Source organism: Oncorhynchus gorbuscha, linkage group LG16, assembly GCF_021184085.1.
Source record: "Oncorhynchus gorbuscha isolate QuinsamMale2020 ecotype Even-year linkage group LG16, OgorEven_v1.0, whole genome shotgun sequence".
Taxonomy (NCBI): domain Eukaryota; kingdom Metazoa; phylum Chordata; class Actinopteri; order Salmoniformes; family Salmonidae; genus Oncorhynchus; species Oncorhynchus gorbuscha.
Window position 1 is genome coordinate 66208358 of NC_060188.1, and position 72089 is coordinate 66280446.

The following is a 72089-nucleotide window of genomic DNA, read 5'->3' on the forward strand; positions in this document are numbered from 1 at the left end:
TAATACAACAACAAAAGTCCAACTATGTATTCAAATCAAACATATTCAATCAAAAACAATACTTAAAAAATCTTCTCAAAAGTTTTACCAAATGGTTGTCTCAGTGTCCCTGGTGGCTGATGATAAATCATACTCTATACACCCTCTATTTTACTGTTTGAGCATGAACATTAGAGAAACATCAGCTATGGATTAAACAGCACTGCTGAAAATGTGGACTCGATGATACTCAGCCAAGCACAGACTGAATGTTAAATCATAGCCCTGGAGGCTTTGTAAGTAGTGCGTAAAATATGTCAAAAATATTGTTTCAGACATGGATTCATTTTTGTTCATATGCATGGTCATTAATATCATTTTGATCTGTAGACACATTGGGGGGAAATAGACATCAAAACACAGGACGTTGATGACATATGGTGTGTCTTATCTTGTTTTCCCATAGCCATCTTTTCTTTCATTTGACTTCCTTTCTTTCAGTGACTTATAACCTAAAATTATTCTTAGTTCGTGTTTAGCCTGTTACCATATTTCCTTGCACCAAGGTTTGTTTGCATTGCCATTGCTAGTAGTGTCTGCCTGGTGGTCACCCCTCTCGTCCTGTCAGGCCTGCTCCAGCAACAACACAGTCCACTGTCCACCAGCAAATAGCCAGCCCAAGGCTGCAGGACATGCAGCACATTAATGTGGAATAATAAACTGAACTGGCTGGCCAAATTCTCACTTCTGCAGTTATCTGCCCAAGGCCGCAACAGCCAATTGAAAGAAATCTAATTAAATCAAACTAATTAAATGACCGCCTTAATTAGCCAATGCTGAGCTCTTTACTCTCTTGCCATGTTGCTGTGTACACGCAGTCACAAACTTAAAACAAGAATAGAGAGATCTCGTCATCACTCAGTGTGTGTGTGTGTGTGTGTGTGTGTGTGTGTGTGTGTGTGTGTGTGTGTGTGTGTGTGTGTGTGTGTGTGTGTGTGTGTGTGTGTGTGTGTGTGTGTGTGTGTGTGTGTGTGTGTGTGTGTGTGTGTGTGTGTGTGTGTGTGTGTGTGTGTGTGTGTGTGTGTGCGCGTGCGTGTGTGTTTGTGGAGCGTCGAGGCTCCTGGGGGCATTGGTGTTCGATCTGGGTCCAGACAGCAGGGTGAGTTACTCTCTGCTGACGCATTGTGGGGTACAAGTGCAGTGTTAATCGTTTGGCTGGCAGTCCCTGGGCTGCCAAGAGCAGGTCATCTGGGTTCAGACCCTGTTATACAGCAGGGAAACCAAACACACACTGACTAGTCAGAATTTGCTCCAATAAATACTTGTGGAGGCTTTGCATCGCTTGTGGGCATCGGAATGCATTTCCATATTAAGAGATTAAAATTAATTGAATTGTAATCGCAAATAAAGCCTATGCTGTCCGTACCCTGCCACCACCACAAACCAGGCTGGCACCCTGCCTTAGTCTTTTTATGAAAGAGATTGACTGAGCTAAAACTCACATATTTATGTGTGGGCAAATATGACTTGTTTGGTTTCTGTCTACTTGATGTACACTGAGTGTACAAAACATTAATAACACCTTCCTAACATTGAGATGCACCTGCTTTTGCCCTCACAACGGCCTCAATTCATCAGAGCATGGACTCTACAAGGTGTCGAAAGCATTCCACAGGGATTCCCACAGTTGTGTCAAGTTGGCAGGATGTCCTTTGGGTGGTGGACCATTCTTGATACACATTGGAAACTGTTGAGTGTGAAAACCCCAGCTGCGTTGCAGTTCTTGACACACTCAAACTGGTGCGCCTGGCACCTACTACCATACCCCGTACAAGGCACCTAAATATTTTGTCTTGCCCATTCACTCTCTGAATGGCACACATACACAATCCAATTCTCAATTGTCGCAAAGCTTTAAAATCTTTATTTAACTTGTCTCTTCCCCTTCATCAACACTGATTGAAGTGGATCTTACAGGTGACACCAATAAGGGATCATAGCTTTCAACTGAATTCACCTTGTCAGTGTACAGTATAGTCAGAAGATAGCTGTGAGATGTGCTCTGACCTGAGGATAGGTAAAGGATAACTTATTTTATTTTGATTAGTTTGTAATGACATCTTAGCTGTGAAAATGTGAGGAAAATGTGAGGAAAATCATTCAAAGAGGAAAGAGAGACAGCAAAACATTATGCAAGATTGTCATTATTCAAGATTCTGGGAGAGAATCTGGGCTCAACTGGTGCTGCCTGGTCCTCAACCGCAAGGCCAGCCCCCCACAGCCCCTCCCCTCACACCAGGACCAACCACCTTGGGCTCAACATGTCTCCTCATTACCCATCTAGAGTCATCAGGAGCTGGAAAGGACTGAACTTTCCACTGAAATGAAAGACCTCAAGAGCCTAGAGGATTCATGCACTCCGTCAACTGTAAAGATGTTCAGATATGTGTCCCTCTAGCGATTCCTATGTATTGTCTATCATAATTTCTCCTGTAAAGCAACAATCTTCTGTTATGTTTACCACAAATGTGAGTTGGGTTGCAGTCATGAGATGTATTATATAGGAGCTTTCTATCCATGCCACTGAGTCCGCTGAGAAAGAGAACACATTCCTTAGATCCTTAGTTACTCATTCAAGGGTTTTTCTTTATTTTTACTATGTTCTACATTGTAAATTAATAGTGAAGAGATCAACACCATGAAATAACACATATGGAATCATGTAGCAACCAAAACAGTGTTAAACAATTCAAAATATATTTTAGATTTTAGATTGTTCAAAGTAGCCACCCTTTGCCTCAATGACAGCTTTGCACACTCTTGGCATTTTCTCAACCAGCTTCACCTGGAATGCTTTTCCAACAGTCTTGAAGGAGTTCCCACATATGCTCAGCACTTGTTGGCTGCTTTTACTTTACTCTGCGGTCCAACTCATCCTAAACCATCTCAATTGGGTTGAGGTCAGGTGATTGTGAAGGCCAGGTCATCTGATGCAGCACTCCATCACTCTCCTTCTTGGTCAAATAGCCCTTACACAGCCCAAATAAAATAAAATCTAATTGTATTGGTCACATACACATGGTTAGCAGATGTTGATGCAAGTGTAGCGAAATGCTTGCACTTCTAGTTCCGACTCTGCAGTAATATCTAACAAGTAATCTAACAAATTCACAACAACTACATTATACACACAAATACACACAATTGTTAAAGAATGAATAAGAATATGTACATATGAATATATGGATGAGCGATGGCGTGCAGCATAGGCAAGATGCAGTAGATGGTGTAGAATACAATATGTACATATGAGATGAGTAATGTAGGATATGTAAACATGATTAAAGTGGGGTTATTTAAAGTGACTAGTGATACCAAAATGTAAACATTATTAAAGTGGCGTTATTTAAAGTGACTAGTGATACCTTTATTAAGTACATTTATTTAAATGTCCAGAGATTTGAGTCTGTATGTTGGAAGCAGCCTCTCTATGTTAGTGGTGGCAGTCTGGTGGACTTGAGATTTAAGCTGTTTTTCAGTCTCTCGGCCCCAGCTTTGATGCACCTGTGCTGACCTCGCCCTCTCGATGATAGCAGGGTGAACAGAAATGTCTCTGTTGGTTGGTGTCCTTGATGATCTTTTTGGCCTCCCCGTGACATCGGGTGCTGTAGATGTCCTGGAGGCCATTAGTTTGCCCCGATTGGGCATCTGTAAGAGTTTGTGAGCATTTTAGATGACAAGCCACATTTCTTCAGCCTCCTGAGGTTGAAGAGGTGCTGTTGTGCCTTCTTCACCACGTTGTCTGTGGGTGGACCATTTCAGTTTGTCCGTGATGTGTACGGAGAGGAACTTAAAACTTTCCACCTTCTCCACTGCTGTCCTGTCGATGTGTATGGGGGGTGCTCCGTCTGCTGTTTCCTGAAGTCCACGATCATCTCCTTCGTTTTGTTGAAGTTGAGTGAGAGTTTTTTTCCTGACACCACACTCTGAGGGCCCTCACCTCCTCCCTGTTGGCCGTCTCGTCATTGTTGGTAATCAGGCCTACAACTGTAGTGTCGTCTGCAAACTTGATGATTGAGTTGGAAGAGGGAACAAGGAGTACAGAAGAGGGCTGAGAATGCACCCTTGTGGGGCCCCAGTGTTGAGGATCAGCGGGGTGGAGATGTTGTTTCCTACCTTCACCACCTGGGGGCGGCCCGTCAGAAAGTCCAGGACTCAGTTGCATAGGTCGGGGTTGAGACCCAGGGTCTCGGGCTTAGTGATAAGTTTGGAGGGTATTATGGTGTTAAATGCTGAGCTGTAGTCAATGAACAGGATTCTTGCATATGTATTCCTCTTGTCCAGATGGGAGTGTGCAGTGTGATGGCGATTACATCGGCAGTGGACCTATTGGGGCGATAAGCAAATTGAAGTGGGTTTAGGGTATCAGGTAGAGTGGAGGTGATGTGATCCTTGACTAGTCTCTCAAAGCACTTCATGATGACAGAAGTGAGTGCAATGGGGCGATATTCATTTAGTTCAGTTACCTTAGCTTTCTTGGGAACAGGAACAATGGTGGCCCTCTTGAAGCATGTGGGGACAACAGACTGGGATAGGGATTGGTTGAATATGTCCATAAACACACCAGTCACCTGATCTGCGCATGCTCTGAGGACATGGCTATGGATGCCATCTGGGTTAACACGTTTAGATGTTTTACTCACGTTGGTCACAGAGAAGGAGAGCCCACATGTTTTGGTAGCGGGCTGTGTCAGTGGCACTGTGTTGTCCTCAAAGCGAGCAAAGAAGTTACTTAATTTGTCTGGGAGCAAGACGTGGATGTCCGTGATGGGGCTGGTTTTCTTATTGTAATCCGTGATTGACTGTATACCCTGCCACATACGTCTCGTGTTTGAGCCTTTGAATTGCAACTATACTTTGTCTCTATACTGACCCTTTCAATTGTTTGATTGCCGTGCAGAGGGAAAAGCTGCACTGTTTGTATTCGATCATGTTTCCGGTCGCTTTGGTACGACATCTCCGATGCACTTGCTAATAAACTCGCTCACCGAGTCAGCGTATACATCAATGTTGTTGTCTGAGGCTATCTGGAACATATCCCAGTCACCGTGATCGAAGCATTCTTGAAGCGTGGAATCCAATTAGTCAGACCAGCTTTGTATTGACCTGAGCATGGGCGTTTCTTGTTTTAGTTTCTGTCTATAGGCTGGGAGCAACAAAATTGAGTCATGGTCAGACTTGCAGAAGGCAGGGCGGGGCTTTGTATGCATCGCGGAAGTTCGAGTAGCAATGATCAAGAATACTACCAGTTCGAGTCACGCATTCGATATGCTGATATAATTTAGGAAGAATTGTTCTTAGATTAGCTTTGTTAAAATCCCCAGCTACAATAAATGCAGCCTCAGGATGAATGATTTCCAGTTTACATAGAGTCCAGCGAAGTTCTTTCAGGGCTGGCGAGGGATCTGCTGGGGGGGGATATACACAGCTGTAACTATAATCGAAGAGAATTCTCTTGGAAGATAATGTGGTCTGCATTTGATTGTAAGGAATTCTAGGTCAGGTGAACAAAAGGACTTGAGTTCCTGTATGTTGTGATTACACCATGAGTCGTTAATCATAAGGCAAACCCCACTCCTTCTTCTTACCAGAGAGATGTTTGTTTCTGTCGGCATGATGCGTGAAGAAACCGGATGGCTGTACTGACTCTGATAACAAATCCCAAGTGAGCCTGTTTCCGTGAAACAGAGAATGTTAGAATCTATGATGTCTCTCTGGAAGGAAACTCATGCCCTAATTTTGTCCACCTTGTTATCTAGAGATTGGACATCGGTGAGTAACATGCTCGGAAGTGGTGGATGGTGTGCTCACCTTCTGAGTCTGACCAGTAGGCCGCTCCGTCTGCCTTTCCTGCGGAGTCCGTTTTGGTTTGGGTCGGCCTCTGGGATAAGATCACATGTCCAGGGTGGAGGTCCGAACAAAGGATCCGCTTGAGACGTATTCCTGGTCGTAATGATGGTAAGTTGACATCGCTTTTATATCCAATAGTTTTTCCTGGCTGTATGTAATAAAACTTCAGATTTTCTAGGATAACAATGTAAGAAATAAAACATAAAAGAACAAATAACTGCATAGTTTTCTAAGAACCTGATGCAAGGTGACCATCTTTGTCAGCGTCATTTCACTGGAGGTATGTTTTGGGTGTGTTGGGTCATTGTCCTGGGTCGTTGTCCTGTTTAAAACAAATGATAGTCCCACTAAGCCCAAACCAGATGGGATGGCATATCAATGCTGTGGTAGCCATGCTAGTAAGGTGTGCCTTGAATAAAAATTAAAAAAAATCACAGACAGTGTCACCAGCAAAGCACCCCCACACCATCACACCTCCTCCTCTATGCTTCATGGTGGGAACCACACATGCAGAGATCATCCGTTCACCTACTCTGCGCCTCACAAAGACATGGCAGTTGGATCCAAAAATCTGGACGCATCAGACCAAAAGGACAGATTTCCACGGTCTAATGTCCATTGCTCGTGATTCTTGACCCAAGCAAGTCTCTTCTTCTTATTGGTGTCCTTTAAAAGTGGTTTCTTTGCAGCAATACGACCATGAAGGCCTGATTCACGCCGTCTCCTCTGAACAGTTTATGTAGAGATGTGTCTGTTACTTGAACTCTGTGTAACATTTATTTGGGCTGCGATTTCTGAGGCTGGTAACTCTAATGAACTTCTCCTCTGCAGCAGAGGTAACTCTGGGTCTTCCTTTCCTGTGGCGGTCCTCATGAGAGCCAGTTTCATCATAGCGCTTGATCATTTTTGCGACTGCACTTGAAGAAACTTTCAAAGTTCTTGACTGACCTTCATATCTTAAAGTAATGATTGACTGTCATTTCTCTTTGGTTATTTGAGCTGTTCTTGCTATAATATGGACTTAGTCTTTTACCAAATAGGGGTATCTTCTGTATACAACCCCTACCTTGTCACAACACAACTGATTGGCTCAAACGCATTAAGAAGGAAAGAAATTCCACAAATAAATGTTTAACAAGGCACACCTGTTAATTGAAAAAACGTTCCAGAGGACTAACTCATGAAGCTGGTTGAGAGAATGCCAAGAGTGTGCAAAGCTGTCATCAAGGCAAAGGGTGGCTACTTTGAAGAATCTTAAATCTAAAATATATTTTGTTAACACTTTTTGGTTATTACATGATTCTATATGTGTTATTTCATAGATTTAAAAAAATCTCTTCACTGTTATTCTACAATATAGAAAATAGTAAAAATAAAGAAAAACCCTTGAATGAGTAGGTGTGTCCAAACTTTTGACTGGTATTGTAGGTTTGAGATAGAATGTCCTTGTGTGTGTGGTTGAGTGTATTTCTGTCAACCATCCTCTTTAATTGTTTCATAAGTCCAAGCAGCATTGTTATGCGACACCATGATGCAGATGATGTCATTTCAGATTAGAAAGCACTGAGATCCACTGATGCAGGCTGACTGATTGACTCTCCGTGGCTTTTACACCCCATGGCTTTTGGAAACTTTACCTCTGAAATGGTCATTATTATTTACCATGCTTATGTTGCACTCTGAAACTTCATATTATTCACGGTAATGTCCTTGGTAGGAAAATTAGAAAGTGTTTATTTGATTACATCATACATCACTACACTTGACCCGGTCAAAACAATTTGACATACTTCATCTGGTAAATCCCTACCTCACAATTACAAGATGTTGCATATTACAGTAAACAATTGATAAATGGAATGGAGGTCACTCATATGGAATTGTTGTCATTTTTATTATAAATATAGAATTGATTTATTATGATTAAGTTCTGTTCGAACAAAAAGGCCCATGATAATGTAGTTATTACACTATGATAACGATGGAAGACTCTTATAGGAAATTGCTACACCATCACGTTTTAAGAGTATGACAAAACTTTGTTATGGGTAGGATTGAAATACATTCCCTGGTTTTCCGGATGATTCCTGAAATTAAGAGGGAATAAGCAGCAAATGGAATCCGCCTTCCTGGATTTCTAGAAAACCTGGACATTTCTAGAAAGTTACAAGAATTTTGCAGCCCTAGTCTCGGGTAATTGCACTTCTCAATATGTCTACCGAATCACATTGCATTCATGCCATTAACAGAATAGACCTATGGGGTAACATTCAAGAAGAGAATACGTTTGAACATTGATATAAGCCTAAACCCAAATGGCTGGAGCAGTGAGAGTTCCAACAAACTCTGACACCTTCTTATGGGCTGAAAGGAATGTGGAGGACTCTCTCTGAGTACTTCAGCTCACTGTCATAAACCTCTAGTTCAATCATGCTGAATTTATGAGGCCCACCACAATGCTAGCTGGTACAGTAGATAGAAATGTGGCGGTGCTGGGGCTGTGTGGGGACAAGCTCTTAACCTAACAGAGTTATGGAGCCCTGTGCTCATGACGGAGTATTGAGAGGCAGGCCTTGGTGCATCAATCAGTTTGTCAGAGTTTCCATCACATTTACCTTACTGTCAAAGAGAATTTGGGTGCGTGCTTATGAACTAATTTACACTCAGTTTGCCATTATATAAAACCATATAGAAATTAATAGCTTGCCCAGTGTGAAAATGATTTATCTTCCATGTACTTTAATAAACATTGGCCCCCTCCAGGTCTCCCTTGTGAAAGAGCTCTTTCAACCTCAATTGGTCAACCTGGTTTTTCAAGTTTACACTGCTCCCCATACAGAAATGTAAAAAGCAGATGATGTCCTTTACCCCTCTGATGTTCTCCTAAAACTCAAGGAGAATTTGTTTGGTTGGCATCATATGCTCCTGCCCTTAGTTGATATAGATGTGTTTTGACATTATTTGGCCTGGTAGGTTGCCCTACAAGCAAACCCTTCGAGGCTTAGTTCCAAAATAGAGGCCCCACTATGTTTCAAAAGTTGAGGAAGTTTCCAAAATGATAACATGAAGAGCAGAGAAGGGAAACATTAAAACATTTAGAGAACTTTTGACATATTTTACAGCTTGATTCTGCTGTATGTGAGTAAGATTGTACAATTCCTTCACACAATAGTAACATGTCTGTGTTTCCTGACACCAGTTACACCCAGGACGTTGTATGCACTGGCATGGCCATTTGCTGCCTGGTTACCATTGACAAGATCAGGAATCTGGTAAACAAAAGCAAAACATAGTTTACAGTGTATACTCTTCCCTAAATGTGTCCCAAATGATACATGTGGTTTACAGTTTATGTTTAACTTCTCCCATTTAGGTAATGAAAGAGCACAGTAACACTTAACAGCTCTCTTGCACTCTCTCTTTTAGGGTTGTTGGTTCAATTCCCACGCGGGACCAGTACGAAAAAGTACATATGCACTCACTATTGTAAATCGCTTTGGATAAGAATGTCTGCTAAATTACTAAAATGTAAAATAACTAATAATCTTCAGCTGAAAATGCAATCACCCTGAAATTCTTAGGTTATGACTTATTACAGTTGACTTTAATCTTACATTTGTTAAGTTTCATGAGGTACTTCTTACCAGACTCATTACTGTAATGAAAACTTATCAATTACACTGTAAATAAATCATACAGAATTAATTGACATCTGAACAAATTAAGAAATCCACATCTAAATCTAGAGGCCACCTTATGTCTCAATGTATTATTACGTACCTCAAAATGTTTTGTATAGCTAGTCTGGATGTAACCACTGTCGTTGAATTCACTGTGGGTGACACCTGCTGTAAGAAAGATACATCTCAGTATTTTACCATTGGAGTGTTTTCAGGGATAGAAGAATGTGTGAACACGTGACAGCGTGGCTGTGAACACGTGACAGCGTGGCTGTGAACACGTGACAGCGTGGCTGTGAACACGTGACAGCGTGGCTGTGAACACGTGACAGCGTGGCTGTGAACACGTGACAGCATGGCTGTAAACACGTGACAGCATGGCTGTAAACACGTGACAGCAAGAGGCTGATATAAACATACCAAGGCATAACTTAAAGAATTGTGTTAACATTAAAAATGTGTTCTGTTAATCGAAAATGTCATTCTAATCTGTGTGTAGGCATAAGTGCCTATGCGGGCGCATGTGTGTGTGTAAAGACAGAAATGATAGCTCCTACTTGTTTGGCCATCTATCACGTATGCAGGGTTTTCCTTGCCCAGTCTCTGTCCCACTGCACCACCACTCATCTCGATCTGGGACCTCGTTCTCCTGGGATACATCAAACACTTCACTGCAACAATCACACTATAAACCTCACATAATGATCAAGGTAACTGATCTGGTAATTGGGGACAAAATGGTAGCAGAACTCTTACCCCATTTCCTTTTGGTAGCTGGATTCTGAAATGAACCCCGAGAGAAAATAATAGTGAATCAAATCAGGTATAGACGTGTTGCTTTTGGTGATGGTAATTATGTCATGATGAATGTAGTAGGCCAAACTTTATTTGGATAGTCCATCTGTAGATGCTATCTACAGACTATCAGTAACATTTCAACTAACTATCTACTAACCCTAACACTAGCTCTAAGCCTAACCTTAACCTTACCCTAACCCTTATTCTAAACCTAACCCTAACCTTAGCAAGCACTTGCTTATCAACAGATAGTTTGTTGATAGTATGACCATCCGTAGAGCATCTACAGATGGAAAATCCGGACTTTCTAAATCAAGTGTGACCGAATTAATTCTCCAACATTTGTCTCTAGACATATAGGCCTATAGGTGTTATAGACATTTAGTCAGAGATTTGATATTAGACCTCATGTGTGTACCCTTTCAGACAGTGAGTAATCTACATCCACAAATGATCATACATAAACCTTTATACTCATTAGAAGATTTACTGCAAGTCAACCTCTTTGTTAGCATCTCCTTGAAGTCTGTTGCTTGTTGAGCTTTCGTGTATGCATCGGACATATGAGAGGCAAGCAGCGGGAGCCAAACAGTCCTAAAGTTACTATGTTTTCTGACTGGTGTGTCCTGTATTTAGATGAAGGCCTCTGCGTAGATCTCACCCTGGCATTGTCCTAATAGAGGACCTCAGTGAGACCTGTCCTGACTCAGTCTACTTGTTTTCTACTTTCTTCAGTGAAACAGAGCAAGAGGCTCGATTTGGGCATGACTCCTGCTCCTTGGACTACAGGAGGTTTGACCTTGATACAAGCTAAAGAAAGGCTTCTTACTTGCTTCTTTTCTGCGTTTGCAGCAGAAGACGATTCCAAGGATGAGTAGCACCAGCAGAGCGAAGCCACCGATGGAACAAACGACAGCGATGAGCACAGTCCAGTCTTGGGGCTCTGGTGAAACAGTGGTCTCGAGATAAGTAAGAGTTAGTGAGTTAGTATGTATGGTTAGTAAATATCACAATGTAGACTGACATCTCAGCCTTAAACTCAGTTGGCTATTAAGACAGTAGGTTCTATTGTAAGTCCAACCTGCCACTAGTTGTTAATGTACTAAACGAATCAAACGTGTGACGGAGCTACAGAAAATGATACATGGCAATATATGGGAGTTTTTCATATACATATAATATGGAGCCTCTGTGCTCTTGGAAGAAATGCACAACTTGTATCATGTAAGTATCTACCTGCATAAACAATGAATTCATTAACTTATTTATTAATGAGTAATTATGGAAAAATAATCACAGTCCCACAGAACAGTACAAAGGCATGTGTTTAGGGAGGTAGCTCTTATGCTTTCAGAGGAGTTTCTCATATTTTTTATTGCTCTAAAAATTGTAAGGCCAGCCAGGATCATCAACTTTTAATTGTGATTTTTGGCAGCACCTCAACTTGGCCAGGAACCCATAACATCCCTTTCCTGACTCAGCAAAGATTCCCATTTCTAACAGTGTAAGCAGACCTCAATAAATCCTATCCATGTTCAAGGTACTGTCCAGGCTACTGGAAGTGACCAGACAGGGCCGGCACTATAGGCTGGCCGTAGGGGTAATGGCCTGCCCTACCTTACCTCGTTGCCTGTCCAAACATTTCAACATTGATCATTTATTTGATCGAGAAGCAAACAGAAAGACTGATTAATCTAAGATAGGTTACCTTCGCACGTATCACCAGAGAAAGAATCAGAGCGATCAAAATGTATCTGATGCTGCCTGGCCAAAAAGAGTATTTGCATATCATACTCTTTTTAGCCAGACAGCATCAGATACATGGGCTACACACAGTAAGACAGAAAAACACTCTTTCGCACGCTCGGATGCTTTCTCTGGTGAGATAGTTTCAGTCACTTGTGAATTGAAGGAAAGTTGGCGGGTGCACAGTGTACTGTTTGGATCCTGGAATTATTTTGGAGAAACGTGCGAAGGTAACCTACTTTTGAAGTGATTTGTTTGACAATCAGATTAAAACATCAGACTGGTTGTGTTCATGCACATTACAATGTAAGATCATCAAGGACAACAACCACCCGAGCCACTGCCTGTTCACCCCACTACCATCCAGAAGGCTAGGTCAATACAGGTGCATCAAAGCTGGGACCGAGAGGCTGAAAAACAACTTATATCTCAAGGCCATCAGACTGTTAAACAGCCATCACCAACACAGAGAGGCTGCTTCCTACATACAGACTCGAATCCTTGGCCACTTTAATAAATGGATTACTATTCACTTTAAATAATGCCACATTAATAATGTTTACATTACTCATCTCATATGTATATACAGTTGAAGTCAGAAGTTTTCATACATTTAGGTTGGAGTCATTAAAAATCGTTTTTCAGCCACTCCACAAATTTCTTGTTAACAAACTATAGTTTTGGCATGTCGGTTAGGACATCTACTTTGTGTATGACACAAGTCATTTTTCCAACAATTGTTTACAGACAGATTATTTCACTTCTAATTCAATGTATCACAATTACAGTGGGTCAGAAGTTTACATACACTAAGTTGACTGTGCCTTTAACAGGTTGGAAAATTCCTGAAAATTATGTCATGGGTTGAGAAGCTTCTGATAGGCTAATTGACATAATTTGAGTCAATTGGAGATGTACCTGTGGATGTATTTCAAAGCCTACCTTCAAACTACCTCTTTGCTTGACATCATGGGAAAATCAAAAGAAATCAGCCAAGACCTCAGAAAACAAATTGTAGACCACCACACATCTGGTTCCTCCTTGGGAGCAATTTCCAAACACCTGAAGGTACCACGTTCATCTGTGCAAACAACAGTACGCAAGCATAAACACCATGGGACCACGCAGCCTTCATACCGCTCAGGAAGGAGATGCGTTCTGTCTCCTAGAGATGAACGTACTTTGGTGAGAAATGTGCAAATCAATCCCAGAACAACAGCAAAGGACCCTGTGAAGATGCTGGAGGAAACAGGTACAAAAGTAGCTATATCCACAGTAAAACGAGTTCTATAACGACATGTAAGGCCGCTCAGCAAGGAAGAAGCCACTGCTCCAAAACCGCCATAAAAAAGCCAGACTACGGTTTTCAACTGCACATGGGGACAAAGATCGTACTTTTTGGAGAAATGTCCTTTGGTCTGATGAAACAAAACTATTTTTTTATGGCCAAATAGTTCTAACTATAGAACTATTTGGTAATAACGACCATTGTTATGTTTGGAGGAAAAAGGGGGAGGCTTGCAAGCCGAAGAACACCATCCCAACCGTAAAGCACGGGGGTGGCAGCATCATGTTGTGGGGGTGCTTTGCTGCAGGAGGGACTGGTGCACTTAGATGATGGAACCATTAGGAAGTAAAATTATGTGGACATATTGAAGCAACATCTCAAGACATCAGTCAGGAAGTTAAAGCTTGGTCGCAAATGGGTCTTCCAAATGGACAATGACCCAAAGCATACTTCCAAAGTTGTGGCAAAATGGCTTAAGGACAACAAAGTCAAGGTATTGGAGTGGCCATCACAAAGCCCAAAGACCTTAATCCTATAGAAAATGTGTTGGCATAACTGAAAAAGCGTGTGTGAGCAACGAGGCCTACAAACCTGACTCAGTTACACCAGCTTTGTCAGGAGGAATGGGACAAAATTAACCCAACTTATTGTGGGGAGCTTGTGGAAGGCTACCCCGAAACGTTTGACCCAAGTTAAACAATTTAAAGGCAATGCTACCAAATACTAATTGAGTGTATGCAAACTCCTGACCCAATGGGAATGTGATGAAAGAAATAAAAGCTGAAATAAATCACTCTCTCTGCTATTATTCTGACGTTTTACATTCTTAAAATAAAGTGGTGATCCTAACAGACCTAAGACAGGGAATTTTTACTAGGTTTAAAGGTCAGGAATTGTGAAAAACTGAGTTAAATGTATTTGGCTAAGGTGTATGAAAACTTCTGACTTCAACTGTACTATATTTTATACCACGTATTGCATCTTGCCTATGCTGCTCGGTCATCACTCATCCATATATTTATATGTACATATTTTTATTCCACCCCTTTAGATTTGTATGTATAAGGTAGTTGTTGTGGAATTGTTCGATTATTTGTTGGATATTACTGCACTGTCGGAACTAGAAGCACAAGCATTTCTCTATACTTGCATTAACGTCTGCTAACCATGTATGTGACCAATAACATTTGATTTGATACATTTCTACAGTTATATTACATGTATTTCCTATAAAAACTAATTTAAAAATGTGTGCATGCCCTTGTCCCGTGAACAAAACGTGCCCCCCTATGGAAATCAAATGCCTGTCTAACTGAAGAGTCAGAAGAGTTCTTACCAACCACCAGGTAGATGGAGCTGGACAGTGGGGTGGTCAGGGCAGATACGCTGGCCAGGCACTTCACTTGGACACTGTTGACCCCACGGACAGTGAGGAGGCTGATGGAGTTATACAGACTGTCCAGGGCCTCACTGCTACTGTTGTAGCTGTTCTGGTTCACCATGACCCCATCCACCACCCAGCTCACTGTGGGCTTAGGGAACCAACCAGAGGCCTCACACTGGACGATGGCCTGGTGGCCCTGGGCCACTGTTATGTTACCTCCCACAATCCTCACTGTGCCGCTCTCTGTGGAGGCAGTCAGAAGAGAACAGTCAGCAACCGTGAGGGATGACATCTTATATGAAACACAATGAATATACTGTAGTGTTAATGTTGGACCACCTACAGAGTGGGAGTGGATAATTCTATAGATGTTGGAACTTAATTTGAGCCAGTTTCCTTCAGCAGGAAAATAATCCTGCAACTATGTTCTAGTATGGTAAATGCTTCCTGAATGTCCTGACTTATTAACACTGGTCCCAGCTGAGGGTTGGCCACAATGTAAACAATCAATGTAATATCGACATCCATTCAGTTGGATATTATTACTGCCTGCCTAGGAGTATTGATACATGGAGGGGAATATGTTTGTAATCAGGTAGGTCCAAATCAGGGGAATGAGAAGTCCATCCATGCACCATACTCTATATCAGGTGTGAAGGTACAACCCAGATGCAGACCATGTCGAATAAACAATAGATTAATATTCCAACGGGTGCAAACAATGGACAGGTCATGGCAGGCAGGGTTCAGTAAACCAGAGGTGGGGCAACGGTACCGGGCAGCAGACAGGCTAAGGGAGACAAAGGGCTGTGAGACATGGGTTTGACTCTGGAGACATGAAAGGTGGGGTGAATACGAAGGGTAAGGGGCAACAGAAGATGAACAGCAGAGGGGCTAATGATCTTGGAGATGGGTAACTGGTCGATAAACCGGGGGGAGAGATTGCGGGATTCCACCCGGAAGGGCAGATCCCGGGTAGATAGCCATACCTTCTGCCCGAGACGAAACTGGGGAGCCGGGTCCAATGGCAATCCACTTGTTGTCGATACCTGGAGGTGGTCTTGAGGAGTGCTCTCTTCCAGGTACGACGACAGCGGTAGACAAACATCTGGGCAGAAGGTATGCCGACCTCCTCTTCCTCCTCAGGGAAGAGTGGGGGATGATACCCGAGGGAACATTCAAATGGTGATAGGCTTGTGGCAGATCAGGGAAGGGTGTTGCGGGCGTAATCTGCCCACACCAGCTGCTGGCTCCAGGTGGTGGGGTTGGCGGAGACCTGGCAGCGCAGGGTGGTCTCGAGGTCATGGTTGGCTCGCTCCGACTGGCCATTAGACTGGGGGTGGAACCCAGTGGACAGGCTGGCTGACGACCCAATGAGGGTGCAGAACACCTTCCAGAACTGAGACGAGAACTGAGGGCTGTGGTCAGAGAACATGTCCACGGGCAGTCCATGGATCCGGAAGACGTACTGCACCATGAGCTGGGCACCATGAGCTGGGCCATCGATCCACCACGGTCAGGATGGCGGTGTTGCCATCAGACGGGGGGAGACCCGTGATGAAGTCCAGGGAGATTGGTCCCACTCCAGGACCACGGAGTGGACAGCGTCAGGCACGAACATCTGGTTATCTGGGACCCCCTAGGGTTCGGCTGGGACCGCTGTGCCTCCCGAACCTGTTTCCCGACCGATACCCCAGCTGAGTGCCGTCGCCAGGCACGAGATGGGAAGGAGCTCCGGGGTCGGGCTCTGGGGTGGTAGCTGAGTGGTTATAGCGGTGAGACAGGGCATCCGGCTTGACATTCTTGGAACCCGGCCGGTAGGAGAGGGAAAAGTTGAACCGGGTAAACAGCAGGGCCCATCTCACCTGCCTGGAGTTGAGGCTCTTGGTGGTGCGGAGATACTCCAGGTTTTTGTCGTCGGTCCAAACAATGAACGGATGTTCCGCCCCTTCGAGCCAGTGCCTCCATTCCTCCAATGCCATCATCACCACGAGAAGCTCCCGATTCCCCACATCGTAATTCCTCTCCATGGAGGTGAGGTGGTGGGAGAAGAAGGCGCAGGGATGTAGCTTAAAACTTCTTTGGGATAGGTGAGAAGGTAGCGTCCCACCTGGCCAACATCCGGTGAAATGGCAGAGCGCCAAATTCAAATTAAATAACTATAAATATTAAACTTTCATGAAATCACAAGGGCAATACATCAAAATAAATCTTAACTTGTTGTTAATCCAGCCAATGTGTCAGATTTCAAAAAGGCTTTAAGGCGAAAACAAACCATGCGATTGTTTGAGGACAGCATCCAGCACACAAATGCATAAAAAATCATTTTCAACCAGGAAGCTGCGACACGAAAGTCAGAAATAGCGATAGCGATCTTCTTCTGTTGGCACTCCAAAAGGTTTCAGTTACATTACAAATGGTCCTTTTGTTCGATAGATTTCTTCTTTATATCCATAAAATCCCAGTTTAGCTGGTGCGCTTCAGTCAATAATTCACTCGGTTTCTATCAGTCAAAAGGCAAACAAAATTAATCCCAAACGTTACCAATAAACTTATCCAAACAAGTCAATCAACGTTTATAATCAAGCCTTAGGTACCCTAAAATGCAAACAAACAATACAATTTAAGACGGAGAATCGTTATTGTCTTTACCGGAGATAAACAAAAATTACGCGCTCTCGGCCATGCGCATGGAAACACTACAGACAAAATGGGAGCCCTTAGAAAAACTACTTCTTCTCCCACATTTTTCCAAAAACCAGCCTGAAACTCTTTCTAAAGACTGTTGACATCTAGTGGAAGCCCTAGGAACTGCAATCGGGCATGATTTCGCCCTATTATAAAAGTGCCAGCCATTGAACTCAGTGGTAGGATGAAAAAAACATTTCTTGGGATGGTTTGTCCTCGTGGTTTCATCTGCCATTTCAGTTCTGTTATACTAACAGACATTCTTTTAACAGTTGTAGAAACTTTGAAGTATTTTCTATCCGATTCTACCAATTATATGCATATCCTACCTTCTGGGCCTGAGTAGCAGGCAGTTTACTTTGGGCACGCTTTTCACCGGAAGTCAAAATACCGCCCCCTATCCCATAGAAGTGTTAAGGTCCAGGGCATTGGCCACCACAAACTGGAGGTGAACCCCAGGAAGCGTTGCAGCTGCACCCTGGATGTAAGCTGAGGTCAATCCACCACCGCTTTCACCTTCTTGGGATCCATCTTGACGCTCCCAGCAGAGATGATGTAGCTCAGAAAGGGCATGGTGGAGCGATGGAACTCACACTTTTCCTCCTTAACGAACAACTGATCCTCCAAAAGGAGCTGGAGAACCTGCCGGACATGGAGCACGTGTTCTTGGGGGCAGCGGGAGAAGATGAGGATGTCATCAATGTAGACGAAGACGAATTGGTTCAGCATATCGCGGAGAACGTCATTCACCGGAGCTTGGAACACGGCAGCGGCGTAGGTGAGGCCAAAGAGCATGACCAGATATTCATAGTGGCCGCTGGCTGTGTTGAAGGCGGTCTTTCACTCGTCCCCCTCTCGTATCCGCAACAGGTGGTAGGCATTACTTAGATCCAGCTTGGAGTACACAGTGGCCCCCTGGAGCGGCTCGAAGGCTGCGGAAATGAGTGGAGTGGATGACTGTTCTTTACAGTGATGTCATTGAGTCCCTGGTAGTCAATGCACAGGCGCAGGATCTTGTCCATCTTCTCCACGAAGAAGAACCCTGCGCCAGTGGAAGAGGAAGAGGGACAGATAAATCCAGTATCTAGGGAGTCCCCAATGTAGTCCTCCATAGCCTTGGTTTCCGGTCCCGAATGTGAGTACAGACTCCCCGGCGAAGCGTGGCGCTAGGGAAAAGGTCAATCTCGCAGTCATAGGGACGGTGTGGTGTAAGGGAAGTTGCCCAGGACTTGCTGTGACACCTCCCGGAGATCCTGGTATTTAGCGGGAATGGTGGATAGATCCGGAACCACCTCCAAGGACCCAGGAAGACATCCCAGGGGCAGGTTATGCCGACTTCAGACAATGGGTGTGACAGAACAAATTCAAGCCCATGATGGCACCTGTAGACCAGTTGATGAGTGGATTGTGTCGCTGGAGTCAGGAGAATCCCAAAAACACGAGGATCTGGGGGGACTTGATGAGCAGGAACTGAACGGTCTTGCTGTGATTCCCTGACACACGTATGTTGATAGGAGTGGTATTATAGCTGACCCTACCAATAGAGCGCCCATCCAATGCTCTAACATCCATGGGAATGGAGAGAGGCTGAGTGGGGATATTCAGCTCAGAAGCCAGTGTGACATCCAAAAAGCTCTCATCGGCCCCAGAGTCAAGGAGGACCCAAAGAGATTTGGACTGGTTTCCCCACAGCAGAATGACATATAAAGGGTTGTGAGTAAGGAAAGGAGAAAAGTCCCCCTAATAGCCCACCAGAGTACTCGCTCCTACCGGTGAGCCTGCACTTTTACCGAGCACGAGGACACAAAATGAACCGCAATACGGACAGCTCCTTGTGCAGACACTGTGTTGCCATTCCGCTGGCGACAGCCCAGCCCTGACTAGCTGCATGGGCTTGGGAAACAGTGCCTTGGCCCTCCTCGGTGACTCTTGAGAAATGTAGGGAAATCTCGGTGCTCTCGGCCACGGGACCGTCGGGGACTTCTGGGAGGACTCGGAGGCAAGGTGGAGTCCCTGGACGTGCGAGTGAAATCAAATTTCCTCTCGATCTGTCATTCCCGCAATCGCCCATCGATGCGGATGGTCAAAGCGATGAGGGGGTCAAACTCTGTGGGTAACTCCCGAGCCGCAAGCTCCTCCTTAACCTCCTCCGAGTTGCTGTGCAGGAACATGTCAAACAGTGGTTCCGGGTTCCACGCACTCTTAGCTGCCAACGTACGGAATTCCACTGCATAGTCGGCCACAGTGCGGGCATCCTGCCGGAGCTGGATTAGCTTCCGGGCAGCTTCTCTCCAGGAGAAAGGGGCATCAAGGACCTTCCTCACCTCTCCCACGAACCCCTCCAGGCTCTCGCATATGGCCCGGCTGCTGTTCCCATACAGCGGTAGCCCAGGTGAGAGCCCTTCCAGACATCAGCGTGATGAGGTAGGCTATTTTGGAGCAATCCGAGGGGAAGTAGGAGGGCTGAAGCTCGAAAATGAGGGCACACTGAGCTAGAAACACCTGACAGGTGCTCAGCTCTCCATTAAAGCGTTGCGCAGGAGGTAAACGGGGGAGGTGGAGTGGCCGGTGGGGCGGCATTGCTAACCGCCGAATTGCTGAGGCGTGGTGGGGTTACCAGCAGCATGTCCAATGCCCAGTCATGGTGCTCAGCCAACGTTTGGACCCTCTCTATCAGCCCATGAAGCAATTACTCATGCCTACCCATGGAGGCTCCTTGGGAGGAGATGGCGTTGCGCAGCTGGCCCGGGTCTGCTGGGTCAGTCATGGCCTGTTTGTACAATCAGGTGTGAAGGTACGACCCAGATGCAGACCACGTAGAATAAACAATAGTTTAATATTCCAACAGGGGCAGGCAATAGACAGGTCAAGGCAGGCAGGGGTCAGTAAACCAGAGGTGTTAAACCAGAGGTATAAATACACAGGGGATAATGGAGAAGATGGGCGACACCTGGACGGGGGTGGAGACAATCACAAAGACAGGTGAAACAGATCAGGGTGTGACACCATAGAAACAAGACCAAATCAATATCCAACAAAGGTAATCAAATAGAGCCAGCAGGAGCCGCAATAAGATGAACAGTAAATTGTAACCGTGAATGTGTAAATGGCATACCATCACCCAAGCCACTAGAGCAAGGAGTACAAAACAGAGTCAACCAAGGACGACCACACTCGCATGATGAGTGCCCTTGCCTGAGATTTGAAGACTTGCATAGGCTTTAGCTCAGCAGGCTAGCAGGATAGTAGTCTTATGGCACACAAGAGACCAGGGTTCAAATTCTAGGTCAATCACACATTTTGCTGAAGTGCTAATAAAAACAGATGTCAGCTCTATAAAACAAAAAAATGTCAAAAGAGTGTTCAGTAAAGATCAACTGAATTGAGAATATTCATTCCCGTTGCGATTTATAATCAAATACCAAAATGTTTTTCAACATCTTGTCTCCAGGCTGGAATCTTTGTCTCAGAACATTTGATGCCAAACTTTATTCCTCTCTTTTTTGTGTGAACTCTACCATGTGGAAATAGGCAAATTTTGCAAATAATGAGCCTCTCCCTATGCATGGTGCAACTCTTCAAAATAGTCCATAAATGCTGAGCTCTACAAGGCATTTGCATATCCACAGTGTGTTTGGTTGTGTGTATGCTTGGTTGGTTTTTCTATCATTTTGGGGATAGAAAAGTCATCATAAGGGTAGTACAAAACAGGAAAATTCTCCCTCATGGGGACATTTCCAGCATGCCCATGAGGACAACGGCTATTCTAAGCTCAGAGGTTTGGTTTAGGGTTAGGGTTGCAATGAGGATTAGGGTCAGAATTTGGGTTAGGGCAAGGGGTTAGTGGTTAGGTTTAGGGTTAAGGTTAAGGTTAGGAATTAGGTTTAGGTTAGGGTTACGGTTCAGGGTAAGGGATTAGGAAACATATTGTAGTTCCACACGAGGATAGAAGAACATCACGTGTGTGTGTGTGTGTGTGTGTGTGTGTGTGTGTGTGTGTGTGTGTGTGTGTGTGTGTGTGTGTGTGTGTGTGTGTGTGTGTGTGTGTGTGTGTGTGTGTGTGTGTGTGTGTGTGTGTGTGTGTGTGTGTGTGTGTGTGTGTGTGTGTGTGTGTGTGTGTGTGTGTGTGTGTGTGTGACTTGAGGAGATTGCGCTTTAAATAAATGCTTACCATCAAAGTAAGCAGTGGAGTACAATTAACCATAATGCAAATCTTACAGCTCCCATCCACTAGTGTGTTTTATCTTACCCTTGTCTAGGAGCCAAAGCATACTTGCTGATTGGAAACAACGGATGCAAGGGTGGTGTACACAGTATTTTGGTGTACAATGTTTCTCTGGGATCCATAGACCAGCACTGTATTTTCTCTGCACAATTGCTAATGTGTAGATCAGACCAGTAAGATTTTTGGCTACAGTAAAAATACTTACTGTACATGGACTTGGTTCATTGGTTATTTATTACACTAATCACTTTTGGCAACTGTGGCAAATTAGCTAGACAGAGAAAACTTGCCTTACCCACTGGGCACAGACGTCAGTTCAACATCTGGTTTTGATTTACATTTGGTTGTGCTGACAATTAACGCGAACTCAATGTGAAATCCACCAAAAATGTCACCCTGCCCCAGTTACTCTGCAGTTTATTCATTCATTTAATTTAATCTCCTCAACAATGGTACTCTATCATTTCAGTAAAGGTGATTATTTAAATCAACTCCATATTCTAACCTTGGATTATATAGAAGCTCATCAAAAGTATTTTAAAGAGTTATTTCTGTCTGAATCAGACTGTTCCATCTGCCTAATACATGGATCCTTATTCCTGTGTTGATGATTAGCCAGGACCTGCTGAGAGAACAGATTATTATCCCTTTCTATGCTCAGGGTTTACAGTGTGCTACCACTTCTCTACTCTCTGATCTTACAGTGTATACTACTGCTCTCCAGAGCATAGGTCGGTCATTACACTACTGTCATCTATAGTGATACTGTATGTGCACAGCCTATACAGTGCAGAATGAGATGGGAAAAATACATTATTTTACTACTCTGCACATTTTGATTCCAGTAAAGAGGCCAGTCTTCACTTCTAAGGATGAAATATTGAGGATTTGTTCCCAACCTTGGACAAAGAGCTGAGCGGTCTGGGTCGGCTTTTCCTGGACGCCACAGCTGACGTCACCAGAGTCGTTCCTCCAGACGTCCCGGATGATGAACTCCCAGCAGTATATGTCGGCACTGGAGTAGTTTTTAACGGCGAAACGACGGTTGTGCTCAGACACACCGGTGCCACTGTTGATGGTGAGGACCAAAACAGTTTTAAGCATCCATGACATGGAGTACCAGGCCTCAGACAGGCTGATGTTAAACCGAGCCTCTGAGCCCCGTAGCACAGTCACATTCAGGGGCTCCAGCTGAGGGACTCCTGAGACTCCTGGAGAGGAGAGGAGAGGAGAGGAGAGGAGAGGAGAGGAGAGGAGAGGAGAGGAGAGGAGAGGAGAGGAGAGGAGAGGAGAGGAGAGGAGAGGAGAGGAGAGGAGAGGAGAGGATCCAAGTGTGGTTAGAGTTGGGGGTGAAAGGAGATAATGATTATCTATTTGTCATTTGTTATATTTGAGATCATTAAGTTTGCTGACGACACAACAGTTGTAGGCCTGATCACCGACAACAATGAGACGGCCTATAAGGAGGAAGTCAGAGAACTGTCCGTGTGGTGCCAGGACAACAACCTCTCCCTCAATGTGAGCAAGACAAAGGAGCTGATCGTGGACTACAGGAAAAGGCCGGCCGAACAGGCCCCCATTAACATCAACAGGGCTGTAGTGGAGCGGGTCGAAAGTTTCAAGTTTCTAGGTTCCCACATCACCAACTAACTATCACGGTCCAAACATACTAAGACGGTCGTGGGGAGGGCACGACAAAACCTTTTCACCCCCAGGAGATTGAAAAGATTTGGCATTGGTCCCCAGATCCTCAAAAGTCTCTACAGCTGCACCATCCTGACAGGTTGCATCACCGCCTGGTATGGCAACTGCTCGGCATCGGACCGTAAGGCACTACAGAGGGTAGTGAGAACGGCCCAATACATCACTGGGGCCAAGCTTCCTGCCATCCAGGACCTATATAATAGGCGGTGTCAGAGAAAAGCTTATAAAATTGTCAGAGACTCCAGTCACCCAAGTGTTTATAGACTGTTTTCTCTGCTACTGCACGGCAAGCGGTACTGGAGCGCCAAGTCCAGCACCAAAAGGCTCCTCAACAGCTTCCACCCACAAGCCATAAGACTGCTGAACAATTCATAAAAACACCACCGGACAATTTACATTGACCTCTCCTCCCTTTTGTACACTCGCTGTTTGTTTGTTATCTATGCATGTACAGATTACCTCAACTAGCTTGTACCCCTGCACACTGACTCGGTACTGGTGCCCCCTGTATATAGCCTCGTTATTGTTATTCTTATTGTGTTACTTTTATTATTACTTTTTATTTTAGTCTACTTGGTAAACATTTTGTTAATGGTTAATGTCTTGTAAGTAAGCATTTCACGGTAAAGTCTACACTTGTTGTATTCGGCGCATGTGACAAATAAATTTGATTTATTTTTTATTTAATTTGATATATTTGTGAGTTGTTAGGTACAGTTTGCAAGATAAGCACAGATATGATAAGCTTTTGTTGAAGAACATTCACTACAGAGTGAAGTTGAAATAGCTATGAAAGGGCCAGCATGACGATTGTTGTTTATGGCCCTATGTGGGGGGGAATGGACTTAGAAACAATAAACTCATTCTGTTCACAAGTTTGATCCTTGTTGTTGAGTGTAGTCAACTTGGCTGGTCTCCTTGGAGATGGACGTTCCCCTGAACTTATACATTTGTAATGATTCTGAGCCACTACACCGCTCAAAAGGAGAGCCCAGAGCCACTTCCACTACTGCTACTACTGGGGTCGGACTGCTGCCGCTACGACTTCTGCCGCTGCTACTTCCTGGTCCAAGAGAGTGGAGTGGAGCCGAACCGAACCGATGGTGCTCCAATGCCCAGATGACTGATACAACGCATGCTATTTCCCAGAAATGGGATGATTGACTTTCCTAACCCTTGTGAGTAATTTGAGTGACTTGAGTGAGTGATTTGCCTTGGGGCCTTAGCACCTGTATTCTTGTCTTTGCTGCAAGTGCCACACCTCTAGAACAGTAAACCTCGAGAACCCTCTTGACTCATTATTCTGTCGATAGAACAAGTTCCTAAAACAGTCTCAGGTGTTTGGAATGTTGGGCCTGTTTACACTCTGAGGTGCTCATTCATTACATAATAATAGATGCATTTTACAAAGCTCTTTTCATACAGAAAAAATGCATCTTAAAAAAATGCATCTAAGGAGCCCCATGGAGCTCCAATGAGACATGGATAGGCTTTCAGCAAAGTGACTTTCACTTTTACTTGAGTCATTTTCTATTAAGGTATCTTTACTTTTACTCAAGTATGACTATTGGGTACTTTTTCCACAATTGCTTGTAATGACAGAGTTGTGGGTTTGATTCCAACGAGGGACCAGTGTGAATGAAAATGTATGCACTCACTACTGTAAGTCACTCTCGATAAGAGCATCTGCTAAATGACAAAACATTGATGAGGCTACTTGTGGCTACTTTGAAGAATCTAAAATGTAAGATATATTTTGAGTTGAGTCGCTGGCCATGGCATAACACTTCCTGCTGATTGCAGGAAATCATGCACAGAACGAGTAGTATGGCTGGTGGCATTTTCAAGCTGGAGGGTGAGGGAGGAGAATGTCTTCTTTGTAACGCACAGCGTTGAGATTGCCTGCAATGACAACAAGCTCAGTCCAATGATGCTGTGACACACCGACCCAGACCATGACCAACCCTAAACCTCCAAATCGATCCCGCTCCAGAGTACAGGCCTCGGTGTAAAGCTAATTCTTTCGACTATAAACGTGAATCCGACCATCACCCCTGGTGAAACAAAACCGCAACTCGTCAGTGAAGAGCACTTTTTGTTTTGCCAGTCCTGTCTGGTCCAGTGACGGTGGGTTTGTGCCCATAGGCGATGTGGTTGCCGGTGATGTCTGGTGAAGACCTGCCTTACAACAGACCTACAAGCCCTCAGTCCAGCCTCTCTCAGCCAATTGCGGACGGTCTGAGCACTGATGGAGGGATTGTGCATTCCTGGTGTAACTTGGGCAGGTGTTGTTGCCATCCTGTACATGTCCCTCAGGTGTGATGTTTGGATGTACCAATCCTGTGCAGGTGTTGTTACACGTGATCTGCCACTGCGAGGATGATCAGCTGTCCGTCCTGTCTCCCTGTAGCGCTGTCTTAGGCATCTCACAGTACGGACATTGCAATTTATTGCCCTGGCCACATATGCAGTCCTCATGCCTCCTTGCAGCATGCCTAAGGCACATTCACGCAGATGAGCAGGGACCCTGGGCATTGTTCTTTGGTGTTTTTCAGAGTCAGTAGAAAGGCCTCTTTAGTATCCTACATTTTCATAACTGTGACCTTAATTGCCTGCCGTCTGTAAAATGTTAGTGTCTTAACGTCCATTCCACAGGTGCATGTTCATTAATTATTCATGGTTCATTGAACAAGCATAAGAAACAATGGTTAAACCCTTTACAATGAAGATCTGTGAAGTTATTTGGATTTTTACGAATTATCTTTGAAAGACAGGGTCCTGAAAAAGGGACGTTTCTTTTTTTGCTGAGTTTATATTTAAATATTTACAATTTCATAAAATGATGTTACATGTAGTCTTTTGGTTCAACCATAATGCATAATAAACATGATCAACAGAGGGAACATATTGGGTGTACTCTGATAAGGTGGAGAAAGAATACATTAATTTACAAGACCTGTTCACAGAAAATATAATTGGTCATAAGATGGGCCTGAGATCAAAGTCAATATTCAGACCACTAGGGGTAAATGTGTTTAAAATAGGACATCCAGTAGGCCTCCCTCTAGTAGTTGGATCTCCATGTTACCTCCTCTCCTTGGTAGAGCAACATGCTCAATGCCTGTGTATTTGAGGGAGGAGATGGGATGGTTAGCTTCAACAAAGTAAGCTGCTATTGGATTATTAGTGTTCTCACACCTGATAGAGCTGCGGTGTTCAGCTATGCATTATTTTAATTGTATTTTTGTTTGTCCTACCTGGCTTTCCCACATGTACAGGTGATGAGATAGATTACCCCCGTTGTCTTGCATGAGATGATCCCCCTAACAGGAATTTTTCAACCTCTATGTGGGAGTCTGAAGAAGGATGTTGTTCTAGTGCTATTGCGCTGTGCACATGAGCCACATTTGTAGTTCCCATTTGGAATGGGTGTCAAGAGTGTTTGAGTGAGCTCAAGGGGCAGGTCAGATCTTACCAAGTTATCTACATTATTGTGACCATGCTTATAGACCACCAGTGGAGGCTCCTTGAAGAGGTGTGCAATTTCTTTGTCTGATTGCAAAATATGCCAGTGCTTTTTCAGGATTGCTTTCATTTTCTCAGAACACTTGGTGTACTGAGTGCAAAACACCATTGTTTTTTGTCTTTGATTTAGTTGTTAGCAATTCCTCTCTTGGTTTTTGAGATATTTTCATCATTGCAGCATTAAGAGTTTTGTCCTTGTAGCCTCTCATTTTGAATGTATCTGTCATTGTCTTAGCATTGTTGTCAAAATCTGACTGGTAGCCACAGATTCGTTTAACTCTGCATAACTGGCTATATGGTAGACCATTCTTGAGGGGAAGGGGATGCATACTATCCGCACATACTGTAGCAGGGTACCCCAGTCTGCAGCAGTCCAATCCCTGTACCTTTTGCAGAATATCAGTCTGTCCCTTATGTTTTCCTGGAGAGAAGTGGCTTCTTTGCTGCCCTTCTTGACACCAGGCCATCCTCCAAAAATCTTAGCTTCACTGTACGTGCAGATGCATTCACACCTGCCTGCTGCCATTCCTGAGCAAGCTCTGTACTGGTGGTGCCCTGACCCCACAGCTGAATCAACCTTAGGAGACTGCCCTGGCGCTTGCTGGACTTTCTTGGGCACCCTGAAGCCTTCTTCACAACAATTGAACCGCTCTCCTTGAAGTTCTTGATGATCCGATAAATGTTTTTTTAGGTGCAATCTTACTGGCAGAAATATCCTTGCCTGTGAAGCCCTTTTTGTGCAAAGCAATGATGGCGGCACATGATGTCAGTTGGTCCTTTTGTGGCAGGGCTGAAATGCAGTGGAAATGTTTTTGGGGGATTCAGTTCATTTGCATGGCAAAGAGGGACTTTGCAATGGATTTCAATTCATCTGATAACTCTTCATAACATTCTGGAGTATTTGCAAATTGCCATCATACAAACTGAGGCAGCAGACTGTGAAAATTCATGTTTGTGTCATTCTCAAAACTTTTGGCCACGACTGTACATAACCTGGTTCAAGCATTTATGACATTACCCTGAAGAAGGCACAGTAATGCCGAAACGTTGGTGGGTTTTTTTAAATACTGGGAGGTTATACATATGGAGTGTGCGACTCTCTTTGTTATTATAGTAAAGTACTTAAGTAGAAATACTTTAAAGTACTACTTAAGTGTTTTTTGATGTATCTTTACTTCACTTTTCTATTTATATTTTTGACTACTTTTACTTCACTACATTACTTAAGAAAATAATGTACCTTTTACTCCATACATTTTCCCTGACACCCAAAAGTATTCGTCACATTTTGAATGCTTAGCCGAACAGGAAAATGGTCCAATTTACGTACTTACCAACAGAAAATCATTGATCATCCATACTGCCTCTGATCTGACGGACTCATTAAACACACATGCTTCGTTTGTAATTTATGTCTAAATGTTGGTGTGCCCCTGGCTATCCGTAAAAATAAAAAAAATAAAACTGGTGCCGTCTGATTTGCATAAAATAAGTCATTTTGATACTTTAATATATTTTATTAATTACATTTACTTTTGTTACTTAAGTATATTTAAAACCAAATCATTTTAGACTTTTACTCAAGTAGTTTTTACTGGGTGACACACTTTTACTATATATTTTTTATTTTTCTATTTTTTCCTTTATTTAACTAGGCAAGTCAGTTAAGAACAAATTCTTATTTTCAATGACGGCCTAGGAACAGTGGGTTAACTGCCTGTTCAGGAGCAGAACGACAGATTTGTACCTTGTCAGCTAGGGGATTTGAACTTGCAACCTTCAGGTTACTAGTCCAACGCTCTAACCACTAGGCTACCCTGCCGCCTATTAAGGGACAGTGCCTTCGGAAAGTATTCAGAACCCTTTACTTTTTCCACATTTTGTTACATTACAGCCTTTTTCTAAAATGTATTAAATAGTTTTTTTCCTCAATCTACACACAATACCCCATAATGACAAAAAAAAAAATATCACATTTACATACTGTAAGTATTCAGACCCTTTACACAGTACTTTGTTGAAGCACCTTTGGCAGCGAATACAGCCTCGAGTCTTCTTGAGTATGACGCTACAAGCTCGTCACACATGTACTTGGGGAGTTTCTCCCATTCTTCTCTGTAGATACTCTTCAAGCTCTGTCAGGTTGGAAGGGGAGCGTAGTTGCAAAGCTATTTTCAGGTCTCTCCAGACATGTTCGATCGGGTTCAAGTCCGGGCTCTGGCTGGGCACTCAAGGACATTCAGAGATTTGTCCTGAAGCCACTCATGCGTTGTCTTGGCTGTGTACTTAGGGTTGTGAACTTTCGCACCAGGCTGAGGTCCAGAGCGCTCTGGAGCAGGTTTTCATCAAGGATCTCTCTCTGTACTTTGATCTGTTCATCTTTCCCTCGATCCGGACTTGTCTCCCAGTCCCTGCCACTAAAAGAATATCCCTACAGCATGATGCTGCCACCACCATGCTTCACCGTAGGAATGGTGCCAGGTTTCCTCCAGAAGTGACACTTGGCATTCAGGTCAAATAGTCTTGGTTTCATCAGACCAGATAATCTTTTTTCTTGTGGTCTGAGACCTTAAGGTGTCCCATGCACAGTATCATCAGTTTACAGCGAGTGTATCAATGAAATTCAGATAATGAGTGGAATATATTTGCATATATAACCAAAGTATTTCAGCAGTGAATTGTACACTGCACTCCAAATGGTAGCACACAAGAGTGAAGCACACTGGCTGATGGAGAATGATGTACAATATTTACAACCACATCCATATATGATTTGGTTTTGCCTTCTAACATAAATTGATGTCAAATTGATACATTTATGAGGTACAAATATATAAATGTACTCAGTCAATCAAACATGTGCTTCGAGTTTTGAAACATGAGCCATTTTGATGATCTGTTTATATTTCTGTGCTTAGAGTTGTGAAAATGTACCACATACTTGGGGAAATTGCACCAAAGTGATTGGAGAAAAAAAACTGCACTATCCTGATGAGACCTGACTCATAAAGTTTCCTTAAGAAGGAAGCAATATTATAGCCTGGTGTAGTCAACGTAAAGCCGTATCCATTAGGCATGTTAAATCAGAGACCTGTATTTCTCTGCATTGCTGTGATAAACACGAGAAGGCCTCATGCGAAATTAACAGCTTTAATCACTCCCAAACGAGACTAGTCTAACTAGGGCAAGATGAAGCCAGGGATAAATGATATGCTGAGCTGGGTTCTAATGCTCGTTCAGTGAAATAGTGTTGGATGTTTATTCACTATTATCTATTCTCATGAACAGGGAAATGTTTGGGTAATCCCAATTGTGACGTCAACTATGGATTTTGTCCCCATCCTATCATATTCAGTAGATTTGTTTCAATTGTGAGTATATGCGATGTAGTGTGTCAAATGTGTATATGTGTGCATAAAATATTGAGGTCTGCTCACCTGTTGCATAGAGTAAAAGCAACGTGAAGAAAACACTGGCCATGTTGCCCAGGTAACAGTCATGCTAATATTCCCTGCCTGTAATATAAAAACAAAAAAGACAATGGCATGGAAACAACACAGCGGGCAGCAAAATAGTGTTACACATTCAAACAGACCTCTGAGAGCTCTGAACGCTACATTTTTCACCAAGGAATGTTGTGCGAGGAACTCCCCTGTTCACAAAAACACATACATTTTCTGATTGATCGCTGATCAAAGACTCACTACAGCCCAACCACAGAAACATTATATCTTAATAACTTATCTTCTCGAACAAACATTAATCAAACAAAATATATTATTGAAACAAAATATATTTCAATAATTGCAGTCTCATAGATCCGTCCATTCAGAGTACCGACAGAATCATACTTCCTCCCTAAGTCTTTCCCTCAACAACAACAAACAAGATCATTCTGAAATTGCTTTTTCTTTAGGAAATATTCCTACTGAGATCCAATGTACATCGACATACATCATTCTAATAACTTACTTGTTGAAGACTTTTAGAGCGATGACTAAAATGGATCCAAGGTTAATTTCCTGTTGAATCAGACCTAGTAAATAGAGGGACTCCACCTTCAGGTGAAACCAAATGTAGCTTCACTCCCCCATATACATCTACCTCTACAGAGAGCAAGGTCCAAACATGTAACAGTTCCCTTATCAGTCACACTTGCATGAGTGAGTGCTTAAGCGTTTGTTTGAGTGTGTGTCACAGTTTCACCTTCTTGCATAGTGATTATTGGCATAGTTAAGCTTGCTGGTAGAGCAGAAGTTTACCAGAGAGTCAACTGAGGTAGGTTGTCTACCCAACAGATTACCTTAGGGGGCTTTCATCCCTACATGACACATCTGGGATGTCGTCTGGGGTGAATAATACCACAGAGCAGTGGTGTTGTGACACAAACACACAACAGCCTTTAAGCAGACACACCCATGTGTTGCATTCGGTGCCATGTTTTAGTGTAAGTACATCAATATCATTCTGAGGTTTTTCAACATGGGGCCACATATTTCTGACCCAGATACAGTGCCTTTGGAAAGTATTCAGACTCCTTGACTTTTTCCACATTTAGTTACCTTACATCCTTATTCTAAAATTGATTAAATAAATAAAAACCCTCAGCAATCTACACAAAATACCGCATAATGACAAAGCAAAAAAAAGGTTGTTAGCTATTTCTGCAAAACACATTTAAAACAAAAATTGAGCTCAGGTATATCCTGTTTCCATTGATCATTCTTGAGATGTTTCTACAACTTGATTGGAGTCCACCTGTGGTAAATACAATTGATTGGACATGAGTTGGAAAGGCACATGCCTGTCTATATAAGGTCCCACAGTTGACAGTGTATGTCAGAGCAAACACCAAGCCATGAGGTCGGAGGAATTCTCTGTAGAGCTCCGAGACAGGATTGTGTCAAGGCACAGATCTGAGGAAGGGTACCAAAACATTTCTGCAGCATTGAAGGTGCCCAAGAACACAGTGGTCTCCATCATTCTTAAATGGAAGAAGTTTTGAACCACCAAGACTCTTCCTAGACCTGGCCGCCTGGCCAAATTGAGCAATCGGGGGAGAAGGGCCTTAATCAGGGAGGTTACCAAGAAGCCGATGGTCACACTGAGAGAGCTCTAGGGAACCTTCGAGAAGGACAACCATCTCTGCAGAACTCAAACAATCAGGCCCTTTATGGTAGAGTTGCCAGACGGAAGCCACTCTTCAGTAAAAGGCACATGACAGCCTGCTTGGTGTTTGCCAAAAGGTACCTAAAGACTCTCAGACAACGAGGAACAACTGCATTCCAGCCACTGTCTATTCCTCAAGTTACCACTAGCTAAATCTAAGACCTTAAAATGCCTATTTACTCTGTTCCACCTGACTGCGCAATCCATTGTCTCATCAGCCCAGCCAGGCAATGTATAAACTTGATCTCCACTATAAAAGAATTCTGGACATTATCTCACATTTCATTTAGATTAACATTTCGTTTTCAACTGCGGAGATTTGGATATACCATGCTGTCTGTCTCTCTGACATTTGCAACATTGTTTACATTTTCAAATTCGATCACCAGCTGTCTCATAGTAATGAACATGTCTGGAGTCGGAACGAGACACAGTCAGGCAGAGTTTCTCAGCCAGTGAAATCATGAATCAGCTGGCATAATGTTTATGGATATATACAAAGAAATGTAAATTGAAAATGTCAAACAAATTTGCAGTCTTTCCAACTTTAGTTTGAAGTGATTGTGTTAGCTGTGTTGTTGACTAGATCTTCTGAACAAGTGTCCTGACGAGAGCGCACATTTTCTATGCCAGGAGAAATTGCGCCTCATTAGCTCATTGTTATGGATGTATCCAAATAAATGTCAATAGAAAACAGCTTAAACAAATGCAAATGCAGCTACTGTTGTTATTCTTCTGCATTGTTTTACTGTGACTGTAAGTTAGCCGTAGTTGGCTAGCTAGCAAGCAAGGGATAATCTCCATAGACACAGAACAAGAAGACTGAACGACTGGGTCGCGCCTGTGGCAACCGAGCCGATAGAAGGAATGACCAGCCGGCTTGGGTAGCAATCATTGTGGAAGGTTGAAATAGTATGAATAAAGTAATAAAAAATACAAATAAAATGCAAATATGTCAGTCATTATTTGAATATGTTGGTAACCCATTGTGTAAAAGTGATAATGCCCTCGAAGCCGGTGTTTGGAGAAGATATTGACACAGGGCCTAACAACACTTTTCGGGCATTATCACTTAACCATATGTGGTCAAGTATTTTGGCACAGACAAACAATAATATCAGCAAATACAGTAGAACCAATCAATTATATATTTAACCTACAGCAGACAACATGTATTGTAAAACAACAAGTGAAAAGGCCACGTAGGTCAATATCACACTGGACAGGTGGTTCCGCAGTGCAGGTGTCATCATCACCAGAGTCCAACTGAAGAGTTCACACTCTTACTAGGGTGACATGTGGTGCACTGACGCACATTTGATGAGTGTGATGGGTAGGATCTGGTCAGGTTCAAAGACAAGGTCAAGTGGAGACTGTTTTATGGCTCAGGAGCTGTGCCCATTACTATGGGGTCATTAAACAGCAAAGTAGCACACAATTTATTCATTGATAAATTACCCAATGATGTCTGTCCATGTCCTGGCTGTTACAAATGGAAAGGTTCACACACATAGAGAATTAGTTTTTTGAATCCCTAATTTCTTGTTCACAATTATAATATGTCTGGGGAAGCTAACCTTATCCTAATAATTATGATAGATCACACAGTATTTCCATCTAAATGAAAGGAAACACCAATGTTGAAGAGTCAAGTTTCAGTCAGAAGTCTCTGAGGTTCATTTCTCTCCCTCTACCACTAGAATGATCTGTAATATCCTAAATTGGAAAACACTATTTGCTCCTTTTGCTCACGTCTCTCCATTTTTTTTAGGAGTATCCTTATGTATTTTTGGTAATAAATGTGTTTATGTAGTATCTTCATTTAATTATGAAAAAAAGAGACAGAATTGCTTCTCCATTTAAAATGATAGCAAACTACAACCCTGCAAAGGGTAAATGGACAACATATCCTTGCCTTTTTGTACAATGAAGTATAGAGACCATATCTGAACATACTAGGGCGACATCTGGTGGATCCTACCTCCCCTGTGGGGAGGAGAAGCAAGAACCCCATCTGTCTGTCATTGTTCATCTGTGGCTCCAAGCTTTGGCAGGAAAGTGTACTACAACAGAGTGTACATATAGAAACATAGCTCCCATCAAAATGAGCGTAAATTGAGTATTAATAACCACATGATGGTGCTAAAACTTGTCACATATTTTTGTCTAGTCACATATTTTAGCTGAGCTTGCAGCATGTAATACAACATAAATGTGATTAATCTGTTTAAAATTAGATAATTGTTCCACATAAAGCTTTGTTTCTTTGGTAATGAAATACCCATACATTGTTATCAAGTATATGTTTTTGCTGAATAGGCCTCTACAGCATATTGAAACTGACAGTGCATCGCACTATGATGATGTCAATGGCCCAGTACCATTAAAATAAATAAAACAGGAATTGCATGAAAGGTGGCAGCCAAAATGGAGTCCAGACAGGCTTTTATATCTGTAACGTGGCGTAAAGGGCAGGGTGACATATAGAGACCTTGGAATGTCTCCAGACACAGCTGATATTGTATGGAAAGGAAAGCAGACAAGCATGAAAACAGAAAATAGGTAGTGGCGTGAGGGAGGCGCGGTAGGTCCTGGAAGTCTGCTGAATCTGGCTGTATGTTGGTTCTGAGGGATCATTACAGCCCTCTTCTCCATTAAAGGTCCTCCTGCTCCGATGTTATCTAGATCATAAGTTGTAACCCTTCAACATTTATCCATTGTCTCTGATGGTTTGACTTCTCCTTAAATATCTTCCTACCATTCTGCTTCTGGCCTCTTTTGCAAGTTTGTCACTGCAGTTTGGTTAAGCTCAATTATCCCCCATTGCATTTCACGGATAACAAGCATCGAGACTGGGTTGTGACTAGGAGTTATTTTTTGTAGCAGGTGAGGATAGCCTTTTAGCTAACCCTAACATTTTCCTTACCTGTAGGCGGTGGCCTATAGAAGCCCATTGTCACATACTAATTGCCTTGTAGAGTATCTACTAAAAATTTACACTTTAAACTCCAGACAAAGGCTAGAGCAAGTTTGTAAAATATTTCATTTGAATGAAATGGCTCATTTGTGGCAAAAAAGATCAGCCAGAGACAAAACAGCTGATAAATGCCTAGGTTAATACCTAGGTGTCTGGTTAGACTGTAAACTCTCCTTCCAGACTCACATTAAGCATCTCCAATCAAAAATACATCTAAAATTGGCTTCCTATTTCGCAACAAAGGATCCTTCACTCATGCTGCCAAACATATCCTCATAAAACTGACTATGTTACGGATCCTTGACTTCAGTGATGTAATTTACAAAATAGCCTCCAACACTCTACTCAGCAAATTGGATGTAATTTATCCCAGTGCCATTCGTTTTGTCACCAAAGCCCCATATACCACCCACCACTGCAACCTGTATGCTCTCGTTGGCTGGCACTCGCTTCATATTCGTCGCCAAACCCACTGGTTCCAGGTCATCTGTAAGTCTTTGCTAGGTAAAGCCCTGCCTTATCTCAGATCACCATAGCAGCACCAACCCGTAGCACACGCTCCAGCAGGTATATTTCACTGGTCATCCCCAAAGCCAACTCCTACTTTGGCCGCCTTTCCTTCCAGTTCTCTGCTGCCAAATACTGGAAGGAATTGTAAAAATCACTAAAGCTGGAGTCATATCTCCCACACTAACTTTAAGCATCCGCTGTCAAAGCATCTTAAATCAAATCAAATCCAATTTATTGGCTGATATCTCAAAGTGCTGTACAGAAAACCCAGCCTAAAACCCCAAACAGCAAGCAATGCAGGTGTAGAAACATGATGGCTAGGAAAAACTCCCTAGAAAGGCCAAAACCTAGGAAGAAACCTAGAGAGGAACCAGGCTATGAGGGGTGGCCAGTCCTCTACTGGCTGTGCCGGGTGGAGATTATAACAGAACATGGCTAAGATGTTCAAATGTTCATAAATGACCAGAATGGTCAAATAATAATAATCACAGGCAGAACAGTTGAAACTGGAGCAGCAGCACGGCCAGGTGGACTGGGGACAGCAAGGAGTCATCATGTCAGGTAGTCCTGAGGCATGGTCCTAGGGCTCAGGTCCTCCGAGAGAGAGAAAGAAAGAGAGAATTAGAGAGAGCATACTTAAATTAAACCATAGCATCACCCCCCTGTACCACGCGCTCCAGCAGGTATATCTCTCTGGTCACCCCCAAAACCAATTATTTCTTTGGCCGCCTCTCCTTCCAGTTCTCTGCTGCCAATGGATGGAACAAACTACAAAAATCTCTCAAACTGGAAACACTTATCTCCTTCACTAGCTTTAAGCACCAACTGTCAGAGCAGCTCACAGATTACTGCACCTGTACATAGCCCACCTATAATTTAGCCCAAACAACTACCTCTTTCCCTACTGTATTTATTTTATTTTTTATTTTGCTCCTTTGCACCCCATTATTTTTATTTCTACTTTGCACATTCTTCCACTGCAAATCTACCATTCCAGTGTTTTACTTGCTATAATGTATTTACTTTGCCACCATGGCCTTTTTTTTTGCCTTTACCTCCCTTATCTCACCTCATTTGCTCACATCGTATATAGACTTGTTTATACTGTATTATTGACTGTATGTTTGTTTTACTCCATGTGTAACTCTGTGTCGTTGTATGTGTCGAACTGCTTTGCTTTATCTTGGCCAGGTCGCAATTGTAAATGAGAACTTGTTCTCAACTTGCCTACCTGGTTAAATAAAGGTAAAATAAAAAAAATAAAAAATACAATTCACACAGGACACCAGATAGGACAGGAGAAGTACTCCAGATATACCAAACTGACCCTAGCCCCCCGACACAAAACTACTGCAGCATAAATACTGGAGGCTGAGACAGGAGGGGTCAGGAGACACTGTGGCCCCATCCAATGACACCCCCGGACAGGGCCAAACAGGAAGGATATAACCCCACCCACTTTGCCAAAGAACAGCCCCCACAACACTAGAGGGATATCTTCAACCACCAACTTACCATCCTGAGACAAGGCTGAGTATAGCCCACAAAGATCTCTGCCACGGCACAACCCAAGCTTACCGATCATTGCACCTGTACACAGCCCATCTGTAAAAAGCCCACCCAACTCACTAATCCCCATACTGTTATTTATTTTGTTTGCTCCTTTGCACCCAAGTATCTCTACTTGCATATTCATCTTCTGCACATCTATCACTTCAGTGTTAGCGCTAAATTGTAATTATTTCACCACTTTGGCCTATTTATTGCCTTCCCTCCCTTATCTTACTACATTTGCATACACTCAAACACACACTTTTGAACCTCATTTTCATTATCTCCAGCACAATACCAGTGTCTCCATATGTGAAAACGGCACATTTGGTAGCCCTTTCCATTCATTGCCCGTCATCCCGTTTACGGGTTGAAAATGGCAGATTTTGTCATTGATACATGCCTAAATTGGAATGCAGTGGCTGTACAGTAACATGCTAGACAGTAGGTCCTACATGATGTCAGAGCTCAGGTTCTCCGCTTCACAGAGATGTATGGGTTTTGACTGACAGCCAATATAAACTTGAGCACCGCACACAACAAAAAGATGCCCTCATCCCTTCCGCTAATTGGGATACTTTTGCACATTTGTTGTCTGAGTGAGGGAAATGAGTTCTGAAAGATGAGACATTGAGGATTGTAATATCAAATAAACAAAAACAAGTGTGCTTGCTTCAGTTCCTTAATGGCAAAGCTAGGAGAGCTCAAAACAGCACCTTATAGTTGAAGGCTCTTTCCTTGAGTCATAAAAGCACATTGAAATTATTTTGGAACTGCGCACAGTTTGGAGGTGTGTGGCCATTTGGAGACACCAGTTAGACCTCTCCCTCAGACCCTTGTAATTTCAATGAATATTCTTATCATATTACTGAATGTATCCAGAGTATTTTCAGATTTCATTATTGACAAATACTGTGAAAGGTACAGTAAATGTAAAATGCACATAAAATCAACAGTAATGTTTGGATTCAGTCTTGTGTCAGGTGAACTGTTATGCCTTTGGTCTGATCATTTCCACATAATCTCCAAAGCCTTCTGTTCAATTGCTACCATGGTCATACATGTGTTTTTAAAGTTCTTCTGTTAGAAACATTTCAATTTGGCATTTCAAATTTTTTAAATGTAAAAACATTTCAATGTTTTTTTTAATTCTGCCCACTGGGACGGCAGGTAGCCTAGTGGTTAGACCAGTGGACCAGAAACCGAAAGGTTGCTGGATTAAATCCCTGAGCTGACAAGGTAAATAAATATGTTGTTCTGCCCCTGAGCAAGGCAGTTAGCCCACTGTTCCCCAGGCACAGAAGACGTGGATGTCAATTGATTCAGGAGGGGTCTTGTTAAATGCGGAAGACACATTTCAGTTGAAGGCATTCAGTTGTACAACTGACTAGGTATCCCCCAATCAGACTTTATGGTAGAGTGGCCAGATGGAAGCCACTCTTCAGTAAAAAGGCACAGAACAAGCCCGCCTAAAGTTTGCCAAAAGGCACCCAAAGGACTATCAGATCATGAGAAACAATATTCTCTGGTCTAATGAAATTAAGATTGAACTTTTTGGCCTGAATGTCAAGCGGCACGTCTGAAGGAAAACTGGCACCATCCCTATGGTGGTGGCAGCATCATGCTGTGGGGATTTGTTTCAGCGGCAGGGACTGGGAGACTAGTCAGGATCGAGGGAAAGATGAACGGAGCAAAGTACAGAGATCCTTGATTTTTTTTAAACGTATCCAGAGCGCTCAGGAACTGACTGGTATGAACATAACAAGATTCAACAACTGAGATATAAACTGAACAAGTTCCACAGACATGTGACTAACAGAAATATAATGTGACCCTGAACAAATGGGGGCGGGGGGTCAAATTCAAAAGTAACAGTTAGTATCTGGTGCATTAAGTACTACAGTGCATCTCCTCCTCATGGACTGTACCAGATTTGCCAGTTCTTGCTGTGAAATGTTACCCCACTCTTCCAAGGCACCTGCAAGTTCCCGGAAACTTCTGGGAGGGAATGGCCCTAGCCCTCCGATCCAAAAGGTCTCAGACGTGTTCAACGGGAATGAGATCCGGGCTCTTCGTTGGCCACGACAAAACACTGACATTCCTGTCTTGCAAGAAATCATGCACAGAACGAGCAGCATGGCTGGTGGCATTGTGATGCTGGAGGGCCATGTCAGGATGAGCCTGCAGAAAGGGTACCACATGAGGGAGTAGGATGTCTTCCCTGTAACACACAGCGTTGAGATTGCCTGCAATGACAACAAGCTCAGTCCGATGATGCCGTGACACACCGCCCAAGACCATGACGGACCCTCCACCTCCAAATCGATCCCGCTAAAGAGTGCAGGCCTCGGTGTAACGCTCATTCCTTTGACGATAAACGTGAATCCAACCATCACCTCTGGTGAGACAAAACCACAACTCGTCAGTGAAGAGCACTTTTTGCCAGTCCTGTCTGGTCCAGCGATGGTGGGTTTGTGCCCAGTCAATGTTGTTGCCGGTGTTGTCTGGTGAGGACCTGCCTTACAACAGGCCTACAAGCCCTCAGTCCAGCCTCTCTCAGCCTATTGCAGACAGTCTGAGCACTGATGGAGGGATTGTGCATTTCTGGTGTAAACATGGGCAGTTGTTGTTGCCATCCTGTACCTGTCCCACGGGTGTGATTTTCGAATGTATAAAGGCCTCTTTAGTGTCCTAAGTTTTCATAACTGTGACCTTAATTGCCTACCATCTGTAAGCTGTTAGTGTCTTAACGACCGTTCCACAGGTGCATGTTCATTAATTGTTTATGGTTCATTGAACAAGCATGGGAAACAGTGTTTAAACCCTTTACAATGAAGATCTGTGAAGTTATTAGGATTTTTACAAATTATCTTTGAAAGACAGGGTCCTGAAAAAGGGACATTTATTTATTTATTTTGAGTTTATGAACTGTAACTCAGGCAAATCTTTGAAATTGTTGCATTTATATTTTTGTTCATTGTCGAAACCCTTTAAAAAAAAGTATATTTCGTGTAGGCCTACTGCATGAGTTTTGATTCACTTTCCGATCGGCATCTAATTTAGAATAGACTAGCTAGAGGATGACCTTGCACTTTCTATAACAGCCTTAACCTTCCGTGACATTTATCCTTGAAAGGTACTGTATGTCTTAACTTATAAATCCAGGCACAAATAATGTTTGGCATGTTTTTATTGATATGTCAACCACAATAATAATTCTGGAAGAGGGTTAGAAAAGTAGGCAACTGACAAACACAAATGGAAAGCAGAACACTGTCATGTAGGTAAAATAATGATATGGCTTGAATCCTTCAGAATACAAACAAATTGTAACCAAAGTATTAAGCCTCAATTTTTCACACTAGTTTCATGAAGAGGAATGGATTTGAAGAGAAAGAAAATGTAACAAAACAACCCTGCTGGTTTATCAAAATGCAGTGAAACAAAAAAAAAGAAACAAACAGTCTCAACACAAAACATTTAAATATCAAGGCCAGTGTATGAAAAATATTTACAAATCTTCTCATTAAATTGAACTAAATAGCAACAACAATTGCATAATTTGGTCTCAAAGTAGACAGTCAAGTTTAGGCTGTCAAGCCACCGCTTGGAGAATTATAGCCACTACCTTGTTACAAACAACGAGCCAGCATGTGATTCCAACACCACCTGAAACACAGGCACAAGAGCAGGTGAATGAATAATCATTATATTACCGTTTAGATCCAGATCCAGAGACCAGATCAATGTCATCTAACCTCATTTAAAATTGTAAACGATCAAGATTCTCAATCACAGATCAAGCCAAACCATTTAAATCATAAAAATGTGACAAATCCACATGCAGGGATTTAGAAGTGATCCATAGGTATTACTGTTCTTAGAGAAACATACTTTTGGGTTTAAATAGAGCTGAGGAAACATCTGCTCAAAAATGACTCTTTAAAGATGAGGGAACTGGTATTCATTCTGCTCTCTTTGAGCTTTTAAACAAAACAGACATTGAGTTGAATGGATTGAGTTGAATGGATTGAATAGCACTAATACAATCCTCATTTACATCCATTACTGTTCATTTATATAAACAGTAGAGCTATCTGCATACCTAAAGGAAGCTACAGGTGCAAAGTACTGTAGGCTATACACTGTACAGTAAGTTCTGTTATCCTGAAATACCCCTGTGTGTCTGAAATAGCACTCTATTCCCTATCTAATGCACTACTTTGAAGAGTGTCCTTTGGTTAAAGGTAGTGCACAATATAGGGAATAGGGTGGCATTTGAGCCGCAACCCCTACTGGTGTTAGAGCCCCTCTCAGGGCAGGCGCTGTAATCCGTTTTACCTGCTACTCCAGATGGGAAGGCCACCATTCGCTCTAGAGGAGAAATCCACTTACTGGGCAAGACCGTCACTGGGTCAGCATAGTATTTCCAGATCAGAGAGATCATCAGCACAGCCTTGGAGAGACGGAAGGGGGGGGTCAGTCATCATCCCCAGTCCCAAATCTCGATTAAATATTTGCATAGTTTCCTATTGCAAGATTGTGAAATAATCCGAGCTACTATGAAAATATACCAATAAATGTAAAAAAAATATAATAATAAAATCTGCTCTACTTCACTTACCTGCAGAATATAATACACTATGTTGACGACCCATTTGATTTTTGTCTGCTGACCAGTTCTGGATTTAACTGAGGGAAGAAAGGAAAATGCAAACTTCAGACAACAAACTGTGTGGTTTCCCCACAGAGACAATTTGTCACAATGGGACTGTAAAGGTGTCTGCAGGCTTCCCATCCGAAACAGTTTGGAACAGTTTGTGCATATATTATGATGGCATTATGTGACGTTTTGGTCTTCGGCAAGGGTTTCTTTGGCTGTTCGTGCACACAAAAGCATTTCTTGAGGTAAAGCGAAGTCGGTGAAACCGATTCGTCTCTCGATGAATGACCACAAACACTTAATTGAAGAATCCCTACTGTTGACCAATCACCGACGAAGGGGCATAGACTTCGGCTACAAACTTTGGCTTGCCACTAGAAACATTTGTGTGCACGAACAGCTGAGAAAACCCTTGACGAAGACCAAAACAAACAAAAACTATAGTCATAATATATATACACAAACTGTTCCAAACTGTCTTTAAGGCTAGCAGGTGAGACTGTACAACAGCTGGTTAGGAGTTGAGCGAGACAGTGACAGAGAGGTCAGCAGAAGTGTTGCCCCTCCCCAAAGAAGCTTTGGTCAAGCCACTGGAAGTGTCTGACGTCAAGGTCACCTTTATCTTCATTCATCCTCCACCAGCTCTACCCTGAGGATTATGGGAGATTTATAATTCAAAACCCTCCATGGATTCATACCGATAGCTGCATTCACTTAATCACTTTAGCCAACTACCCTGAAGATATGAACATTTCTACCAAGCATTATTTCCCTGTGCCATTGTCCTTGGACTATGAATTTGAAATGATAGGTGGTGTTGTAGAGTTACTGTGACTCCAGTGAGAACAGGAATATGCAGCAAATACAGCACATTCTACCCTTAAACTAAATTTCAACGGAGTGTAGTACGAACTACTTAAAAAGGCCTCTACGAGTATATACAGTGCCTTCAAAAAGTATTTACACCCCTAGGCTTTTTTCCCACATTGATATGTTACAGCCTGAATTTAGAATAGATTACATTTAGATGTTATGTCACTGATCTACAAACAATACTCCATTATGTCAAAGTGGAATGATGTTTTTAGAAATGTTTACAAATTAATTAAAAAATGAAACGTCTTGAGTTAATAATAATAAGTATTCAATAATAACTTCGGGAGTACAAATGTGCTTAACAAGTCACATAATAAATTGCATGTACTAACTGTGTGCAATAAAGGTGTTTAACATGAATGACTACCACATCTCTATTAATTACATTTTGGATGCTGTATCAATACACCCAGTCATTACAAAGATTCAGGCATCCTTCCTAACTCAGTTGACAAAGAGGAAGGAAACTGCACAGGGATTTCATCATGAGGCCAATGGTGATTTTAAACCAGTTAGAGTTGAATGGCTGTGACAGGAGAAAACTGAGGATGGATCAACAACATAGTAGTTAGTACACAATAATAACCTAAATGACAGTGTGAAAAGAATTCCAATATTCCAAAACATGCATCCTGTTTGCAATATCGCACGACAGGGCTCCCGAGTGGCGCAGCGGTCTAAGGCACACCATACTCGTTGCAAGAAGCATCACTGCAGTCCTGGTTCGAATCCAGGCTGCATTACATCCGGCCGTGATTGGGAGTCCCATATGGCGGCGCGCAATTGGCCCAGCATTGTCCAGGTTTGGCCAGGGTAAACTGTCATTGTAAATAAGAATTTGTTCTTAACTGACTTGCCTAGTAATTAAATAAAAGGTTACACATACTGCAAAAAATGTGGGAAATAAATTAACTTTTTGTCCTGAATACAAAGCATTATGCTTGGGGCAGATCCAACAAAACGCATCACTGAATGCCACTCTTCATATTTTCAAGCATGGTGGAGGCTGCATCATTTTATGTGCTTGTCATTGGCAAAGAATAGGGAGTTTTTTAGGATAAAAAGAAAAGGAACAGAGCTAAGCACAGACAAAGTCCTGAAACAAAACCTGGTTCAGTCTGCTTTTCAACAAGCACTGAGAGACAAATCCACCTTTCAGAAGGACAATTGCCTAAAACGCAAAGCCCAATATACACTGGAGTTACTTACTAAGACAACATCGAATGTTCCTGGCTTAGTTACAGTTTTGACTTTAAAAGCTTCATGAAAATCTATGGCAAAACATGAAAATGACTGTCTAGCAATGATCAACAACCAACTTGACAGAGCTTGAATTTTACAAAGAACAATGAGCAAATATTGTACAATCCAGGTTTGCAAAGCTCTTAGACTTACCAAAAACGGCTTAGCTGTAATTGATGCCAAACGGTGATTCTAACATGTATTGACTCGAGTTGAATACTTATCTAAGGAAAATATATTAGTATTTTATTTTAGCATTATTTATTTTTGTGACTTGTGGAAGTGGTGTGCTTCTGAATGGTATTTTGTGTAGATCGTTGACAATAAATAACAATTAAATCCATTTTAATCCTACTTTGTAACAACAAAATGAGGAAAAAGTCAAGGGGTGTGAATACTTTCTGAAGGCACTTAATCAGTTCCTTTTGGACTGAATAACAGCCCTGTATTTGGTTGCCACTGTGGTTTGTGGAAGTTGTGTGCTGCTGAATGGCACGTTCTTGAAATGGAGCCCCTTTCCTTTCTGTCTCTGTTACTGTCAGGGGCTCCAGAGATTATAGCGGGAAAATGAAAAAAGGTGAGTGAGGCGAGAGAAGGCTGATGGCAACAGGCTGCAGCTGTGCAGATGCCCCCCCCCCCCCAAATGAACAATAGAACTTCCGCACTCAACAACCCGGTCGCATTCCGCTTCGCTCCACAGGTAGTATCACATTTTCATTTCATTTCATTACAGTACAACGGTTTGATTTGTTTGATCGTAGCTAGCTACATAGCTAGCTACATAGCCGTCTTTGTATCAAAGATAATTTCTAGGTTAGCTAGCCAGCTATTGTCATTCTTTTAACGCAACGTAACGTAATCAACACTGCTAGCTAGCCAGCTAGCCCCGGATAGCAGCACTGTAGAAACTATTACACTCAACGGAACGACTTGATTAGTGTAGTGTCAACAACGCAGCCACTGCCAGCTAGCCTACAAAGTCAACAACGCAGCCACTGCCAGCTAGCCTACTTCAGCAGTACTGTATCATTTTAATCATTTTAGTCAATAAGATTCTTGCTACGTAAGCTTAACTTTCTGAACATTCGAGACGTGTAGTCCACTTGTCATTCCAATCTCCTTTGCATTAGCGTAGCCTCTTCTGTAGCCTGTCAACTATGTGTCTGTCTATCCCTGTTCTCTCCTCTCTGCACAGACCATACAAATGCTCCACACCGCGTGGCTGCGGCCACCCTAATCTGGTGGTCCCAGCGCGCACGACCCACGTGGAGTTCCAGGTCTCCGGTAGCCTCTGGAACTGCCGATCTGCGGCCAACAAGGCAGAGTTCATCTCAGCCTATGCCTCCCTCCAGTCCCTCGACTTCTTGGCACTGACGGAAACATGGATCACCACAGATAACACTGCTACTCCTACTGCTCTCTCTTCGTCCGCCCACGTGTTCTCGCACACCCCGAGAGCTTCTGGTCAGCGGGGTGGTGGCACCGGGATCCTCATCTCTCCCAAGTGGTCATTCTCTCTTTCTCCACTTACCCATCTGTCTATCGCCTCCTTTGAATTCCATGCTGTCACAGTTACTAGCCCTTTCAAGCTTAACATCCTTATCATTTATCGCCCTCCAGGTTCCCTCGGAGAGTTCATCAATGAGCTTGATGCCTTGATAAGCTCCTTTCCTGAGGACGGCTCACCTCTCACAGTTCTGGGCGACTTTAACCTCCCCACGTCTACCTTTGACTCATTCCTCTCTGCCTCCTTTTTTCCACTCCTCTCCTCTTTTGACCTCACCCTCTCACCTTCCCCCCCTACTCACAAGGCAGGCAATACGCTCGACCTCATCTTTACTAGATGCTGTTCTTCCACTAACCTCATTGCAACTCCCCTCCAAGTCTCCGACCACTACCTTGTATCCTTTTCCCTCTCGCTCTCATCCAACACTTCCCACACTGCCCCTACTCGAATGGTATCGCGCCGTCCCAACCTTCGCTCTCTCTCCCCTGCTACTCTCTCCTCTTCCATCCTATCATCTCTTCCCTCTGCTCAAACCTTCACCAACCTATCTCCTGATTCTGCCTCCTCAGCCCTCCTCTCCTCCCTTTCTGCATCCTTTGACTCTCTATGTCCCCTATCTTCCAGGCCGGCTCGGTCCTCCCCTCCCGCTCCGTGGCTCGACGACTCAATGCGAGCTCACAGAACAGGGCTCCGGAAGGCCGAGCGGAAATGGAGGAAAACTCGCCTCCCTGCGGACCTGGCATCCTTTCACTCCCTCCTCTCTACATTTTCCTCCTCTGTCTCTGCTGCTAAAGCCACTTTCTACCACTCTAAATTCCAAGCATCTGCCTCTAACCCTAGGAAGCTCTTTGCCACCTCCTCCTCCCTCCTGAATCCTCCTCCCCCTCCCTCCTCCCTCTCTGCAGAGGACTTCGTCAACCATTTTGAAAAGAAGGTCGACGACATCCAATCCTCGTTTGCTAAGACAAACGACACCGCTGGTTCTGCTCACACTGCCCTACCCTGTGCTCTGACCTCTTTCTCCCCTCTCTCCAGATGAAATCTCGCGTCTTGTGATGGCCGGCCGCCCAACAACCTGCCCGCTTGACCCTATCCCCTCCTCTCTTCTCCAGACCATTTCCGGAGACCTTCTCCCTTACCTCACCTCGCTCATCAACTCATCCCTGACCGCTGGCTACGTCCCTTCCGTCTTCAAGAGAGCGAGAGTTGCACCCCTTCTGAAAAAACCTACACTCAATCCCTCCGATGTCAACAACTACAGACCAGTATCCCTTCTTTCTTTTCTCTCCAAAACTCTTGAACGTGCCGTCCTTGGCCAGCTCTCCCGCTATCTCTCTCAAAATTACCTTCTTGATCCAAATCAGTCAGGTTTCAAGACTAGTCATTCAACTGAGACTGCTCTTCTCTGTATCACGGAGGCGCTCCGCACTGCTAAAGCCAACTCTCTCTCCTCTGCTCTCATCCTTCTAGACCTATCGGCTGCCTTCGATACTGTGAACCATCAGATCCTCCTCTCCATCCTCTCCGAGTTGGGCATCTTCGGCGCGGCCCACGCTTGGATTTCGTCCTACCTGACAGGTCGCTCCTACCAGGTGGCGTGGCGAGAATCTGTCTCCTCACCACGCGCTCTCACCACTGGTGTCCCCCAGGGCTCTGTTCTAGGCCCTCTCCTATTCTCGCTATACACCAAGTCACTTGGCTCTGTCATAACCTCACATGGTCTCTCCTATCATTGCTATGCAGATGACACACAATTAATCTTCTCCTTTCCCCCTTCTGATGACCAGGTGGCGAATCGCATCTCTGCATGTCTGGCAGACATATCAGTGTGGATGACGGATCACCACCTCAAGCTGAACCTCGGCAAGACGGAGCTGCTCTTCCTCCCGGGGAAGGACTGCCCGTTCCATGATCTCGCCATCACGGTTGACAACTCCATTGTGTCCTCCTCCCAGAGCGCTAAGAACCTTGGCGTGATCCTGGACAACACCCTGTCGTTCTCAACTAACATCAAGGCGGTGGCCCGTTCCTGTAGGTTCATGCTCTACAACATCCGCAGAGTACGACCCTGCCTCACACAGGAAGCGGCGCAGGTCCTAATCCAGGCACTTGTCATCTCCCATCTGGATTACTGCAACTCGCTGTTGGCTGGGCTCCCTGCCTGTGCCATTAAACTCCTACAACTCATCCAGAACGCCGCAGCCCGTCTGGTGTTCAACCTTCCCAAGTTCTCTCACGTCACCCCGCTCCTCCGCTCTCTCCACTGGCTTCCAGTTGAAGCTCGCATCCGCTACAAGACCATGGTGCTTGCCTACGGAGCTGTGAGGGGAACGGCACCGCAGTATCTCCAGGCTCTGATCAGGCCCTACACCCAAACAAGGGCACTGCGTTCATCCACCTCTGGCCTGCTCGCCTCCCTACCACTGAGGAAGTACAGTTCCCGCTCAGCCCAGTCAAAACTGTTCGCTGCTCTGGCCCCCCAATGGTGGAACAAACTCCCTCACGACGCCAGGATAGTGGAGTCAATCACCACCTTCCGGAGACACCTGAAACCCCACCTCTTTAAGGAATACCTAGGATAGGATAAAGTAATCCTTCTCACCCCCCCCTTAAAAGATTTAGATGCACTATTGTAAAGTGGCTGTTCCACTGGATGTCATAAGGTGAATGCACCAATTTGTAAGTCGCTCTGGATAAGAGCGTCTGCTAAATGACTAATGTAAATGTAACACTCAGCTATTACCCTTCCTCTTAACATACACGGGAATGTACAATACATTAAGAACACCTGCTCTTTCCATGACATAGCTTTAACCTGGATTCACATGGTCCGTCTATGATCCCTTATTGATGTCACTTGTTAAATCCACTTCACATCAGTGTAGATGAAGGGGAGGAGGCAGGGTAAAGAAGGATTTTTAAGCATTGAGACACGGATTGTGTATGTCAAATCAAATTTTATTGATCACATACACATATTTAGCAGATATTGCGGGTGTAGCGAATTGCTTGTTATCCTAGCTCCAACAGTGCAGTAATATCTAACAACTCACAACAATACACACAAATCTGAAAGTAAAAGAATGCAGTTAAGAAATATATAAATATTAGGACGAGCAATGTCAGAGTGGCATTGACTAAAATACATTACAAACTGGGTGCTTCGAGCCCTGAATGCTGATTGGCTGACAACTGTGGTATATCAGACGGTATACCATGGGTATGACAAAAAAAATTTTTACTGCTCCAATTACATTGGTAACCCATTTATAATTGGAATAAGGCACCTCCAGGGTTTGTGGTGCATGGCCAATAAACCACGGCTAAAGGCTGTGTCCAGGCACAGCCCTTAGCAGTGGTGTATTGGCCATATACCACACCCCCTCGTGCCTTACTGTTTTATTGGAATACAGTATATACATATGAAATGAGTAAAAGAGTATGTAAAAATGATTAAAAAGTGACTAGTGTTCCATTATTAAAGTGACCAGTGATTCCATTTTATAGGGAAGCTTTGAGTGACCGTGATAGTAGCAGGATTGAGTGACCGTGATAGTAGCCGGCTAGTGATGGCTATTTAACATTCGGATGGCCTTGAGATAGATGCTGTTTTTTAGTCTCTCGGTCCCAGCTTTGATATATACTTGTTCTGACCTCAACTTCTGGATGAAAGCGGGTTGAATAGGCAGTGGCTCGGGTGGTTTATGTCCTTGATGATCTTTTTGGCATTCCTGTGACATTGGTTGCTGTAGGTCTCCTGGAGGGCAGGCAGTGTGACCCCGGTGATGCGTTGGGCAGACCGCACCACGCTCTAGACAGCCCGATGGTTGCGGGCGGTGTAGTTGCCGTACCAGGCGGTGATACAGCCCGACAGGATGCTCTCAATTGTGCATCTGTAAAGTTTGTGAGGGTCTTAGGGACCAAGCTGAATTACTTCAGCCTCCTGGGGGTTGAAGAGGCGCTTTTGCGTCCTCTTCACCACACTGTCTGTGTGGGTGGACCATTTCAGAAGCTTTTTGCCATCTCTACTGCGGTCCCGTCGATGTGGATAGGAGCGTGCTCCCTCTGCTGTCTCCTGAAGTCTACGATCAGCTCCTTCATTTTGTTGACGTTGAGGGAGAGGTTATTTTCCCGGCACCACTCCGCCAGGGCCCTCACCTCCTCCCTGTAAGCTGTCTAGTCATTGTTAGTAACCAGGCCAACTACTGTTCTGTCGTCTACAAACTGGATGATTGAGTTAGAGGCATGCGTGGCCACACAGTCATGGGTGAACAGGGAGTCCATAATGGGGCTGAGCACGCACCCTTATGGGGCTCCTGTGTTGAGGATCAGCTTAGTGGAGGTGTTGTTTCCTACCTTCACCACCTGGGGGTGGCCAGTCAGGAAGTCCAGGACCCAGTTGCACAGGGCGGGGTTCAGACCCAGGGGCCCGAGCTTAATGATTAGCTTGGAGGGTACTATGGTGTTGAATGCTGAGTTGTAGTCAATGAACAGCATTCTTACATAGGTATTACTCTTGTCCAGATGGGATAGAGCAGTATGCAAAGCAATGGCGATTGCATCGTCTGTGGATCTATTGGGGCGGTATGCAAATTGAAGTGGGTCTAGGGTGTCAGGTAAAGTGGAGGTGATAGGCTAGTTAAGGATCCTATCAAAACACTTCATGATGGCAGAAGTGAGTGCTACAGGGCGAGTCATTTAGTTCAGTTAATTTGCTTTCTTGGAACAATGGTGGACATCTTGAAGGAAGTGGGGAATACAGACTGGGACAGGGAGAGATTGATTATGTCCGTAAACACTCCAGCCAGCTGGTCTGCGCATGCTCTGAGGATGTGGCTAGGGATGCCGTCGGGCCGGGAGCCTTGCGAAGGATGACATGCTTAAATGTCTTACTCACGTCGGCCACGGAGAATGAGAGCCCACAGTCCTTGGGAGCGGGTTGCGTCAGTGACACTGTGTTATCATCAAAGCGAGAAAAGGTGTTTAGCTTGTCCGGGAGCAAGACGGTGTTCCCTATGTAATCTGTGTTTGTCTGTAGACCCTGCCACATACCTCTCGTGTCTGAGCCGTTGACTTGTGACTCCACTTTGTCTCTGTCCTGACGTTTTGCCTGTTTGATTGCCTTACGGAGGGAATAACTGCACTGTTTATATTCAACCATATTCCCAGTCACATTTCCGTGGTTAAATGCAGTAGGTTTTAATAGTCACAGTGGGAACAACATACCCTATAAACTTCCTGATGAACTCAGTCCGTGTATACGTCAATGTTATTCTCAGAGGCAACCCGGAACATATCACAGTCCACGTGATCAAAACAATCTTGAAGCATGGATTCCGATTGGTCAGAACAACATTTAATAGACCTTAGCACGGGTACTTCCTGTTTGAGTTTCGGCCTATAGGAAGGGAGGAGCAGAATGGAGTCGTGATCTGATTTGCCAAAGGAAGGGCAGGGGGAGTGCCTTGTAGCCATCCTGGAAGGGAGAGCAACAATGGTTGAGAGTTTTTGAAGCGCGATTACTACAGGCAATGTGTTGATAGAACTTCAGTAGCATTTTTCTCAAATTTGCTTTGTTAAAATCCCCATCTACAATAAATATGGCCTCAGGGTATGTGGTTTCCAGTTTGCACAAAGTCCAGTGTAGTTCCTTGAGAGCCGTCGTGGAATCGGCTGTGACTATAACCAAAGATAATTATCTTGGGAGGTAATACGGGCAGCATTTGATTTTGAGATATTCTAGGCCGGGTGAATACAAGGACTTGAGTTACTGAACTTTATCACAATCACACCATGAGTAGTTAATCATGAAACACAACACCGCCTTTCTTCTTACCGGAGAGTTCTTTATTCCTGTATGTGCGATGTACTGAGAACCCAGCTGGCTTTATGGACGGGGACATGATATTCAGAGAGAGTATGTTACAGTCCCTGTTGCCTCTCTGGAAGGAGATCCTCGTCCTGAGCTTGTCTACTTTATTGTCCAGGGAGTGAACATTACCGAGTAATATACTTGGAAGTGGTGGATGGTGTACACGCCTCCTGAGTTGGACTAGAAGTCCACTCCGAATACCTCTTATCCGCCAGCGGTGTCTTGGAGCAGCCTCTGGAATAAGTTCAATTGACCTGGGGGGGTATGATCAAAGGATGCAATTCGAGAAAGTCATATTTGTGGTCGCAATGCTGGTGAGTTACCGCCGCTTTGATATCCAAAAGTTATTTCTGGCTGTAAGTAATAACACAAAAAAAACATTCTGGGCTTATAATGTAAGAAATATCACACAAAACAAATTACTGTAGTAGGTGCCAGGCGCACCGGTTTGTGTCAAGAACCGCAACTTGACACAACTGTGGGAAGCATTGGAGTCATCATCCCTATGGAATGCTTGACAGTTTGTAGAATCCATGTCATGACAAATTGAGGCTGTTCTGAGGGCAACTCAATATTAGGAAGGTGTTGTTCATGTTTTGTTCACTCAGTGTACATGTGCCTAGTCCCCAATAGAGACATGGACCAAATTGGTTATTAAAGAGTTTTCCCATCTACTAAATCAGCTGAGAATAAGGTGTTGTGTGAGGCCTTTTGGTGTGATATTTCTAGAACATGTACATAAACGATCATAGCGTTGAGGGGTAGAGACAGATATAATGCCGTCCGCTTATTACCATAAGTCTTCAACTTGTCCGTCATCTTGTTGATCTTGCGCTCGAGCCGTGCGTACCTGGCGAACTCGTCCATCATGTTGATGGAAGAAAGCTCCTTCTTCATGGTCTGAATCGCTGCCCTCATCTCTATCTCATCTTCCACATTCTTCTGGAAAACTTTGGACAGCTTCAATAGAAGAAAATACAGCCAAAAATATCAATCTAATGGTTTCTAAGCATGTTATTCACAAGTTGCATTTTGATTCACTTAACTACTGGGCAGTGACTGGCTGGGATAGCCTGCTTAAAAGTGAACTATGCAGTAAGGTATCATCACAGATAATTGTGTTATCAAACTGCAGGGTGTTAGCACAAAATAAACACAGGAATTAGCACTAATCAATGGCCGATTAAGAGGGATTCATGTGTTTTGTCCAGTTATTGATTTGATGGCAACATACTTGTGTATTGACAGTATTCTATTTGCTATTAGTGTTGCATGATATATCGAAACATATGTAGTTTTTTTATACTAGACCATGACAAACGGTTCATACTAGAATTGTTGTTACTTTCGGTACTTCTGTAAAAAGCCTGCACTGGGAGTCTGGGCTGCATTCTGTTAGCTCCCCAATCATGTTGCACCGAAGTTAACACACTTGAATATTGTGACACAGCACGTAGAAATGTTTAAACTGTTCATTACTGTTCACAAAACAATGTCCATACAGGCTAGAACACTTTACAATGCAAGAAGATACCAGTAGCTTCCAGCTTTGAAGGCTAACTTTCCTTAATAGCTGACAGCTAAAGCTAACATCAATTCACTTCCCTAGTACTTTGTGATATTATGCAAACCATAACACAAAACATGCTGATTTAAAAGCTGATTGCCTCCAAAAAATGAATTCACTTATTTGGTCTTGGTCTCAAATCTCTCCCAAAGATTATCTATAGCCTCTGTTGCTCTGATGGGCCGCTCCCCTCTTTCCTTTTGAATGATGGCATTAATGATTAAAGCAACAGAGCACATTTTTATCAAAGAAGCTACTTCTAAGTAAATGTTGTTGATCAGTACAACAAATAAGTCCCAAATGTAAGGGAAACATATTGTATGTTACCTGTAGCCCCATGAAATCAGCCAAAACAAGCTCAATAACTTAATGCATGCACACACTCCTACTGAATATGCATTAACTTGTATTGTGGATAGGCCATGAACTACACCTTAATTCACCCAGTTTATCAGGAGATGTACAATTCAAATACCATTATGTTGTTATGTATTTATATTGGTAAAAACAAAGTCAAACGTATTGTATAATGTATTAATGAATGCATGCATACATGGCTGTCTCAGAAAAACTTTGAAGTAAAACAATTCTAACATAATGATTTCAAGCATTTCACTACACCCGCAATAACATCTGCTAAATATGTGTACGTGACCAATACAAGTTGATTTGATATTGAGCTCAATATATCCCCAATAATTGAACAGAGTAGTAGTTGAATGTATCTGTCTGGATCAAGCGCCATTCGTTTACTTTAGCTCATAAGCATTCTTGTTTTGTTGTTAAGGTATCGAGTGTCAAGTATATATTAAACTTGGAAGTCAAAATGCTGGTATCATGACAACATTATCTGCTACTGTGGCCTACTATGTGGCCAACATGGGATTTGGTGTTTAAGGATCTGACAACATTTTACATTAGTTTAAATGTTGCTTATGGAAGAAAAAAAAACACTCATTTGAATCAATATCACTTTGCCATTGCACTAAACCCATGAGATATGCACAGCTAGACTCCATTATACACGTGATGTTATTTTCCAGATTTCAAACTCAAATGTACTACATACCCAAATCTGGCATTTACCCATGTATCACGGAAATGTCTTAGACTAAAAACACCTATGGTGCTAAAAAGAGCAAGGGAGGATCAAGTCAAATAAATTCATAGGGAAGATTACATCGTTTTGGTGAGAGGGAGATGAACAGTCACAACCAGCCATTAACTGCCGGCGGGTCTTTGTCAATCCCGCCCAGTAGAACGAACGTCATGTCAGGTCTCTGTGCTAAAATGTTACAGATAAACATGCCGGCGCAATTTAAAAGTTTGAACACACATTTCCCGGTACAACTGGGCTACAATTTCTACACATGAATGGCATACTCACATAGGAGGAAATTGAAGGTAACAACATTTTGACGAGGTTGCATAAGACCACAGACCCTAAAACCAGCAACCAGACGTACACAGTCGCCATTTTCCTTTGATTATTTACAATAGCCGTCGCTAGGGAAGCACACCCCCTTGTCTTTCTACCCCGTGTAGATAAAATAAAAAAACAGATAATTTTGTATTTTTGCCTAGTAACGTTGGCCTGTTTTATTTATTTCCCCCAAAAATCCTACGTGTATGAAAATACTGCATTGTTACTCTGTATTCTGATAATATGGGGTATTGTGTTTAGGGAATCTCTCCATATGTGGAGTTTAAACGTTTTAACCAATATTTTGCCATGAAGGGTATGAGCAAAACAGTATAAGGAGTGGGTGTCGTGGTTTCCCACCCCTCGTCGAAAGGCAAATAAATATAGATCTGATTGGCATGTAAAGATATCCACACAGGTATCTCGCTATGATTTGAAAATGTGTTGACGACTCCTAAAGCCAATCAATGGCCAGGGGCGGAGAGTGGTTTGTCCGTCAGGTTAGCGCTGTAATGAATTGAATAGGGGGGGTGGAATCCAATCCGGTTTGAGCTAGTTTTGTTCCAATGGAACATTAACGTCTCGCTACGCTGTAATAGAACGTACTGTTTGAATCTTATACCGAACAGTATTTTTCTTGCTCCGTTTTGGAACATTGCCCTCTTTTTTTCTTTTAACAAATACACAAAACAGCCATGCCTAAAAGGAGCAAAGTAAGTAGAATATTTTTGTATTGATTTTGTGTCATTTGAGAGATAAAACACAATTGCATGAAATGCATTTATTTTTGCACGTACAATTGTTGAAATGTAGCCACAAATGCAAGTTGTTTTGGTCCTCTTCGCTGCAACATTGTTACACTGATGTTGTGTGCAGTCAGGAGTTTTAAAATGTATCACTCTGTTTTGATTTGCGAAGTGGCGGGTTTTCTTCGTCTTATCTTTTCACGCTGTGATTTTACTCTTCGGAAATTAAAACTGGTGAAATACTTGGTGCTTTATATTAACCTTATCCAGTCCTGTAACTTGGGGGGTTTGTCACTTTTTTTCACATGGTGGTTGTTTAAAAATGTCATTTACTTAAAGCCAGACAAAGAGAAGTAGGGAGTTAGCCATGTCGTGAGATGGCCATTCTGCAGAAATAAAGTTGGTGACATCAATCTTTTTTTAAGCAAATATGACTGCACTTATTGTATAACATTGAATTTTAATTTAATTCCGTGTATCCTTTAGACATGTATCCTTCAGTGCAATACCATTCAAATAACTTAATTTGGTGGGATATGTTCAACGCTCGGTGGGCGGTATGGTATGCAGAAGACTGCTTCTAGGGTTCTTCAAAAAGGGCACAAAGTCGTGTGTCATGGCTGCCCTTGTGAGGAAGACAAACATTTACGTTTTCTTGCTTTGCAATATCAAAATGTATAGTTACAACGTAATCTGCTTAAAAGTTGTCGCATGCCACGCTACATCGTGTAGAATGTTTGCTTGTGTGATTTTATTTTATTTTCGTGTGCCCTTCATTTTGTTGTTTGCTCGAGACAATTCTTGAGTTATGCAATGGCGATTCGTCGACATCACAGCGCCGCTCTTGTTGCTGGGGATTTTAGTAGATTCTGTAACCATTGAGTCGCTGAGGATCTCGGAGAGTTCGAAATTCGAATGAATGGCGGGAACGCAGAGTAGACTGGCTGGTCTGCGAAGAGGACAGTAAACGTTGCTTGGCAAATGTCCATTTATCACGAATGAATGCGTTGGGGGGAGGAGTCGGATTCCCCTCTGTAGCGAGTACAAGCAGCATGGAGAAAATATCAACTGCATACTCCCTGCGTCCGGTCTCCTTTCTCAAAACCCATTGGAGGAAAAGGTCAGAAGGGCTTTTTCCATCCAATGGTGTTTGAGAAGGAGACCAGGGGCACGCAATTGAGTTCTTCCCAGGGTACTAATTATTGGCAAGTTAATTGGTTCATTACTTAATGACTGAAGCAAGTTGACATGTACTGTATTTGAATTAAATAGTTTATGGATGATGTAAGTGGAACAAACAAGCAGATATGGCAGTGACCATAACACTGTTGCCTCCTTAGGCCCACTTGATTACACAATTTCAATTCACAGGGCTTTATTGGCATATAAGTATATGTTAACATTGCCAATGCAAGTGAGGTAGATATTATAAAATTTCTCTAATACTAATGGCATTTAAACTGCCCCTCCCCCAGTACAACCCACCTAACACGGTTGCCCTGCTGAGTTGTCACTAACATTCCTCTCTCCTTTTATCACAGGCAAACGCTGATGCTGAGGCAGCAGAGGTGAGTAACATATTACTCAAATATAATTTTATTTGTTTATCAAGGCACTGGTTCTTAACAAGTATGTAAATGTTGAGTACAATTCCGTTGCTTTGCCACCAGGGGCCAGCATCAACCATGTTGTCAAAATCTGCACCTGTTTTTATTAAACAATTGTTTTTTTCTTTTGAAATATTTTGCAGCCCAAGAGGAGATCTGAGAGGTTGGTAAATGTGAGTATATTACACACCTTTGTGGACACTTTTTCATTTGCACCCAAAAAGTGACAGTTTCAGCTAAGAATCACATGCTAAAATGACTTTAATTGCAGAAACCAACCCCTCCAAAGGCAGAGCCCAAGCCAAAGGTGAGGAAGTGCTGACATTAACCACGTTGAATGTACATTTAATAGTAAATTAAGTGCAGTTAAGGACTTAAGGTATTGTGTGTACATACACACAGAAGGAGAAGGCAGTACCCAAGCCCAAGAAGGCTAAGGAGGTGAAGAAGGCTGCACCTGAGGAGAAGGAGGTGCCTGCAGAGAATGGCGAAGCCAAAGCTGAGGAAGAGGTAAGGGGCTGATGGGATATGTAGGTATTTCTTCTTACAGATAAATGAAAAAACAATCCAATTGCTTTAAAAAATCTTTATTTAACTAGGCATGTCGGTTAAGAACAAATTCTTATTTTCAATGACAGTCTGGGAATAGTGTGTTAACTGCCTGTTCAGGGGCAGAATGACAGATTTGTACCTTGTCAGCTCAGGGATTTAAACTTGCAACCTTTCGGTTACTAGTCCAACGCTCTAACCACTAGGCTACCCTGCCGCCCCATGATATGGTGCTCTTTTTTTAATATACATTTTTGTTTTTTCAGGAACCAGCCACAGAAGAACCTGAACAGAAAGAAGATGCGGCAGAATAACATCTCTCAAACCACATCTTTTATCACTGCCCCCTATTCCCCTTTCTTGTACAATTCAGGGGAATATTTTTATTGACTTTTCTAAATGCAAGTTTTTTTAGTAGTTTGATTGTAGAAACACGTTTTTTTTATGGAACAAATACATTTGGAGACGGATTTCATCACATCCCACATTTTTACATCTCCGGAACAATTACGGTTATTGTAAATGTCAAAGGTTTTTATTTTTGCCGTGGGGTGGGAATGGGCCAGGTTGCTGCATCAAGAACGTGCAAGCATGTTGTTTACAGGATCCGGTCAAAACGGAGAGCTTGCCTGAGAGACTAACATTCCATAGGCTATATGAGGGATGGTATTTGTAACCTGTATTGTGGGGATGAATTCCTCAAGGGGCAACACAGTTTTATTGTTTATAATGAGGAATGTTTTAGAATGTTGTAAGCTGTGTTCCGTATGTTAACTATTGTACTCATGCCATTTTTTTTCTTAACCATTCTGCTTAATAAACCTATTCCCTAGCACTGGAGTTCCTCCCTATCAGGCCTGTGCATTGCGTGTAATTGGTTTTGTCTCTGTTCTGTGATAGCATTGCAATAAACGTGTACAGCTGCTGTTTAAAAGGGTTTTCAAACTTTCTATATGCAGTGTGTAATGGTACATTGTAAATGGAATTCTTTGTTCTTAGCCAAGCTAATGACATAAGTGTGAAACATACTGTTGACTATGGTTCCTTTTGATGCTGAGAAACTGTACATCCACTTGAGCTGTCAAATACACAAACCAGCAATATTCATGTGGGTTTTAGGTATCAAGTACAAGTGTACAGTTCTTGTATTCTTTGTTTATAGATGTCATGATTGGTATAAACAAACCAATAAAATGTGGTTGTAATCGTTTGATCTTTTCTCATTGTGTGCCAAATAGACAGTGATGTGAATCCATACAATCATGTCAATACTATACAGTATTTTAGATATGATAGTTCTGGTTGTCCACAAATGCATATTGCATTCGCTAAAGAAAAACATGCCAGTTTTGAGACTGACATGACAACAGCCAGTATCTGTCCTCGATGTGAAAAATATACATTTAAAGCGCATCTGCCTCTAAAAATTTATTGCTGTGGGGCTAGGGAGGGACCATCAGTAAATTGTCAATAGCTTCACATTTCAATGACAAACTGACTATAAATTGTAGAAATGTATAATTAAATATTGAAAGCATTTAATGAGAACTAAAGAATGTGCAACATGAAAATATTGTCCTATTTACAATTTGTAATTTATTGACAGCTCACAACTAGCCCCAGAGATCGGGGTGGCAGGTAGCCTTGTGGTTTGAGCATAGGACTAGTAACTGAAATGTTGCAAGATCAAATCCCTGAGTTGATAAGGTAAAAAAAAAAATCTGTTCTGCACCTGAATAAGGCAGTTAACCAACTGTTCCTAGCCTGTCATTGAAAATATGAATTTGTTCTTAACTGACTTGATCTGGTTAGACTGTTTCAAGTTATCTAGAAGGGTGAGGGTCTGTGTACTGTTTTGGCAGAGTGAATGTAGCTAGGAAATTTACATGTCAGAAATGTGAATACTATGCGGCTGTTGACCTTAGGATGTTTAGATGAGCCAAATTATAACAGCAATATATTTCCACCAATCAAAGTTTAAGATTAACAAAATGGTAATAATAAACAAAAACTAAATCAATCTTAGTTCAGAATTATAGCCTTTTTGAATTAACTTTGGAGATGGCAGCCCTGTGGAAGACCTTCATTCAAAGGTTGAATGCATGCACTGAAACGACCCGAAAAACAAACAAAAACAGGATACTGAATTTTTTTATTTTGACATCTTAAAAAGGTAGAAATTGAGTTTTGCCTAATACGGCAATTCATATTAATTTTCCAATATAAATGTTTTACAGTGAGTCAATATTGGTCAAACACCATGCCCCTTGGGTTAAGCGCTTGACCCAGCTGCTGGTAAATTAGTCTATATAGCTGGGTTAAAACATCCCAGCACATTGGGTTGAGGGATTGATCAGGCATCTGGGTAATTTAACTAATCCTTAGATTACATTCAGTGTAATCCTAATTTCAATTTTGCTTATACAGTGCCTTTGGAAAGTATTCAGACCCCTTCACTTTTTCAACATTGTTAGGTTACAGCCTTATTCTAAAATTGATTAAATAAATGTTTGTCCTTTAATCTACACACAATACCCACTAATGACAAAGCAAACAGATTTGTAGGAATTTTTGCAAATGTATTAATAATAAAACACCTGAAATATCACATCTACGTAGGTGTTCAGACCCTTAACTCAGTACTTTGTTGAAGCACCTTTGGCAGCGATTACAGCCTTGAGTCTTCTTGGGTATGACGCTACAAGCTTGGCACACCTGTATTTGGGGAGTTTCTCCCATTGTTCTCTGCAGATCCTCTCAATTTACACGTCTCTCCAGAGATATTCAATCTGGTTCAAGTCTTGGCTCTGGCTGGGCCACTCAAGGACATTTAGAGACTTGTCCTGAAGCCACTCCTGCGTTGCCTTGGCTGTGTGCTTACGGTCGTTGTTCTGTTGGAAGGTGAACCTTTGCCCCAGTCTTGAGGTCCTCAGGGCTCTGGATTAGGCTTTCATTAAGGATCTCTCTGTACTTTGCTCCGTTAATCTTTCCCTCGATCCTGACTAGTCTCCCAGTCCCTGCCATTGGAAAAACCTAGAGAGTTATAGAGTTGGTTGAGAGCGGTGTTAGTGCCAGCTTCGTTCTGTGGTGGTAAATAGACAACTACAAATAATATAGATGAGAACTCTCTTGGTAGATAGTGTGGTCTACAGCTTATCCTAAGGTACTCTACCTCAGGCAAGCAATACCTCAAGGCTTTTTTAATATTAGACATTGCACACCAGCTGTTAATGACAAATAGACACACACCCCCACCCCTCGTCTTACCAGAGGTAGCATCTCTGTTCTGCTAGTTCATGGACAATCCCGCTAGCTCTATACTGTCCATATCGTCGTTCAGCAACATCTCGGTGAAACATAAGATGTTAGTTTTTTTTATATCCCGTTGATAGGATAATCTTAATCGTATGTTATCAATATTATTTTCCAATGATTGCATATTAGCAAGAAGAACGGATGGTAAATGGAGTTTACTCACTTGCCTACGGATTCTCAGAAGGCTGCCCGATCTGCGGCCCCTTTTCCTGCTTCTTTTCTTCATGCAAAAATGTGTGGATCTGGGCCTGTTCCAGTGAAAGCAGGATATCCTTCACTGTTCTCATGTCCAGAAGTTATTTTCAGGTCATAAGAGACGGTAGCAGTAACATTATGTACACAAGTAAAAAAATAAGTTACACAAAATGCAAAAAACGAACAAAATAGCACAACTGAGCTCAATTTCGAGTCTCATAGTAGGGTCTGAATACTTATGTAAATCTGTTTTTTATTTTTAATACATTTGTAAAAATGTCTACAAACCTGTTCTCAGTTTATCATTGTGGAGTATTGTGTGTAGATTGCTAAAGATCCTTTTTTTTAAAGAATACGGCTGTAAAGTAACAAAATGTGGAAAAAGTCAACGGGCCTGAATACTTTCCAAAGGCACTGTATATTTGTGCCTTCTCTACCATCCCACCCCCTCCTTTTCTGACACAGTCAAGATACAATGTTAAATGTCAAATCATTTGCATTTCAGAACAAACATCACATCCAATGTAGAATATACAAAATATATAAAATAGCAAATGGAATCAAAGCCCGATTGTCTAAATATGTGTTATTTCATAAAATAAGATTTCATAAGATAGGACTATTTGTTAAAATTTAATTGAATTATATTTCAGAAACCAAACAGTTCAATCAGACTAAAGCCTCAGTTGAACTTGATGTGCACACTCAGATTACAATCTGAGAAAAACAACGCATGCATGTTTGAGACAGTCTGTCTTAAGTAGTATTAACACAGATCTGTCTATCAGACAGTGCCACAGCTAATCAATAGATTAGCACATTCACTGACACACTTCAGCTATTTTAGGCGACAGCACAAACACAAACGAGCTGTGTTCGAATACCCATACTAAATACTTAATGAGTATATACTACACCATTAATTCATTTTAGCATACTGTAAACCAACGGTATCCTTTCAGTTGAGTGTACAAGCGCTTCACCTGTCTACCAGAAGTTGATGCTGTTGCTATGCAACCTCTTGCTCGCATAACAAATGACTAGGTAGACATTTTACGATTTGGGGTGTGTTCGTAAATTCAATCTGGAGTGCCAGAGTGCACTCTGGGCGTTTGTAAATCCAGAGCATTGTCCGTTTGTAAATTCAGAGCGTTCCGTGTCCGGAGCGTTCAGAGTACACACTGGACGCTCTGGCTTAGGGTGTGATCCGAGGGTTCTGACCTCAGAACGGCAGTTAAGCACCCAAGCTAACTGGCGAACGTTGGCTAGCTTGCCAGCTACTCCCAGACAAAAATGAGGGAACACTTTTTTATTTCACCTTTATTTAACCAGGTAGGCTAGTTGAGAACAAGTTCTCATTTACAACTGCGACCTGGCCAAGATAAAGCAAAGCGACAAACAACACAGAGTTACACATGGAATAAACGAACGTACAGTCAATAATAATAGTAAAGTCTATATAGTGTGTGCAACTGAGGTAAGATTAGGGAGGTAAGGCAATAAATAGGCAGTAGTGGCGAAGTAATTACAATTTAGCAATTAAAACACTGGACTGATAGATGTGCAAACCTCACTCTGACCATTTTACTCACCCTACCAGAGCTGGTTAGGCTGTTTTCATGTTATCCAGAAAATTGGTGACTAACTGCTGCTGGCAACCATTTAATTACGGGGTTTTTTTGCCGGCGTTTACTGACACCGTCCATATTCAACGGGAGTTGAGCATTTGTAAATGTATCAGTTATTCTGTACTCTGCCACACTCAGTTCGTTGAAAGCATGCTCGGACCAACGTGCAGGGTGATCTGGGTTCCACATCTTTATTTAGTGAAACGCACAAAACAATAAAGCAAGAACGAAACGTGACGACAATGGAGTGCTGAACTATAACTACCCATAAACAATATCCCACAAAACACAGGTATGCTACTTAAATATGATCCCCAATTAGAGACAACGATAGCCAGCTGCTTCTAATTGGGAATCATACCAAACACCAACAGAAAACAAAACTAGAACCCCAAATTGAAAATATAAACTAGACTAACCCCCCAGTCACACCCTGACCTACTCCACAATAGAAAATAAGGACTCTCTATGGTCAGGACGTGACACTCAGACAAGAGTGCTCTGAAATCAGAGTAGACAGAATTAGAATTAGCTAATGTTAGCTAACATACTGCTGTAATGATATGCCATGCGTTTCATAAGGATAGCGTAGCTAATCAATTGTCATCCAACATAACGTGTAACCTAACTTATTTGAAAAGTCATTACTTTATTACATTGCTCAACATTTTCTTAACATTTTTCTTAATTACTAAAGCAATGAATTTGTATCTGCTCTCGTTGGACTTCGGCTGCTTATTTTCTGCCATTTTCTTAAAATCTGAAAACCACTCCCATTTTCTGAAGAACTGCATAATGAGCACTTAATGCACGGATATAATGTCCACTGCTTGTATACTTTGTATTTTGGCAAATTTAATACGACATCCGGGAACTTTTGGCATACTAACTATATCTATACTATGACCAATAAGCAGACTACATTACTCAAATTACTTTACAAATAGTACGGTTGGCGTGGTTAGTATAAGTATTCAAACACAGCTAAGCTGTTCTGCCATACAATAATGTTCAACATTTGGGTCGAATCAAAACACTGTTACAAGTGTAAAATGTTACGTTTAAAGGTCACTACTAAGGACATGGACTAATGACTCATAAAGCAATTTTCATAATCACCAAAATTTAACTTTTGTATATTAAATACATTGTTGTGATATAATGAAAGGAGCAGAATGCACTTCAGCCCAGCTTGAACAAAAAAACTAATTATATATTAGTCATACAAATATATGAAGATTTGTGCAACAGCAGTTAAACATAAGGCAAACAAGCACATACCGTATAGTAAAGAAAAATGCATTAAAACAAATAAAAAGTCCATTTAACAGAGCTATGCCTTAAGAGCATATTAGCATTGGAATATGAAGGGGAAAGGGCATACCTAGTTAGTTGCACAACTGAATGCATTCAACTGAAATGTGTCTTCCGCATTTAACCCAAACCCTTCTGAATCAGGTCACTCATGGCTCATATATACATTGATCTATTCATTCACAAGAACACAAACACATTTGCTTTCTCCTGTCACTACTCACACTATATACAAGAGTAGACACTTTCCCACTATTGTTCAGTGGAAAAAAGGCATGCTCGCAACAGTCTTACTGAGGGGGATTCTGTTCCTGGCAGCTGATACACTGTGGTTTGTAGGAATTACCATGCTGGGGCACACAGTCTGGGAAAGTTGATATCAAACGCATAATAGGATTTGAAGCACACATCCAGTGCCTCAAGCAATGTACCTTGCTCCAATGCCTGTCCACTAACGACTAAACACCTGTGAGCCAACACAAATGGGTAGGGTCTGGTCACCTCCGACTGGCACATGTGCTCAACCATGTTAAATAGAAATCATTACATTTTAGAATATGAGGACTTGTGCAAAGGATGGAGGCACACTGCCAATGCCATCACACAATTTATTTTGTATACCATATAGCCATTTACACGTAAATAAATAAATAATTGTTTGATGCCTACATCTTCCATTCTTTTGGGGCTGATGATAATCGATTCATTTACACAACAATATCTTGGAGAGTGCAGTTATGCATAACAGATTTTGGAATGCTGTTCCTTTCATTCAAGGTTTACAAATGCTATCATCTACTCAATCTCCCTATGCCTATCCACTATTTAAACTTACAGGCTGCAAGTCAATGAAGGACTTTTTGGTTTTGGTCTCTTCGAAGCTGGGTCGGAATGTCTTCCTGCCAATCTTGTAGACTGGTGTTGGGAGGACCACTGGCAGAAGTCTTAAAACAATGTCACCTTGTGTATCTGGAGAGAAGAATGTTTTGTGAATAACTTGATTGTTTCAGGCTAAACATTTATGAGCATCTGAAGCCCCACCAGCAGGGCCATTTCAAACTATACCTGCACTTCAAAGAGAAGATCTTGGGCCTGCTTCTCTCGGCCGGCGAAGCAAAGGTTTTTTGTCCTTGAAAACCACAATCCAGTTTTCAGAGTATCTCCGAGCAGTCCGGGTTTAAAATGCTTCTGAGCAATCTGTAGTAAAGCAGACAATTCATTTTCCATTGCAGTTAATCATTAGTGTGGCTAACATTTGACTCTCAATGGCCTCCTGACCTCAGTCAGGAATGTCTCTTTGATGTTTTCGGTACGATGCATCGATAATAGGGCTGTCCCTGACCCCCCAAAAAATCTTGGTCGACCGAGAGTCATCTGTTCTTCCGACCAATCGATTGGTAGAAATGTTAAAACGTATATTTTACCATATATTTAAATAAAATCAAGTATATGTAGGCTACTGAGCTTGTCTGATGCTTTAATAGTGGTGGCAGCATCATGCTGTGGGGATGTTTTTCAACGGCAGGGACTGGGAGACTAGTCAGGATCGAGGGAAAGATGAACGGAGCAAATTACAGAGAGATCCTTAATGAAAACCTGCTCCAGAGTGCTCACGACCTCAGACTGGGGCAAAGATTCACCTTTCAACAGGACAATGACCCTAAGCACAAGCTCTGTTGTTGGGACAGCTTTATGTAGGACCAAACAGTTTGTGGGCACAGTTTGTCACCGTTGTAGTGCAATTAATGTATTGTTTAGTGTTGTTTTGTGTAGTGGCTTTGCTGGCATACATCTAACAATTTCGGGGGGAGTTTGCCCCACCAAGATTTACATGCTAAAATCGTCCCTGCACACGCACTGCCACACACAGCACCCAAGCGCCGCCCACTTCTATTACAAAAGTTGGATTTTTAAATCCCAAAAATTAGAGGTCTCAACTCAATTTATTTTCTAATTTGAGAGAACCAATCAAACCCTTTTGCACAATTTATGAGTGAATATTGAATTAACAAACAGCCTCCTTTGCAGTCCAGTGTGGTTTACAGCTCTCCCTGAGCGGTGAGTCAACCTGGCTAGCAAACAGAATCAAATTCAAGTCTTATGTTTTTGTAAAAATAATTATCCACCATGCCTGGAGTAACCAGCAGACACAGATACTCTGACTATCTCGACTTTCTTGGCCCCATTCTGTCTTGTCCAATGAGCCCCCTGGATCGCAATCTCCTTCATGTACTCTGCAACTTGATTTGCCGGACAGATGTTATCTGTTATCACATTTGACTGTTGTGAGCACAAAGTACTCAATTAATTTTAAATTCCTTTTAACAATCAGTTTTCAATATACACAATAAATATTTCAACATATACCTGGCAAGACCTAGCTACTACTCAAGCTTGGTGTGTCTAGTTGTTGGGTTTAACTGCCTTGCTCATGGGCAGAACGGCAGATTTCAGTTACTGGACCCAAAACACAACCGCTAGGCTTAACCGCTAGGGGGGAGACATTAAGGGATAGTTTCGCCCACATTTCTAAATTACATACTTTGAGGGGGGAAGGATTGATAAGCAAGGGAATGCGGAAAGAGCTAAATTAATAGGGGTGGCAGTAGCTTCGAGGTTAGAAAGGCAGGCCAGGCCAGGCCTCCCGAATGGCACAGTGGTCTAAGGCACTGCATCGCAGTGTGCTGTGCACTAGAGATCCTGGTTCGAGTCCAGGCTTTGTCGCAGCCGACTGCGACCGGAACACCCATGGGGGGAGCACAGTTGGCCCAGCGTCGTCTAGGTTAGGTGAGAGTTTGGCCGGCAGGGATGTTTTTGTCCCATCGCGCTCTAGCGACTCCTGTGGCGGGCCGGGTGCAATGCACGCTGACACGGTCGCCAGGTGTATGGTGTATCCTCCGATACATTGGTGCGGCTGAATTCTGGGTTTACTTCTTGACGCTACCCATCCCTTAAGCGGGATAATTGTCATCAGCAACCTCTGAATAGCATAGCGCCCCAGTCAAATAATATTAATAAAAATATTAATATTCATGAAATTACAAGTGCAATATTGCAAAACACAGCTTAGGTGGATTAACAAAAGGCTGTCGTATCAGATTTTGAAATTATGCTTTACAGCGAAAGCAATCCAAGCGTTTGTGTAAATTTATTGATCGCATGATAAAACATTAAGTACACTTAACATCAGGTAGCTTGGTCACGAAAAGCAGAAAAGCAATCAAATTAATCGTTTACCTTTGATGATCTTCGGATGTTTTCACTCACAAGACTCCCAGTTACACAACAAATGTTCCTTTTGTTCCATAAAGATTATTTTCATATCCAAAATACCTGCATTTGTTTGTCGCGTTATGTTCAGAAATCCACAGGAAAGAGCGGTCACGACAACGCATACGAAAATTCCAAATAATATCCATAATGTCCACAGAAACAAGTCAAACGTTTTTATAATCAATCCTCAGGTTGTTTTTAAAATATATATTCAATAATATATCAACCGGGAGTGTAGGTTTTTCAATAGGACAAGGAGAAACAATGGCTGCTTTACTCTGTTGAGCAAAATTCACTCTGAGAGCCCCCACCTATCCACCTATCTTTCTCGCTCATATTTCAAAATAAAAGCCTGAAACTATGTCTAAAGACTGTTGACACCTTAGGGAAGCCATAGAAAAAGGAATCTGGTTGATATCCCTTTAAATGGAAGATAGGCATGCATAGGAACAGAGAGGTTTCAAAATAAGAGGCACTTCCCGATTTGATTTTCCTCAATATCAGTTATGTTATACACAGACAATATTTTGACAGTTTTGGAAACTTTAGAGTGTTTTCTATCCTAATCTGAGAATTATATGCATATTCTAGTTTCTGGGGCTGAGAAATAGGCAGTTTCAAATGGGTACGTTTTTTTGCCAAAAACGAAAATACTGCCCCCTACACGCAAAAGCTTAAGCGGGCATTGTGTCAAAAAACAGTGCGGCTTGGCTGGGTTGTGTTTCAGAGGATGCATGGCTCTCAACTTTCGCCTCTCACGAGTCCTTACAGGAGTTGCAGCGATGAGACAGGACTAACTACCAATTGGATACCACGAAATTGGGTAGAAAAAAAACCAGGCAGGCCGATTCCAGAAAGGCAGGTCGATTCCAACGAGTTATCGGTTTGAACCCCTAGCTTCCTGCAGGGAGATCTGCAGCAAGTGATCCGGCAGTCAGAGGGTTTACCAGCTACAATATCTCTGTATACTACATTCTGCTGTTGTGCCCTTGAGCAAGGCACTTTATCGCAAAGTGCCCATGAGCTGCTCCCAGACGGGGATATGTGTGTTGTATGTCAGGTTGGTCAATGTGACAGAATATCTGTAATAAAGCAAGTATGGTAAAATGAATTTCTTAGTTTTACTTACCCTCAAACTTTGGAATCAAAGAGGCCAGGCTCCACTCATTCATCATATCCTTTTCAAAGCTGTCCATTGGCCTTGACCTTTGCATTTCATTACAGATATTAATTAAAATGTTAGAAACATAGTTAGTCAGCTAGTTATACTAACTGGCCTACATCAAACATAAGGTAAACTCTAACGTCAGCAAACAGAATTTGCATCCATCCTCAACTTCACACGTCTGACTAAAGCTGCCACTGTCAGAAACCATTGAAAACCCGTACAGTAACACTAGCTAACTCACTCAATCATATTAGGTAGCCATATTCCTTGGGTAGTTTGTGGGTTCTTATTCTATGTTTAGTTGCCTTTAGTTTCCTGTTCTGCACTTCTCATATTAGCTTCACGTTTCATTTTGTTGTTTTGTATAGTTTGTTCAGTGTTCTTTCTTTAATTAAAGAAGTATGCACGCTTACCACGCTGCACCTTGTTCTCCTCCATACAACGTCCCTTACAGAAGAACCCACCATAATAGGACCAAGCAGCGTGAAAAGGAGGAGCAGCGTTTAATGGGGAAATGGACATGGGAGGAGATACTATATGGAGCAGGACCCTGGACGCAGCCGGGGGAGTATCGCCGTCCTAAGGAAGAGATAGAGGCAGCGAAAGTGGAACGGCGATACTATGAGGAGAAATACCGTAGAATAGAGGAATGGCCCCAATAAAAAAATTGGGGGGCATTGTGATGGCCATGTCAATACCTTGACATTGTTGTTGTTAAGCCATTTGGCCACAACTTTGGAAGTATGCTTGTGGTCATTGTCCATTTGAAGCCCCATTTGCGACCAAGCTTTAACTTCCTGACTGATGTCTTGAGATTTTGCTTCAACATATCCACATAATTTTTCTTCCTCATGAAGCTATCTATTTTGTGAAGTGCACCAGTCCCTCCTGCAGCAAAGCAACACCACAACAGGATGCTGCCACTCCCGTGCTTCACGGTTGGGATGGTGTTCTTTGGCTTGCAAGCCTCCGCCTTTTTCCTCCAAACACAACGATGGTAATTAAAAAGTTCTATTTTTGTTTCATCAGACCAGAGGACATTTCACCAAAAAGTATGATATTTGTCCCCATGTGCAGTTGCAAACCGTATTCTAGCTTTTTTAATTTTCAGTTTTGGAGCAGTGGCTTCTTCCTTGCTGAGCTGCCTTTCAGGATATGTCGATATAGGACTCCTTTTACTGTGGATATAGATACTTTTGTATCCGTTTCCTCCAGCATTTTCACAACGTCCTTTGCTTTTGTTCTGGGATTGATTTGCACTTTTCGCACCAAAGTATGTTCATCTCTAAGAGTCTCCTTCCTGAGTGGTATAATGACTGCGTGGTCCCATGGTGTTTGTACTATTGTTTGTACAGATGAATGTGGTACCTTCAGGTGTTTGGAGATTGCTCCCAAGGATGAACCACACTTGTGGAGTCTACAATTTGTTTTCTGAGGTCTTGGCTGATTTCTTTTGATTTTCCCATGATGTCAAGCAAAGAGGCACTGACTTTGAAGGTAGGCCTTGAAATACATCCACAGGTACACCTCCAATCGACTCATATGATGTCAATTAGTCTATCAGAAGCTTCTAAAGCCATGATATCATTTTCAGGAATTTTCCAAACTGTTTAACCCTTGCAAGGCTGCTGGCCCAGACAGCACTCTTTCTGTGTCCTCAGAGCATGCCTAGACCAGCTGGCTGGTGTGTTTACGAACATATCACTCCCTATCCCAGTCTGTTGTCCCCACATGCTTCAAGATGGTTTCCATTGTTCTCATCAATCCACAATACCCTAATGATCCTACATGCCAGGCTACCGGCCGCCTCATGAGCGTCACTGTACAGCTATTTTCAGGTCTCTCCAATGATGTTAGATCTGGTTCAAGTCCCAGCTCTGGCTGGGCCACACAAGGACATTCAGAGACTTGTCCCGAAGCCACTCCTGCATTGTCTTGGCTGTGTGCTTAGGGTCGTTGACCTGTTGGAAGGTGAACCTTCGCCCCGGTCTGAGGTCATGAGCGCTCTGGAGCAGGTTTTCATCAAGGATCTCTCTGTACTTTGCTCCGCTCATCTTTCCCTCGATCCTACCGCTGAAAAACATCCCCACAGCATGATGCTGCCACCACCATGCTTCACCGTAGGGATGGTGCCAGGTTTCCTCCAGACATGACACTTGGCATTCAGGCCAAAGAGTTCAATCTTGATTCAATCTAGGTAGTTGTTGTTCAGATATTACTGCACTGTTGGAACCAGAAGCACAAGCATTTTGCTAACATTTGCATTAACATCTGCTAACCATGTGCATTAACATCTGCTAACCATGTGTATGTGACCAATAAGATTTGATTTGATGCCAAACAGGAGGTGTAAAGAAGGGGATTTCCTTGGAAGATGGGGAAGGAGAGGAGGGTCTCAGCTGAGGTCCAAGCATGCTGATATGTTCTGGCCAGTTGTCCCTCAAACAGGCCTGTAGGTGCCATCAACCAGCCTACATACAGTATTATCTGAGTGAATGAACTGTGAGGATGGCAAAGAGAGAGAGATCAATAATCACTGTTGGACATTCCATTTAAAAATGGTTTAAAACTGTTCTAGATTCAGATTGTCTAAGCACTGTATGGTACAGCAAAGTTAGAGAGATATGCAAACTTACAATCATGAGGCCAGGCATTATGCTTCTCATCAGGGTGTTGTAGGAGAAAGTAGTGTAGGACCTTGAGAGCTTCTGGATAGGGCTGAGTACCTGTACTGTGTGAATGTTCCTGTGAATGAGAGAGAGAAAGAGAGAGAGAGAGAGAGAGAGAGAGAGAGAGAGAGAGAGAGAGAGAGAGAGAGAGAGAGAGAGAGAGAGAATGTGGGGGGAATCAGTAATCAAGTAATATCAGACTATCTCTGTATCATTGATCATCAGCCCCCCTGAAAGGTGATAGGTATACATTCAGAAAAGTAGGCTGATTGCCGTAGCAATTAATGTAGTATCCTCTCCATTATACCTTTTCTACAGCTGCCTTTTCAGTAAGCAGGAAAGGAGGTTCGTGAATTATAAAAAGGTTGATTTTAACGTAATGTATTGTCTGATGTAACTGGATGATGTTCACATTGATCTGCTCAGATGTCCTTCTCCTGTGGGCACATTCTGAACACACACACTTACACACACACAATATCAGCATTGACAGTGGCTTAACTGGATATTGTTATATTGAATGTGGAAGAAATAGCGAGGCAAAGAGCCAGATAGGTAACCATTTACGGTAACTGCAGTTCATTGTTAGCCTACTAAGTCAATAAGCACCAGCCAGACAGAAGATCTAGCAAAGTTAGCTACATAAAGTACTGTAGAAATCTCAACTTTCTGCAGCAGCTACCTTTGGCCTGGCCGCTTGATCTTGTAGCAAGTTGAGGGAACGTTAATTTACTTCCACTAGCTAGCTACTACTATCTAGCTTGAGGGACTAACTTACTAGCTAGCATGACTATAGCCAGTAGCAAAAGGTTGGGTAGGTTACCTTCTAAGTGTAATACTTTACAGTTACTAGTTACATGAACAAAATTGTAATCAGTAACGTAACTTTTGGATTACCCAAACTCAGTAACGTAATCTGATTTCATTCAGTTACTCTTAGATTACATTCCCTTAAGAGGCATTAGAAGAAGACAGACATGTATGTTACCAATTGAATGACATCTATTGCCAGGACAAATCAATGTTAACGTTTACATAGCTGGCCATACATGGGATGTTACATTTTACTTCATGGGTTGGTTATGTAGGCTTCTTCGAACTCATCGCTTTCTACTACATATAATAATATGATTAAATTATATATTTACATTAAAAACCAAAGTCTATCAGAATTCCAGCCTTTCTAATAGATGTTATACCCCTTGATCTTCAAGAATAGGACTTAGAAATATGGAAGTATAGATTAGCCAAATTGTTTTACCTGAGCATAACCCCAAAACTAAAGACTTAGTAGCCAACGCTACTCTGTTGTTTATGATTTTGTTGTCATAGAGGACTGAT

At 42.6% G+C, this 72089-nt stretch overlaps 3 protein-coding genes across 8 annotated transcripts; 1 reads left to right on the forward strand and 2 right to left on the reverse strand.

The window, feature by feature from the left end:
• Positions 1-7603: 7603 nt before the first annotated feature.
• Positions 7604-31040, reverse strand: igsf5a (immunoglobulin superfamily, member 5a). 4 transcript variants are annotated; one of them, XM_046303522.1, is made up of 9 exons: positions 30900-31040; positions 30365-30442; positions 22598-22909; positions 14738-15028; positions 11197-11326; positions 10326-10350; positions 10127-10218; positions 9670-9734; positions 7604-9158 (listed from the first exon to the last, which is right to left on the reverse strand). In XM_046303522.1, exons 2-8 carry the CDS (start codon positions 30405-30407, stop codon positions 9719-9721), a joined length of 909 nt encoding a protein of 302 aa, XP_046159478.1. In that variant the 5' UTR covers positions 30408-30442; positions 30900-31040; the 3' UTR covers positions 7604-9158; positions 9670-9718. The 4 variants fall into 4 exon arrangements, with proteins under 4 accessions (XP_046159478.1, XP_046159477.1, XP_046159476.1 ...); XM_046303521.1 differs by having other exon boundaries at positions 9670-9737; XM_046303520.1 differs by having other exon boundaries at positions 11197-11310; positions 30900-31039.
• A 9266-nt stretch (positions 31041-40306) lies between these two features.
• LOC123999271 (guided entry of tail-anchored proteins factor 1-like) lies at positions 40307-54534 on the reverse strand. 3 transcript variants are annotated; one of them, XM_046304861.1, is made up of 5 exons: positions 54249-54534; positions 52089-52254; positions 41759-41826; positions 41530-41590; positions 40307-40803 (listed from the first exon to the last, which is right to left on the reverse strand). In XM_046304861.1, exons 1-5 carry the CDS (start codon positions 54336-54338, stop codon positions 40730-40732), a joined length of 459 nt encoding a protein of 152 aa, XP_046160817.1. In that variant the 5' UTR covers positions 54339-54534; the 3' UTR covers positions 40307-40729. The 3 variants fall into 3 exon arrangements, with proteins under 3 accessions (XP_046160817.1, XP_046160816.1, XP_046160818.1); XM_046304860.1 differs by having other exon boundaries at positions 41476-41590; positions 54249-54499; XM_046304862.1 differs by lacking the exon at positions 54249-54534 and adding an exon at positions 53931-54081 and having other exon boundaries at positions 41476-41590.
• A 296-nt stretch (positions 54535-54830) lies between these two features.
• LOC123999272 (non-histone chromosomal protein HMG-14-like) lies at positions 54831-58396 on the forward strand. The gene is made up of 6 exons (XM_046304863.1): positions 54831-54997; positions 56572-56598; positions 56781-56810; positions 56909-56944; positions 57040-57147; positions 57453-58396. Exons 1-6 carry the CDS (start codon positions 54980-54982, stop codon positions 57498-57500), a joined length of 267 nt encoding a protein of 88 aa, XP_046160819.1. The 5' UTR covers positions 54831-54979; the 3' UTR covers positions 57501-58396.
• The last annotated feature ends 13693 nt before the right edge of the window (positions 58397-72089 follow it).

Excerpts from the sequence above, each read along its gene's own strand:
- igsf5a (XM_046303519.1), bottom strand. The coding sequence starts at position 30,407 with ATGGCCAGTGTTTTCTTCACGTTGCTTTTACTCTATGCAACAG. Across the intron at positions 11,311-14,737 it reads CTCCATCTACCTGGTGGTTG|AGCCCCAAGACTGGACTGTG; the intron begins GTAAGAACTCTT and ends CTGTTTCACCAG. Across the intron at positions 10,351-11,196 it reads CAAACGCAGAAAAGAAGCAA|AATCCAGCTACCAAAAGGAA; the intron begins GTAAGAAGCCTT and ends GGTTCATTTCAG.
- LOC123999271 (XM_046304860.1), bottom strand. The coding sequence starts at position 54,338 with ATGGCGACTGTGTACGTCTGGTTGCTGGTTTTAGGGTCTGTGGTCTTA. Across the intron at positions 41,591-41,758 it reads TAGTGTATTATATTCTGCAG|GCTGTGCTGATGATCTCTCT; the intron begins GTAAGTGAAGTA and ends CGTCTCTCCAAG. Across the intron at positions 40,804-41,475 it reads CTTCCCATCTGGAGTAGCAG|GTGGTGTTGGAATCACATGC; the intron begins GTAAAACGGATT and ends CCTGTGTTTCAG.
- LOC123999272 (XM_046304863.1), top strand. Across the intron at positions 56,599-56,780 it reads CTGATGCTGAGGCAGCAGAG|CCCAAGAGGAGATCTGAGAG; the intron begins GTGAGTAACATA and ends AATATTTTGCAG. Across the intron at positions 57,148-57,452 it reads AAGCCAAAGCTGAGGAAGAG|GAACCAGCCACAGAAGAACC; the intron begins GTAAGGGGCTGA and ends TTGTTTTTTCAG.